General features: G+C 37.2%; 2 protein-coding genes across 2 annotated transcripts; one reads left to right on the forward strand and one right to left on the reverse strand.

Moving 5' to 3' along the window:
- Positions 1–892: 892 nt before the first annotated feature.
- LOC131876636 (uncharacterized) lies at positions 893–1598 on the reverse strand. The gene is made up of 2 exons (XM_059222079.1): positions 1110–1598; positions 893–994 (listed from the first exon to the last, which is right to left on the reverse strand). The coding sequence occupies exons 1-2, from the start codon at positions 1596–1598 to the stop codon at positions 893–895; spliced, it is 591 nt and encodes a 196-aa protein (XP_059078062.1).
- A 19558-nt stretch (positions 1599–21156) lies between these two features.
- On the forward strand, positions 21157–28360 carry LOC131037543 (fra a 1-associated protein). Its single transcript, XM_057969737.2, has 2 exons — positions 21157–21603; positions 27443–28360. The coding sequence occupies exons 1-2, from the start codon at positions 21350–21352 to the stop codon at positions 27810–27812; spliced, it is 624 nt and encodes a 207-aa protein (XP_057825720.2). The 5' UTR covers positions 21157–21349; the 3' UTR covers positions 27813–28360.
- Positions 28361–72089: the final 43729 nt, after the last annotated feature.

Genomic DNA, 72089 nt, shown 5'->3' on the forward strand with positions numbered 1-72089 from the left:
ATGCGAATTAATGGAGACATGACAGAAACATTGAAATTTGGGAAGGCATGAGCTCTAAGCATTGGACATTCGTCTGCCAAAATTCTGCTATAAGTATGTCTTTTCAGACATTCTTTTACCATATTGCAAGCTTTAACGACGGAGCTTCTGTAGAAATGGATACTCTTGTTAGGCTCGTCAGCAAGAAAGCGCAGGTCGCTTTTTTGGGAAACATTTCCGAGCGAAGGTTGCAGGGGATGATGCGCAGGAAGAACCCTTTAATAATAGCCACCATTAAATGGATACTTGGAGAAGATTTTGTTGGTAACCTAGATCGATATCGAGTGAATATGGACATCTACTCGTGATTCATAGCCTCTCTGCTGGATTGCGGTCAGTCTGGGGTGCTAGCGATGCAGTTGACTCAGGCTCTCTTTTTCGAGGATTACTTGGGTGGACTGGAGAATGTAGTTGCATACTATGTACCCTTCCGAGGGCTCCCTATGGCATCTGACTTGGAGCGATTCATCACACTCAATGAGGAGGTGGCTTGGCATCCACTCATCGGTGGGCTGAAAACCATGACGCTGTCCTCTCATCGGTATCAGGCCGAGCTTGCCACAGAATTTCTTCTGCGCATCCATTTGATAGTCCCGGTTCCGGAAGGCACAGACTGGTATATTGGATTCATGGACTATATCTTCCTGAGAATTTTAACGCCAGATCAGCAACTGAACTTGGTTGTCATTTTCATGCCCGAGGAGCTCGAGAGTGCCTCTGACTCATAATGGTTGGGGAAAGAAGAAAACTCTGACACTGACGAGGGAGAGACTAAAGAGAGCTGCTGAAGAGGTCACGAACTGTCAATTGGGATTTGAACAAAAGATTGCAGAAGGAGAGGCCAAGAGCCTACTCATTTTGTAACGAAAATATAAGAAGCTCTTAATATAATCGATTTTTGCTTTTCTCCTTTATCTGTTTTCTCTTCTTTCTCTATCTGCTTGCTTGATTCTAACTGGAAATAAATAAGATAAATAGACACTATATACATTATGAACATGATATACATTATATGCCTTAAAAAGGGAAGGGAACCCTTAATGAAAAGGTTTGAGGTGGAAACCATTAACCGGGATGGGGAGGGGGTCCCCATTCATGTCTTCTAACTCGAAAGCATTGAAACCTTTGCAACCTATAATGCGGAAAGGTCCCTCCCATAGGCAGTCGAACTTGGCGTGCTGACCAGGTTTCGCCATCCTCTCGTTATATTTCAATACGAGGTCTCTGAGGGCAAAAATTAGATTAGAACTCTTTTTACCGTCAAACCATCTTTTGATGACTTCCTGTCTGTCTTGGAGAGCCATGAAAGCTGCCTCCCTCGCTTCTTCTAGCTCCATAATCTCTACCAACCTTACGGCCATGGGGCCATTTTTGGCAACTTCCATTGATTCTAGCAATTGCAACGTCGGGATCTCTAGTGACATGGGGAAAAGTGCATATTTCCCATATACTAGCTTGTACAGGGAGTTTTTTAGAATCTGTTTGGGTGTTATGCGGTTTGCCCATAGTGCGCTTCTTAGGTGGTGGTGCCACTCCCTCTTGTATTCAGAACCTATCATTTTGATAAGTCTGATCAGGTTTTTGTTAGTGGATTCAGCAAGTCCATTCCCTTGAGGATAGTAGTTAGAAGAGGTTTTGAGATAAATACCTCTGTTGAGGGCGAATTGGGTAATTCGCGAACCTGTGAATGCACATGCATTATTTGATATAACGATTTTTGGGGGACCGTACTGGCACATCAGATCCTCTAGGAAAGCCAACACCTCGCTTTCTAATGAATTTCGTAAAGGAACGACTTCAGACTATCTGGTGAAATAATCAGTAGCAGTCAGGATCCACTTATGTCCGACTGAACTTGGGGGGTTGATCATTCCGATAAAATCAAGGCCCCATTGAGTGAAAGGCTCTTCCACTAACACGGTCCTGAGTGGCATTGCATATTTCTTACTTCTTCCTGTGTAATATTGACACTCTTTGCATCCCCTTACTAAATTGTGTGTATCTTTGAACATGGATGGCCAAAAATATCCAGCTTGGGTAATCTTGATAGCGGTTGTGGGTGCAGAGAAGTGGCCTCCTAAGGAGTCATAGTGAAACTCGTGTAGGATTTTATCAGCTTGGCTCTGGTCCACACAACGGAGCAGAACTCCATCAAAATTCCTTTTGAAAAAAGTTTCATCTATTAAGCGGTAACCGCTATTTTGGAGTCTGTAGAATCTCTTCTTAGCTGGGGGAAGATTTTTGGGAAAAAGCCCAGTCTTCATAAAATGCTTCTTTTCGTCAATCCAACTGTCACTAGGAACATCTGGCACAAACATAACCATTTCCTCTACGACTGCTTCATCATCACGGGGTTCACAGTCCTGCACTATATATTCACATAGGCCTCTCCCGCGAACAAGCTTTGTTGGCTTGATATCGACATCATATTCTAGAATCTTAGTGATCCAATTTGCCCTCTTTTCAGTGATGTCGCCCTCCATGATGTATTCCCTTACTGTGGGATGGGTTACGTACACTGTGATTTTATTACAGGTGATGAAATGCCTGAATTTCTTTAGTCCTTTTACGGCGGCTAAGGCCTGCTTTTCGACAAAGTTGTATTGGGCCTCATAATCCTTAAGAGTTTTTGAATGGAAAGTTATGGGATGCTCTCCTCCTTTTTGGACATCCTTTTGGGTTAGAACCATGGCGATGCTATGCTGACCAGAATAAATGTACATTATGAAATCCTTAGACATGTCTGGGTTAGACAATACGGAAGCAAAACAGATAACATTTTTTATTTCATCAAAAGCTTTTTTGGCTTCAGCAGTCCATTTGAAATGTATATCTTTTTTTAGCATGAGAGTCATGGGTCTTATTATTCCGGCAAAGTCAGAGATAAAATGACTAACAAAATTGACCTTTCCTAGAAAATATTGGACTCCCTTTTTATTGACCGGAAGGGGAAGGTCTTTAATAGCTTTGACCCAGTCTGGATCAATGGAGACACCCTCTTTTGAAACTATATGCCCAAGTAATTTTCCTTGAAGAACCCCAAAGATATGTTTTTTTGGGTTTAAGGAGATCCCAAATTCAAGACATTTTTGGAGGACTAACTCGAGATGATCAAAATGATCCTCCTGGTGTTTGGAAAACATAGTCAGGTCATCTAAGTATATTAAGATGATCTTATTAATTATCTCTTTGAAGGCTAAATCCATGGCCCTTTGAAAGGTTGCTCCATCATTTGACAATCCGAAAGGCATCTTTTGGTATGCAAACGTTCCCCACTTAGTAGTGAACATCGTCTTGTGCTGGTCCTCCGCTTTCACACTTACCTGGTTATATCCTGAGAAACCGTTGAGCATTGAGAACATTTCTGATCCGGCCACTATGCTCAGTAATTGTTCCATGGATGGCAGGGGATAGTGGTCTTTGAGTGACGCTCGATTCAGATCTCGGAAGTCCACACAGAGCCGGATATCTCCATTTTTCTTCCTAATAGGGACCAAATTTGACACCCATGTACTATGCTTTATGGGGTAAATAATCCTTGATTCGATCAACTTTTTCAGCTCTTGAGCCATGAGGGATTCAATTTTTGGGTTAATTGGTCTTTGCTTCTATCGGACTGGCTTAGCCTCATTTGCGAGCTCGATGGTATGTTGGATGATGTTAGGATCATAACCGCTTAAATCCTCATAAGACCAAGCCATGACACCTTCATATTCATCACAGTATCGGACCAACTTCTTTCTGTCTTCGGAGGAAACACCTTTTCCTACCTTGAGAATTCTTCCACTGTCGACTGACATCTCAACATAATCTTCTTTATTTGTTGTGAGCTTTCTCTTATCCTTTTTAGCATCCTCATGGTCAAACAGGTTCTCTAAGGTGATCAAACCATTAGGGAGCTTATTGGACTTTAACTGAATGACCTGATTCCCATAAGCTTCTTTTATCTTAGGTTGCAGCTGGTCGGAAAATTCTCCCGAGCTTTGGATGAACAAAGCAATTTGTTCATCACTTTCGAACACTTGCCAATATGTATCATTATCGAGAATAGCCAGGTGGACCACCACGCTGACTTCTTGGGAGCCGGTTAGGAAGTCCGTAGCAGGATCAAAATGTGCTCCTATGGTGGCCATTTGATCTGCTATGGTATTTAGTTTTCAAGGAATGCTTATGATATTGAAGGCATAGAAACTTTCTATTAGATCCCACACTCTAGCGTGGTAAGACCTCATGCGGACATGCTTAGCACTGGATATCCCTCAAACTTGATGAACCACTAGCTCAAAATCGCCAAGGACATTCAATTTTTTAATGCCCATCTTTTCTGCCATGTTCAAACCTTGAATCAGTCCTTCATACTTTGCTTCATTATTTTAGCATGCAAACTGCAACCGGAAAGGCTTTAGGATTTGGTCGCCCAAAGGGGGAGTGAGACAAACTCCCGCTCCGGAGCCCACCTTACATTTAGCGTCATCAAAGTGTAGGGTCCATAGTGGTGAAGACAACTGTTATTCAGAGAACGGATCCTTGGTAAGCTTTGGGATGATCTGATTTTCTTCAAAAATGCAATAGGTACCCAGGTCGATGGCATGGTAATTAGAGAAGGGGTTTGAATCTATGAACTCATTCAGGAAAGATTCTTGCTCAGGCGGAATCTCTCCCGTTACTTCTTCATCTTCTAAAAGCTCTACCACCTTTCGTTCATCATTGGATATAGAGGTGTGGGTAGGCTTGAAATTAATCAAGGCCTAGTCAGCTATGTGCTTAGCGTGAAGGGGTTGTGAAAGGATTTTCATCTTGGCGCCGTGTCGGGTACAGAGGATAAGATGGGACCAATCTAGGGACATATAGCCTCCTATTTTAACAGTAAAATCTTGAGAAAGACAGAGTCCAAAGACAGGGGGATATCTATGACTACTACTTCTTGGGACACTGTCACACTTGGACATGCAAATAATGTTAGGGGGAGGCTTTTGCTGAGACCTACCATCTGAACCCTGTTCCCATCGAGCTGTATGACTCCTTTATTCAAAGGATCATACCTGATGTTTAATACCTCGACAATTTGCTTAGGCATGACAATGGTGCTAGCCCCAGAATCTATCATGGAGTTATGCAAAAGTTTATCTCCAACTATAAGGGTAAGGTAGAAAACATTTGGCTTAGACTTACCTTCTCCTTGGGGAGCAGGGGGCGAGCTTTCATTTGTCAATACGGTTGGAGAGTGTGCTTTACCCGCTGTTGGTCAGGGATCTGTTCCGTCAGTCTGAAGGGATTGTGGAGTTACCGCACTTGCGTCCTTTTGGTCACGAGACAATGCCTCTCTTAGTCTATTCTTTTGCTCTGGGATACTCAGGAGATCCCACAGAGAGACATGAGTCAGGGCTTTCTTCAACTGTTCAACTACATCCAGCACTTGAGGCATGAGAACCTTTGGCTCTTTCAACTTATAAGGGATGAACTCTTTCCTCGGATAGGCAGAATTGATGACCGATGATTCCGAAAGCCTGTCCACAGGCATTGATCTCATATTGCTGGTGTCTTCCTCGGTCAAACGCCTTTTAGAGAGAAGATTGTAATTTGAGTGCACAAGAGGGGCTCCATCCTTTGGGATGATTACGCCATTGGTCAGTACTGCGTCCTCGTCCTCCATCCATGAAAAAAGCACATGGTCAGGGGCGATCTTTGCTTCTTTTTATAATGACATCCCTTGCATCTGAGCGACAAAAGCCACATTGTCCATACCCAGAGATGTATATGCAGATTCATTCGGTATCATGCCTGAGTTACTTTGTTCTGTAACCTTCTGCTGCAAATTCCCTCTTGGGCAATTCCTCGGAGTATGAGCATTGTTGCACAGGAAACACCAAGAGTTGGTGTCATCTGCCAAGTTATTTTGACCTACTGTCAGTTCTCTACTAGCGATTGGGTAGACAACCTGCAATGGATTAGGTACTGAGACTATTTGGCCATTCGGCAGAAGAGGTTTCTCAGTATGATGATTCGTATGTTGGTATGAAGGTCGGTTCCCTTGGAAATTTTGTTGAAAAGGGGGCTTGGCAGGCGAGACCTGGGCTCTTTTTAGGTTGACAATTTCATTGGAGAAGGATCTCAGGAGATTTTTCATATCACTAACTTCAGTAGCCAAAGAAGCGGTTTGAGGAGTAGGGAACGAGTACATAGACTGCAGAGTAGATGTATTGGGAGCGGCCTCTTCCACAACTTGGGAAGATATTTCAGGGAATATTGGCATTATAGGGCTAGGGGCTAGCTTTCCAGCGTCGATTAGGTTATTTTCAGCTTGGACTGCTATATCAAATGCTTGCGGAAGAGTATTACCTCTTAAAGATTGAATCACCACTAATATGTTAGAATTGAAAGCTTTTAGATAGAATACAAAAGCCATATCCGTCGGAGGATGAGCAGACGATGATATCCTCTGCCAGGTTCATTGAAACCTTAGATTAAAATCGGTTAATGCTTTGGTCGGAGCTCTCTTTATTGTAATGAGTTGGTGCATTAAAGACGATCTGTCAGCTTTATCTGAGAATCTTTGAAAGAAACGATCTCTTAGCTGATCCCAATCTCCTATAGTGTTGGGGCCTAAGGATTTGAACCAGTCCAAGGATTTTCCTTTGAAAGATGCTACGAGTAATCTCAGAGCTACATTCTGCTCAGTGATACCATGGACAGTGCAGACGGTAGCTACATCTTGCAAATGCTCCCCAGGGGTTTTATGACACTCTCCTGTGAACTTAGGAACGACCTTAAGCGCGGCTGCAGGGATGGCTCCACAAACCACGGGTGGAACTGGGGGAATGAGGGGGCTACCATTATCCCAAGTCACAAAGTTTCTAGGGGGAACTTGTGCCATCACAACGTGTATGATTGTGGGAAAACCTTGAGAGGATGAAACTGTGGTTGAATGGACGGTCACCAATGGAGGAAAAAGAAGGTGAGGGTTTAAAGTCGTCTGACTCCTGGTGACAGGCCTGTGACTCATAAACTAGCTCAGAAATATATTTTGAAGTAATTTTTCCCATCGGGTGTGCCAGAAAAAGAACTGTTCGCTCTAAATTTTACCTTGGAAATGAACAACCTTATGGGAAATTCAGTGACGGGGGACCTGTTATGCGGGTTCCACTGAATAACCTCCGGGATTGAGAGGCCGACTCTTCCTTATGGGTTTGGGGGGAAAAGGGGGAAGAAAGAAACATTAAGAACAGTAAATCTAGGCTATTGAGGCAATACGCCAGAGCTTTTAAAAGACATGAGCATACAAAATCCAAAAACATCTAACTTTCATAAAGCCCATTCAACAATCTACAAGTTTGGATCAGGAACATAACCAAGATACAATTAAATTTCTTTGCGACATAAGGAAATACTCATCATGCATTTACTAGATAACAAGTGCAGAACATAGTTTAATCGGCAAAATCTTAGATAGATATATTCCCAAAGTTATTGGAATTCTAATAGAACAACACAGAAAAGATCATCAAAGCATACTGAAAGAAGTATCATAAAGGCCACAGACACAATTTGTATAACCTTCTTCAGACAAATAGTAATAGTTTTTAAATGCTAAAATCTCTACTTAGTAAACTTAATTGTTCTTAAAAAAGTTCTGAACCCCTAGCATCAGGGAAAAAAACAGCATAAATAGAGCACCAGGCTCTGGAAAACAACTCCCAAAACACGCCAAAAAGGCATAACGTCCCTAAATAGAAAAAACATGTCATGTCGCCCTGAAGATCACACCCAGCAAAACGGCCCCTGGAACTCCACTTCTCACCTGCAACGGTCTTCATACTGCCACAAACCGAAAAGATTTCACTAACCGCGGACAAACTGCTAGAAAAAACTACAGAAATGCGAGTAACTGCTTGCTTACTGCACTAAAAGGTGGGCCTTGAAAAGGAAACCAGTCATCATGCCTTTCCATTTGTCACTATCGTGTTACTCCAAAAATTGGATGCCAAATACAGACCGAGGGAGTAACGCCATGCCGACAATTGTCCTACACGCCCTGCATTGCTGGCAAACTAAAGAGGCAAACCAAACAGGGGAGCCCAACGACAAACCTTAGACCGGGGGGTTTTAATGTGAACAACTAGTTTTTATGACTCACCACTGCTTCCACCTTCCGCACCACCCCCTGCACCCTGTTTTGCCAATTCTGTAGATAATTTTCGCATGATCGGCCTCCTGTATCTCAACTCCTCCGCCACTCTCTCCCCACCCTCCTATTGAATTTCATTCAATATCCATAATCTGGACAAAAACTGTCAACCCTTCCCATCCTCGCTTTGCATCATCTATAAAGCGGGCTCTGGCTTCATCACGATGGTGAAGGAATTGGATTTGTGAATGCCTCGCTCGCAACTCCCTATTCTCCTCAGGGATGCCTTCAGCAAGATTGAAACCCCATCCTAGCACAACCCATTCCAACAGGGACTCCAAATTTAACAAGTACTCTTTTGGAATGATTTTCTTCAACACTTTTTTCACCTCCTCACAGGTGTATCCCAGCTCTAGTCCCCACGCCATGATAAACGAGTAAATATCAGCTCTGCACCTGTATCGGTGGCCAAATAACCGCCACCTCTTCTCCCAAAACCAATTGAATTGCCTTTAAGAACATTGGATCTTTTGCCAGGAATATCTTCTCAAGCTTCTTGAGGGGGACGAGTCCTCAAAAAGCTGGCATAAGCTTGGAAGGTTCCAGAGTGAAATTGGCTTCCATTTCTATACTCGCTGAATAGTTGCAAAGAATTCCGATGAAATCTGTCCAAATTTTGGCTTCACCAACTTACCAACTTTGTTCATTAAAAGTGTGGGCATTTCAAAATTAGTATTCAATGCAAAGCACTCCACCATCACCGCCATTTCAGAGAGCATTTCACAATAAATGCTCATTAACTCGACCTTACACAGAAGATAAGTCGGTTGTCTGACAAGAAATTTGAATTGTTTGACGTACAAACTTGACAAGTAGTCTTAACTCCAGCTAACTATTTCTTTTTTGCAGTCACACCACCTCACTTCCCCTAGCGTGAGCTCACACGCATCATTCGACAACCCATCCACAATAACATTTCCTTCTCTCTTCACATGTGAGATGCAATAATTTTGGAAAGATTTCAACTTTTCACTTATATTATGTACATATTTATTCAATCTCTAGCATGGTGTGTTGCCTTTAATCAAGGCCTGGACTACAATTTGGGAATCACCCTCCAAGTGTACCTTCGCCACCCTCATATTTGTTTCCAGTTCAACTGCTAGTAAGGCCACCTGAGCCTCCACCTCATTATTAGTGCCATCTCGTAGCCTTCTTGCACCCGTATAGAGGATCTTTCCTTCATCATCACAAGCCACACATCCCGCACCTGAAATCCCTAGATTACCTTTTGAAGCCCCATCAAAATTTATTTTCACCCACCCTTTCTCTGGTTTTGACCATTCCACCGTCTCCCCATCCATAGGGACATTCACAGGATTAACCCTAAGGAACCCATGAATGGGTCGCATGGAGATAAATATTAATTAATTAATTAATTAATTAATTAATTAATTAATTATATAGTGAATTAATGCAATTAAGTGAATAATTAATATATAAATTATTTATTCCAACACTTACATTTTTGTATTATGTTTGAAAGCTCCTTTAAAAAAAAACCCTTTTTAAAATTTACCTTTCCTTGAAATCGGTAGTTTAAGGTAAGTACATTTTCTTTCATATTGATAGAATATGAATAAACCAACTTTTACTTAAATTTATAATAATAATAATAATTATTATTTCTTTTTTTTTGCTTGGTAAAAGGCCTAAGCCATATTTTATTAATTAATAAATATTATTACAATCTCCACTCAATGCAGGTGCCGGTAGGAAAGAGCGGAGAGGAGAAAACCTTCGACCTTGCCCGGGACCATAGGTCTAGTCAATGTCTATTTACATATAATCTTTAACAGATTCTACATTCTGGCTAATTAAAAGCCCTTCATAGGTAGCAACCTAGTTCCCTATTGCCATCTTTTACAAATTCTGCATTTTGGCTAATCAAAAAGCCCTCCATAGGTAGCATCCTAGTTCACTATTGTATCTTAGTTCACTTCTGCCAAATTTCTTAGTTCACTGCTGCCATATTTGCCATCTTCTGATTATCCTGTAAAAACATATTTTCAAAACAATCCTTCTGCAAAACCACTTTGTTAATTGTTAGTGCCAAAGATGAGGAGCCAATATTATTTCTGCATACTTACCCCTGTTGTTATTATAGCCTAGGTTTCTTTCATATTAAGTCAGCATCAGAAATTGTTGGCCATACTATAAAAGATTACCCAGTCTACAATAATATTGAGGGTATAAACACTTGTCAGCAAAGGGCTGATAATAACACAACCTATCTAGCATGTACTTCATGCTCTTACCATGGTACTCGAGACTTGTATATGTTTTAAATGTTGAAGTAAACCAATATGCCAGATTTACTAAAGTACTCCCTGTTACTGTATTTTAGTATGTGCCTGATTCAAAAAACATTTGTATTCTAAACTTCACTTATTTAGTGTAACTATATGATTTGAAATTGTCAACAAGTAAGTATCTATTCGTGTGACAAGAAGGTGGGATCATCAGCATAACGTTCACAATCAGAGGCATGGAAAAAAAGTTATCTTGATACTTGATGAGGTTATCGGTAGAGCCTATGTTGATATCGGATGAAGCAGACACTTGTTGGTTGAGTCATTGGGTCATCAGAAAGCATTATTCTATATTACCTGGATACCCGATGTATTGGGTGGCAAAGGCATTGTTATCGGCTAGACTTACTTTGATGAGGCGCTACCTAAAGTGAGTCATCAGGGTAACTTAAGCCATCGGGAGAGATGTTTCAGGTTATGTCGATACCCAATGAGGAAGACAAGTCAGGCATAGAGAAGGAGGCTATTAGAATGCCTTACTCGAATGAAGGAGAATGCAGAGCGGATATTTTGAATTCATCAGGATATCGGTCAACATAGGAAATGACTACCCCGATACTTGATAGGGTGAATATCATGGCGGATGGGAATGAGGTTTCATCGAGATAGCCTACACCGAAAGAAGTGACTAATAGAGCACCAAGGTGAAGTCATCAGGATGATATCGACTATTAAGAGGGAGACATTTTCCACTATGTCGATACCTGATGAGGAAGTTGAGGTAGTTGTTAGCAGCAAACCTCATCGAGGGAGCATAAGCCGATAGACCTAAAGACAGACAAGCTGGAGCCTAATGTCATCGGGTCATCAAAGAAACATAGGATATCCCAACACCCGATAATCTTTGCAACACAATGAACAAAAATGAGGTTTCATCGGGGAAGCATATGCCAAAAGTTACCCCAATACCCGATGAGGTTATCAGTAGAACCTATGTTGATATCGAATGGAGTGGGCACTTGTTGGCGGTGTCATCGAAAAGCATACTACCTCGATACTAGATGGACTGGGTGATAAAGGCAGGTGAGTCGTCGGGGTAACTTAAGCCATCAGAGAGAGGTGTTTCGGGTTATGTCGGTACCCGATGAGGAAGACAAGCCGAGCACAAAGATCGACACAACGTTCACTATCGAAAACACGGAGAAAAAGTTACCCCAATACTCGATGAGGTTATCGACAGAACCTATGTTGATATTGGATGGAGCGGGTACTTGTTGGCGGTGTCATCAGGCCATCAGAAATCATATTACCCTGATACCCGATGGACTAGGTGACAAAGGCAAGTGAGTCATCGGGGTAACTTAAGCCATCGGGGAGAGGTATTTCAGGTTATGCCGGTACGCGACGAGGAAGACAAATCAAGCACAAAGATCGACATAGAGTTCACTATCGGAAACATGAAGAAAAAGTTACCTCGATACTCGATGAGGTTATCGGCATAACCTATGCTGATATTAGATGGAGCGGGCACTTGTTGGCAGTGTCATCAGAAAGCATATTACCCTGATACCTGATGGATTAGGTGACAAAGGTGGGTGAGTCATCGAGGTAACTTAAGCCATCGAGGAGAGGTGTTTCGGGTTATGACGACACCCGATGAGGAAGACAAGCCGAGCACAGAGATCGACATAGCGTTCATTATTAGAAACACGAAGAAAAAGTTACCCCGATACCCGATGAGGTTATCGGCAAAACGTATGTCGATATCAGATGGAGCGGGCACTTGTTGGCGGTGTCATCGGGTCATCAGAAAGCATATTACCACAATACCCGATGGACTAGGAGACAAAGGCAGGTGAGTCATCGGGGTAACTTAAGCCATCGGGGAGAGGTGATTCAAGTTATACCGATACTCGATGAGGAAGACAAGTCAAGCACAAAGAAGGAGGCTATCAGAATGACTTACACCGATGAAGGCGAACACGAAGCAAATGTTTTGAAGTCATCAAGATATTGGTCAGTGTAGGAAATAGCTACCCCGATACCCGATAGGATGAATATCATGGCAGATGGAGATGATGTTTATTGGGATAGCCTACACCGAAAGAAGTGACCAAAAGAGCACCAAGATGAAGTCATCAGAATGACATCAACTATTCAGAAGAATACATTTTCCGTTACGCCGATACTCGATGAGGAAGCTGAGGTAGTTGTTAGGAGGAAACCTCATTGGGGGAGCATAAGCCAATAGACCTAAAGATAGACAAGCTGGAGCCCAATGTCATCGGGTCATCGAAAAAACATAGGATGTCCCGACACTCGATACGCTTTGCAACATGATGAACAAAAAGGAGGTTTCATCGGGGAAGCGTATGTCGATAGACCGGAGAAGTAAAAAGATGCACAAGTATGAGGGCGATGTTATTGGGTCATTGGAGAAACATAAAATGATTTGTTCTAATACCCGATGAGGTGACCCGATGTACCAAACGAGATGCGAACTACGAAGGAGGACTCATTAGAATAATTTTTAACCATCGGAGGAACATATTTGGAACTATGTCGAAACCCGACAGTCTACATAGAGAGTTACATATTTCAACCTCTGTATATATAGATGTCTATATATACAAATATTTATGTATATCTCTATGCAATTTTGAAATGTGTATATGTTTGTGTGTGTATATACATATATACTTGTATGTTGTTTTGTATATATGCATATATTTGTATGTATATAACCCTATATGCATACCAACATACTTTGTGTATATTTGTTTGCTCTACTCTAGGAATATTATTTATAGGTATATATATATATGATTATATGCACATAATCTGTATATGTGTTCGTGCGTATCTATATATATAGTTATATATGTATATGTGCGCATCTATATATGTATCTGCTACCATATATATGCACCTATGCATATATAATTATATAAATACAAATATATACATACATATATACCGCTATCTGAGCATACACATATGTATACCTTCCAATAGGTGTGTGAATGTGCTGCGAATGTGTTGTTTTTAGGACTATGTCTAAATCTCTGCCTGCCTATGAGTATCCTGGTATGATTGCTTGTATGTTAATGATGTGGTTCTATTTGTTCCATCTGCCCCTAAATTAGCTAGCTTATCTGCCAATGTGTTAAGTTCCCTACATATGCGATTGAACGTGTAATCTAAGAAGCTTTCCATTAGAAAAAGGGCTCTATCCAATAAACTTCTGAGCTCCCAATTTGGCATTGTCTTGGTCCTCATTGCATTAACTATGATGGTCGAGTCCCCTTCTATTTCCAATTTGGATATTTTTAGTTGTTTGCATAGGTTTAAACCCTCTATTAAACTCAACAATTCTGCCTTATTGTTAGTGCAATGCCCTAGATATCGGGAACTCGATCCAATACATATCTCTTCATGTGAGTGGATTATACATCCTGCCCCTGCCTCCCCTGGATTTCCTTTGGACACTCCATCAAAATTGAGTTTGCACCATCCAGTCTCCGGGGGCACCCATTTGCATGCTTTTCTATCATCGGTCTTGTCTCTGTTCCCCTTCCCAAAGAAATGAGGGATTTTAATCCCCTTCCACTACTTTTTGATGTAGTTATCCCAGTCTGTAATGTCTTATCATGTTGTGGAATGGTCGTATTCCTATTATTAGAGGTATCTGTGATGGAAGCTTCTATTTTTGCTATCAAATTTTCTACCTTCATTTTTGTCTCTTGGAAGATTCTCCTGTTCCTCTCCTTCCAGATCTCCTAGATTACTATTGTTGGGATGCATATCCATAAATTGTGGAAAATGCTATTCCTTTTGATGATTGGTCAACTTTTGAGCCAATCCTTTAGGTAAGGGATGAGGGCACCTGACCAACCTAGTTGTGCCATTAGCCAATACCAACATTTTTGTGTGTAGTTACAGGTTGTGAATATGTGATCATTTGTTTCCTCATCTTTCTTGCATAAGAAATAAATTGAGGGTCCTTCATAACCTCTAAGTTTAAATTGCTCCACAGTTAGAACCTTCCCCTGGAATGCCGCCCATGTAAAGAAGCTAACTTTTGGGAGGTCGAATTTGTCCCAACATATTGTGCTAGGGATATTGTCCTTGATATCGTTTGCCTCATCATATATGGTTTTGAAACCATCTTTCCAGTTGTATTGTCCATCCTTTGATCTCGACCATATAAGCTCATCTGGCCCAGATCTGAGTGTTATTATTCTGCCCTCAAGAATTTGCAACTACTCTCGGACTTTGTTGTCCACCAAGAATGGGAGCATGTTTTTCCATTTCCATCCCATTGTCGATTCTGGTGCCAATGTCGTATAATCCCTTACATGATTACCCCATAAATATTTCATTTGGTCTTTTATGCCAGTTGTGTTCATTAGACTGTCTATTGAGGGGTAACCCCCCAGGAATCTTCCCAGAATAAGGTGGTTTTACCATCGCGAATATCCCAGGATAGGTGGTTCACTATGAGCGATCAACTTTCTTTTATAAAGTTCCAGATTCTAGACCCCTTGGGTGGATTTGTTTCCCTAAATACTGCCTCTCTCTGATTTTGTGATGTGTATTTGCTCCTAAGGATTCTGGCCCATTTGGCTTCTGAGGATGTGTACATTCTCCATGCCATTTTTTCCCCTAAAGCCTTATTTTGCCATAGTAATTTTCTTTTTCCCATGCCTCCATCACTCTTTTCTCGACATATCTTTTCCCATGATATCAGTTTCATTTTGTTTTTGTCCTCTGCACCATTCCAATAGAAATCTCTAATTATTTGAGTTAGTTTCTTATATGCCCCTTTTGGAAGTGGTGTACATGATAGAAGATAAATAGGCATTGCTGCTAATACTGTTTTTATGCAGGTTAATCTTCCTGCCCCTGTCAGCCACAAGGCTTTCTAAGATGACAACTTCTTCCTCACTTTTTCAATCAAGGGTTCCCAAAGTTTATTGGTTCTGATACCTTTGTCCAGAGACATCCCCAAATACAAGATTGGTAGATGACCTATTTTGTACCCTAGATACAAAGCTATCATGTATTCCTCCTGTGCTTCCATATTAAAGAAGGATATTTCTAATTTCTCCCTGTTTACCATCTCTCCTGAAGCTAACCCATAAGATTGTAATTTGTTCTTAATTTCCTTGGCTTCTTTTAGCCGTCCTTTCCCCATAATCATTGTGTTGTTAGCAAACTGTTGATGGGTACATGGTTCTACCCCACTAGTGATTTGAATCCTTGTTAGTCTGCTAGACCTCCGTGATGCATCCAGGCTTCTACCTAAGGCTTCAGACATAATTATAAATAAGAATGGGGATAAAGAGTCACCTTGTCTGAGTCCCCTGGATACTTCAAAGAAGCCTTCTGGTTTCCCATTTAGTAAGATAGAGAATCTAGGGTTTGATATACAGAAGTAAACCCAACTAATCCATTATTTGTTAAAGCCAAAGGCCTTCATGCAGCTACAAAGTAAATACCAATCCACTTTGTCATAAGCCTTTTTGATATCTAATTTTATCAGCATATTAGGTTGCCCTTAGAACTGACAGGAGTGGATGGCTTCCTGTACAATAATAATTCCATCCAAAATTGATCTATTGGGTACAAAGCCTATTTGTTCTTCTGATATTATGGCAGGAAGTAGTTTTTTTAGTCTATTGGTCATGACTTTAGCTAGTAGTTTATAAGTCATGTTACATAGAGCAATGGGTCTGAATTCTTCCCACTTTGAGGGATACTCCTTTATTTGGAATTTAGGGAAAAAAGGTATTATTGATCTCTTTTAGGAATTTCCCTACATTGCAGGCGGATTCCAAGGCATTAGTAACCTCGTCCCCTAAGACGTGCCAACATTTCTGAAAAAAACTAACAGGGAAGCCATCCGGTCCAAGGGCTTTGTCTCCCTGAAATTGTGCCAAAGCCATTTTAACTTCTTCATGGGTGATATTGGAGTTTAACATTTTATTATCACCCTCTGTTATTAGTTTGGGTGTGTTATTTAATAAGATTCTATTGTTAGGGAGGTCTGATTGTTCCCAGTTGTTGAGGATATTTTCAAAATACTTGGTTGCATCTTTTGCGATCAGATCTTGATCCGTAATGATCTGATCACTGTCATTGGTAATTTGAGTAATCTTATTTGCTGCCCTTTTCATTTTGACACTGCTGTGAAATTTTTTGGTGTTTCTGTCTCCATCTTCTAACCATGTCTTTCGAGATTTCTATTTCCAGTATATCTCTTCTCTGGCCAGAATGCCTTCATATTCACATAAAAGCATTTTCTCAGCCTCGTATGTTTCAGAGGTCATCCCGTTTTGCATCACATCAGTGTTTATTATCTCTAGCTCTTTCTTAATTCTTGACTTCTCCTCAAAGATGTTTTGAAATGTCTTTTTGTTCCAATCTAATAATTTATGCTTAATCTTCCAAGGGGTTGAGCTCAATTGGTTAAAATACTGGGTTCTCACTGTGGAGACCCAAGTTCAATTCCCAATAGGGACATCTAAAATGAATTCTAAGCTGTGACTCTTGGCCTTCCATAAAAATGGGGAAGGTATAGGGTCAATCTAATCAAACATCATAATAATAATAATAATAAAAATAATAATAATAATAATAATTCAAAATACTGCGGCTTCGGCCTATTACCTACCAAATTAAAAATCAATCCAAGGGGTTGAGCTTAACTGGTTAAAACACTGGGTTCTCACTGTGGAGACCCAAGTTCAATTCCCAATAAGGACATCTAAAGTGGAATTCTAAGCTGTGACTCTTGGCCTTCCATAAGATGGAGAAGGTCTTGGGTCAATCTAATCAAACATAATAATAATAATAATAATAATAATACAAAATATTGCGGCTTCGGCCTATTACATACCAAAAAAAATAAAAAATAATGCTTAATCTCTTTCAGCTTGGAGACCAGACAGTACATTTTTGATCCTACAAAGACACTCTCCTTCCACCATTTTTGTATGTTGGGGAGGAAGTCTTCATGTGTAAACCACATTCTTTCGAACTTGAAGGGACACCCAATTTGCTTTGTTTCCCCCATAAGTTCTAAAAGTACTGAGTAGTGATTAGAGCCTGACCATGGTAATACTGTAGTTTTTAGTTCTGTTATAAGATTGGTTAGATCTCCTTTAAAGAAAAATCGATCAAGTGTTTCTACAATGTTGGAGAAATCTTTTCTTTTGTTATTCCATGTGTGAAAACCCTTCTCAGTTCTGATTTCAAGTAAGTTATTGTTATTTATCCAGTTTGCGAAGTCTCTCTGTGGTTGTTTGATGGTTTTTATACCACTGCTTTTATCAAATGAATATAAGATGGTGTTGAAATCACCACCTATGATGATGTGTTTTTCATTCTGAGTATTTAAATAGTGTTCAATTTCCCGCCACACTAATCTCTTTTTATCTATTAGAATTGGGCCATAAACATTAATAATAGTAAATTCAAGATTTAAACTAAGGGCTCTTACTTTGCCCGCCATCCAATTTTGCATCTTGGTTTGACATGTGAATGTAACTGCATTTTTTCTCCATATTATACCCAGTCCCCTCGATACCCTTGTAGATTCCACTGCTTCCATCTGCCATTGGGTGAATTTTCTACTAAAATTGTTCATATCAGTCTTGCCTAGTTTTGTTTCTTGTATCATAACTAGGTCCATAGCAGATTTTAGAATGCTTCGCTTAATCAGACTTTGTTTGTTAGGGGCTCCCAAACCCCTAACATTACATGTAAGTATGTTTATACCTCTACGAGGGGGAGGGGAGATTTTCCTTGCCCCAACAATTTTGTGATTTTGGCTTGCCCCTCTGCATCCCCGTCCATCTTCCTTTTGTCTAAAAAAGACTTCCGACCTCTTTTGTTGCTCATGGATTTGCCACAGTCAGGAGTTAATTTCTCACCTCCAATTTGGAGGATACCCCTGTTCTGTGGGTTGGTTGAGTTCTTGTCTAATATTATGTTATTTTCCCCTTCCTGCATACTAATCAGTTCATTTATAATGAATTCTCTCTCCTCATTTGCATTCAATCCTTCCACAATAGGGGATTCCTCCAGAGTGGGAGAAACTATGATGTTTTCCTCATGAGCAACTTCAGTCGGGTTGTTGTTTAATGAGCAGGGTTTGAAGGGGGGTCCGATCATATTCTGGATTGGGGACAATGACATTGTTTGCCCTATTTGTCGGAGTATCAATGAATAACTCCTCGACACATTCTTCAATTAATTTCCCCATTAGGTGTTCTATGACATTGTTAAGTTCTGCTTGAATTCTTTCCTCATTACCATAAGCAGGAGTTTCATTGTTATGTTCAACTCTGTCTGGATTGTTACGTAAGACTGGGGAAGGAGGGGGGATTGGGATATTAACAATCTCTTTCTAACCAATGTTTATAATAAAGCTGCCCCTGTCATTGTTAAATTGAATATCTATTATGTCTTTCGATGCTCTGTGGTTATCTCTTACCTTAACCTGAGACTTCTGTAAATTAGGGTTCGATCTTTTGTAGTATGCTAAATTTTCAGAGATCGGGCAATATACCATACCGGTTTTAGGATGTAATTACCATCTACTATCTCTAGGGTTATGTTTTTTAGATTTTCCATGCTCTTATTTACTTCTATTAACAGTTTTATATCAGATTTATCTGACCAATTTTTTTCTACGGCTATGAATTTGCCCAGTTTGTCCCCAATTTCTATAAGAATTTTGGCATGCATTAATTCAACAGGAACATTATGAATTTCTACCCATTTCGATACTGTTTTGAATTCATATCTATTAGCATCGAATTTAGGTTGCCATTCAATAAAATTGAAATTTGCACCTTTGTAAAAAATACATTATTCATGCAATAGCTTAGGTTTCAGGGATTTTTTGTTACATTCAATGTATAGAAAACTATTAGCTAGGGTAGTGATACTTACCTGCCCGTGGAATGTTTTTTTCCACCATTCAACTATTTATGCGAGAGGTTGATCATTCCTTCCCCATTTTGCAAAGAGCTTGTGATCTCTGCAGTAGTGTCTCAATTCCATGGCTTCCCTGGGAGTCGGGATCTTAATACAATTCGGGTTGGGAGTTATCAATTTTAGGGCACCCTCGCTCCTTGTTGCCTTAAGAGCATTCTTGCTTTCATGGTGAAGCGAGTTCCCCATCCTTGATGCAAGCTTTAGGTTAGTTATATTAGGGCACTGGTATAACATTGCCTTTCCTCTATCCTTGGAAGGTCCTTTGTAACCCTCCGTATGATAGGTATGTGGTTGAGAGATCCGCTGTGGCTTTTAAAGGGGGTGGCCAGGGCTAGATGCAGTCGGTCGAAATCCTAGTGGTATACAGTTTGCTTTAGTGGTGCAACCAGGGATTCACGAGGTAATGGGGATTGCCCACACATTTGACTGCCCCAGAGGAGCCCTAGCCTCCCTTCTTTCTGCCCTAGCATCTCTTCTTCCTTTCACCAGTTGTCATGGTTGATTTTGTGGAGACGGATCCTTGTCGGATGGAGGCCTTCCAGCAGAATTGAAACCCTTGCCCTGATGAGAGAGTTGATTGCCGAGATGCAAAGCCATCCTGTTTGTGTTTTTTATTTTATTTTAAATTTATAATAATTATTATTATATATAAAATATGAATTATTTTTTTTCTTAGTTTTGAAAATATAATATTTTTTATATATAATTAAAAGTTTTTCTAAATACATAATTAATAAAGATATTTATAATAATATAAATAATAATATTTAATTAAAATAAAAATATCTATTTTATTGATTTTTGAGTTTAAAGAAAAGATATTAAATAAATAAGTATAATTTATTTAATATTGTACAAACATAGGATTGTGACATGTTAATAAATGCTTCTAGTTACGTACAATTTTATCTATATTCATCATTCAATTAGTTAACTTTGTAACTATTTCAATCAATTCATCTCCAATTTTACACCAGTGATATCAATTTTTTTTTAAGTAATAGTATAATAATAGATTAGAAATTATATGATTAATTATTTGATATCAATAATCTGTAATTAATAATACAATAATACATTAAAAATAATTTATTAATTATGAGTGATTAAAAATGTAAAATTCATTTTTTTTAATATCAAAAATAAAAATATAATAGTATGATAATATAATAATAATAATAATATATTCTATTTTTTTTTATTAATTTAAAAAAATAAAATAATATCTTTATACAAAGCGGTAGCATGAGTATACAATTTTCACCATGACAAATATTTTTCGAACTTAATATAGGGGAAGAGCACCGATATAGCTAACTTCGCACACCCAGAGATCCTAAACGGTACATCTGATTTTGATTTTTTTTTTGTGGAATTAGTTATGCGCACAAAAGTAAAAAAATACACATTTCAAAGTGTCCCCTGGTACCTAACTAAAGATGTTCCCGAAACCTCAACTCAAAATCGCTGACAAATGTCCTAATAGTGGTGCACAAATGTTCCAATAGTGGTGCACAAATAGGTCAATTATGAACAAAAAATTACAAAAAATGATCCGCTATTGATACAAAACAAATTTATTAATGATATTTTCACTATAACTGCTATTGAAAAATCATGACAATAAAATAACGGGTATTGAAACTATATTATATATTAGTACTCTTCCCCTACTTAAAATACCTAGTGCCATAAAGGTAACCAGCTGATTCATCTAAAGCCCAGGGAAAACCGTTGGAGGAAACCCCTGGATCAAACTTGCAATTTCTTTACAACCTTCATTACAATCAATTCCCGTTATACGAAATAAGTTTCCCAACAGCCTCTTCGATTAAACATATATCTACAGTAAACAAGTCTGCTAGCAATGTGGGGGGATTCAGTTGATAGCAGCGCTCTGCGGGAGAAACTAGGAGGACTGCTTAGATTCTGCCGCTCTGATTCAGATGGTGATTTTCGTCTTGCGGATGATAGGAGGGACAGCAGCAGTTATGGCTCTGAAGACCGGTGTTCGATAAGGAAAATTATCAGGAACAAATGCAACACAGAGGAAGTGGAGCCTGGCAAATTCGTCAGGAAATGTGAGAAGACCCAGGAGGTATTCAGGAGTTGCGTTGGCAGGTACCATTTCAATCATTAGTTTGTTTCTCAATTTATCTGTGCATTCATGCCAACAATTTTAAGGTACCCAATTAAAGACAGGCATAAAGACACTCAGATCAGAACAGGCTAAAATTTAAGACATCTAATTGTAGGTCAGAATACAAATTCCCAATTCGAATTACATCAAAATTTAAAACGCTAGGTTTTTCATCTTGAACGACGTTACGGGTAGCTCTCTTTCTCTCGTTCGGATATGCTTCTCACGGTTGTCCTTTGGGTCATCACCCCTCTCTAGGGTTTAGGTATACTGGCAAGTTCGCCTATGACTTGGACCTCCTCCCATCTCCACCCACTCTTAGGTTTTAAACTTGGGTCACAGAGTAAATATGGGTATATGGATTGCTTGTAAAGCACCTTGGGATAGACTTGGATGATTTTTTTTAATATGGCCTACAGTCAAATGCGCCTCTTAATCATTCAGCTATGTCTATAGGTGTTGCTTTGTTACAATGAATCATTTTGAATAAGAGCCACACTCTAATTAGCTTCATCTTTATCTCTACCCCACAATTTCCTGGACAAGTTTGATAAATTTAATATAAATTAAGATATAGTAACTTACAGCGAGAGATGCTTGGATTGTATGTTCAATTATAGTGCCTTGTTCTATACGATTTTTATGTTTATCTCTGACTAAAATTCAAGGCACCCGGTTTAGATCAGGGATTAGGGATCTTGTTCAAGTTTCTTTTAAATAAAAATAGACTGCCATTCCCCTTTTGTTAGTTTCAACCTTTCATTATCTGTTTCAGGATTAAATTTAAGGCACTTAAATTGATCGGGGTTTAGGATTCCTCATCATTGCCGGAAACTCTATTATAGGAATGTGGACCATATACCTGTCTCCATAGCCCAATATTTTGATAACTACATTTGTATATAATAAATCTGTCTCCTTATTCATTCAATTGTACACCTTAATTTTGTTGGAATTTCCATCCTGGTATGGATACCGGTACCCTTGTGTTTTCTGGTAACTATGGGATTTCTATTAACATTTCCTCTGAATAAACTAAGTGCAATTAGTCGTGGCAATATAGGATTATATCAGATATTTCTGTTGGTATAGGTAAAGGGTCCATTTTATCACTGGGGCATAATTAGCATAGGGTCACGTGCTCACCAGGTCATAAACATTGGTCGGGGAATGATATGTGGTTTACATGGCCACTAAATCACTGACTGACAATATAGGATTTTGATTTTTCTCAGATAATTCTATAGCTTCTAGCCATGTTAGAAGTTAAGGTTGCACCAAAAAAAGGCAGATACTCTAACGAGAAGATATTGTTCTGTACTAACTTACAGGATCTTATTAGTTTTTAAAATATTTTCTATATGTGAAGATCTGTGAATTAATAATTATTGGTAAGCAACTGGGCTGTCGTTGGGATACATGCCTGAATTGACACGTTAGAAGCATCCAAAAGTGGCAAAATCTCAAATCTCATCTAGAGTCATCAGGCACTAACCTGTTTTCTATATTGCTTATCTATGATCAATATCTGTCTATAACCATTTTTGATAGTTCAATTGTAACACTTACCTTACCATCAACTGAATATGTGAGAAGACATCGCTTATTTTAAAATATCTTTCAACTGACAATCTATGATGGAGGGGTTCCTATTTCAACCAAAGCTCATGCAGGATTTGCATTGAGCCTTGCCACAGTGTTGCGTACATTTTGGTTGCTACTTTAACATGGTCTATCAAATGAATTAAGCATGAGGATCTTATGGATAGTGCAGTAATATTTGTACAGGGACAGGTTGCTTAGCTTGGCTAACACCCACTTCAAGAATTCATGCCTTTGGCTTCATTGTTAGTCTGCCTCAGTTTAAATAGTGGATAGAGCTACTGTTAATGATGGCAACATTGTTTTCAAATCTAACAGATTTATAATGTCTCGGTTTTGTTTGGTCACAGAAATTCCTGTGTTTGTGCTAGGATATTATTGAAGGCAATGACTCTGACTTTTTTGTTTATTGGGGTTGTAAACAGTGCCTGTTTCTTTTTAACAAGTGAAATCTCCAAAACTAGAAAAAATCATATAACCCAGGTTAATAAAATGGTAAAACTCCATGAGACATAGAACTGGCTGCCTAGATGGAATGTCTTTCCACTGGAATTTCATAATTTACAATCACAATAGCTACTTAGACTTGTCTCATTAAATGATTACTCATTTAAGACATGTCTTTTTTTTCAGTTGTCTGTAAGGTTTGGAAACTAATTGGCCTTTACTGCATGGAATAATATCAGGTTTTGGGTGCTTGAGACACTGATTCTTTGTATCTAATTGCTATAATCTGCAGACCCTGTTTGCCTATGATTTGCTTCTTTCATTTAAATTTTTAATCAAGCGGCTTCTAAATCAAACCATTTTATAGAAATTTAGCTTAGAGAAAATGACGTCTACCCAAATTATAATGCTAGATTCACATTCCTGCTCTGATTCCACTTGAAAGAAAAATGTTTATGGCAAAACAGATAGATTTGAGTTCTACTTCTTGGTTGAAATCAAAGAAACGGGACTCGGACTCGGCTTGGACTCGGCAAGGCCGACTCGGACTTGGACTCGGGACTCGGCTCCAGACTCGGCTGGACTCGGGAAAGTGAAAAACTCAAGAAATTTAGAGATTTTTAAAGATTTAAAACTTGTTTCAGACACCCTTTATTGAATACACCTTAAAGACACAATAACATCATCAAACTCGGCTCATTTGATTACATACACAAGTATACATCAATCACATAAGCATAAACGCAAATTGTAGCTGAAGAAAATAACAAACATAGATATATAAATATTGTCAAATGTATACAATATTACAAAACTCATGGAATAAAAAATACATGTCATCATATGATCATCATCAAATGTTTCATACAAATACCAAAGGTAAATACAACTACAAGCCTATGGCTCAGAGAAGCCTGCACGGCAGCACCCTCCGGCCCCGGCCCCTTGCGAAGGCGTCTAAGGTAGGTCTTGGATGATTGGACAGCCATGGCCGCTCCCCGTGACACCATGCCATGCTCACCAACATCAGGAACATCCGTGTCACTATCTGCCTCTGAATCTCCTGTTTGTGCTTGTGCTCTCCGCTCCTCCTCTGCCATGGCTACAGTCTCAGCCTCTATGTCTACCTGGTCGATCCAATCAGTGTTAGACTTGGAGGTTAAATTTTCCCTACTTCTATCGACTCAGTTTCCCCCCATATTTTTCGACGGGGGTTTGGGGGCAGCGCCCCCAAGGTGGGGTGAAGGGGCATCGCCCCTTGCGGGGTCAAGGGGCCAAAAAAACTTATTATTTAATAAAGGTGTCGGGTGTTATTTTTCTATTGGCTGACATGTTGTAACCCTAATTTTTCTCATTCTCAGGCAGAGGTTGTAGTGAACAAAGATGAGACCATTCATTTCAAAAAAACTTTTTAAAATGTTTTTTTTTTGTCATTTTACTTAAGCTAGGCAGTAGCCGAGTTTGGGGCTCAGGACTCGCCGAGTTTGGCGAGTTTGAGCCAAACTCGCCAACTCGGCGAGTCTGGTGATTTTACTCGCCAGACTCGAACGAGTCTGAGTCCGAGCCCCTAGGACTCGCCGAGCATGACTCGTACTCGGACTCGCCGAGCATGACTCGTACTCGGACTCGCCGAGTCTGGGCGAGTCCCGTTTCTCTGGTTGAAATAGAAGGTTTTCTTTGAGATGCTATACTTGGTTTTGTCAAATTGGACTTTGACATATGCATTCCTCTGTGTTCAAACTTCAAAGTATGTATACATCTAATCATAGTTAGGTATAGCATTTAAGTATGTAAGCCATTTCAAGGTTTAGACAAACCATGATTGATATCCTCAAGCATTTACTATAGCAAAGTTTTTGACAAAGAATAATGTAGACGAGTTACTAAGATATTGCAGATTGAAGTCTGATTCCGTTGCTAGACAGATGGAATAATTATGGATTTTTCCGTGCTTTATTTCCTCAATGGATCTTGTGTGGGTTCAAGAAGCTCACAATGAGTGGAATGGTTACTGCTTGGCATAAAATATAGCAGTTGCATACTTTCTTGGATCCTCAAATATTTTAAAATGGCATAGCAACTTACTCTTGTACAAAGTTCAATTGAAAGCTTTTCTGAGATGTGGATAACCCTAAGTTGGTTAGGGCAGTCATAATAGTTTAGTTAATTCAGCTAAGCTTAATAGTTTAGGCCATTGGTTATTATATCCTAGTTTTATTCAGTGATGTGCCATATGTAGGGATTTCTATTGTCATTTAATAAACATTTTATGTTATGGTGTTGAGCTATTTACTGGGAGGTTGCGCTCTTGAAGTGCATGTATACAAATCTGCTCGTTTCTCTTCTGCTATATTGCCAAAGTCTTTCTTATTGAAGACACACTTACTTTTCTATGGCAATTACTATATCTGTCAGATAATTGAAAGAAAGATTTTGTATATCTTTACACTTGTTATTGCCAAAAAAATTGACAGGAAAGTTTAGGTACAGTACTCTGGTTATAATGTGTCATTATTTAATTCAAAATAAGATGTGTGCCCTATAAGCTTCTTCATCTACTGTAGCTTTTTCTTATTGGCACGTTAACAAATCTGATATCAGGATACCTAAGGTTTATGCTCCATGGTCTGACACATGAGCCAGAGTCCTTCTACCCATTCTAGTGAGAACTTAGTTGACCTTTTCTGCCAATGAACCGTTTAAAGTTTAAGAATTTGTGGCAAGCTGGAATATGTAAGCCATGTTTCTATTGCAAAATCATTCTGGGTAAAACTAAAAACTAAAATTCTTATGATACCGTGAAAAATACACTGACAAAATGTAAATATATGAAGCCTGTCATGGTAACTTCAATTCAAGTGCGAATGTATTGTAGGTGCAATGACATTCCAAGGCTAACTCACCCAGGATGCAGAGTATATAATACCACGAGTGTTTACCGGAATCTCACCTCACATGAGCCTAAACTCTGTCATGGTGTTTGTTGGACAGTTGGATAAATTTGATTAGATTAGTATGACTATTTAGTTCGTAAGTATTGCTCAATGCTCTAGATGGTCAAGTCATATTCATTAATTGCAATGACAATTTGTGCATAGCAGTAAACAAGAAAGCCAAATAATCATTTGCTATGAGTTATTTTATTTACTTTAATATCATTTATTCAAAATTTGTTTAAAATGTCTTTTCTCCTGTTCATGTTTTTAATCCAATTTACATGTCTTATTGCTGTTGGGGTTGCTGCATACTTCTGCATCGATCTCCTGTATATTCTAACTAATAGTGCATAACATTTAATCCTAGTAGCATAAATCATTTATTCAGGCATACCGTGCATTTGAGATGGTAAGTGGTAACGACAAAATTCTGGATGTTCAGTTTGGGGTAGGTTTGTATGTGCTATAGTTCTCTACATTTTAGAAAGAGCAATTCTTCTATATTGAACAGTATGAAGGATACTCCATTTCAGCCTAATGAGCTCTATTTTTGGAGTTAATCATTAACAGTTGTTTGTATGATTTCTTGTGGGCTTATTAGTGGATATGTTCCATGGTCTCTGCTTCAAGGCAGTTGTAGATTTTATGAATATGCAATGCATTTCAAGATTGTGCTATTAAGTTCTAACTAGCAAGAAGTTTCTATATTTTGATGCTTCTGGGAAGGTAGCATATTGTGATGTAGTGTTGTCGCTTGAAAATAATTTACAATGTGGATGATATTGGACCTGTCTTCTGGTAAACTAATTATTTTGCCTGTTTGACCTGATTACAGGCCTACTGAATTGATTGAATCCAAAACTGAATACACAGAAGATGATGTGTCGAGAGATTCTTCTATAGTCTTAAACCCTCAAGGTCACAAGTTGGATGAGCTGGAACCATATATACCACCTATTTTTCGTGGTGAGCTTGAAAACTTTCAACAGGGCCTGTTTGGAGGATTGGATACTTTAATGAATGCAGCTGAAGATATAGCTCGCGATTTCTTTCAAAGCTTCGGGTATCCTGTAGATGGTGATAGTCGCAGTCCATTTGAAAGAGGGGTTGGCAGCATCCCAAATGAGCAAAAACACAGAGAAGATAAGGTTCATAAAGAAGAAACTGGTTATGGAGATTTGGCAGAGAGATTTGAAGAGATCTGATCTGTAAGCCTTTCATGTGTGGATGGACAAGTTTCTGTTGTAGGTTTGGATAATAGTATGAAATAAAGATACTGTTTTAGATTTATGATTTCATGTGACAAAAAATCTTATTTTTTCATTATTTATTGAATAGGATCTAATGAATTTGTAAAAAGAACTAATAAAAGGCACGCTTACTTTCAAGCAATAGTCTAGAATGTTTAGGTAATCAATGAAATACATTTAGGCATTGTTGAATCTAATCTTCATCATAGGACAGACAATTAGGAGAGATGATGTCAAGGTGGTTAAAATCCATTTGAAAAAGGGGTTGATATTTCATAAGGGATGAGGTTCATCCATTCAAAAGAGGGGTTGGCAGTTCCCGAATGAGCGAATTCCTATAGGAGATTAACCTCATAAAGGAGGATCTGGTAATTTGGATTTGGCTGAGAAGTTTGAAGAGTTCTGATTTTTATGTCATTAATGCTTTGGAAGGACATGTTGTCATTATTAGATTGGACAACACATCTGAAGTCGTGACCATGAAATTAAGATACTGTTTTAGATTTATGTTCTTGTGTACCAGAAATTCTTATTGCTGTATTTTTTATTGTGTAAGCTTCAATGAATTTGGAAATACAAGTCATAATGATACACTGAAAGAGACAACCTTACATTGATGCCACAACATAGAATATTTTTTCAAGCATTATTTTTTCTTGAATATTACAACTCAACTTGTAATCTAATTGCTCTTGAGAACTATAACCTAAGTAATTTATGCAGTCCAGTACACCGTGCTTTATGTTCAGGCATTGTTGAAGCTAATCTTCATTTCGTATTATACATTTCCATGCAGACAATTTAGAGTAGAGCAGCTGTCAAACGTTTACTTTTACTGCTGGCTCGATAAAATTCTTTCTAGGAGAAAAAGCAAGCCTATTTTAGTGTATTCTGTTTGCCATGACATTCCTCTTCAGTCAATTTAGAGTTGGTGTTAGGAAATGTTTCTTCTTTTTATGCGCTGCAATCTAACCACAGCCATCAGTTAGGTGTGTAGGGCGATCTCATGTGAAAATGCAGAATGCGTCGTGGGCTTTATTTGAGATATATGGTTTTTGACATTTGATGTATGCCAGATTTCCAGCAAAATAATGTGATAACCAAATATGTTTTAGGCTTATTGGGTGTGATTTAATGTCATTGTTGTTGGTAGAGAAGGAATTTGTTTTTACACAAGTCTAATTTTATTTCTTAAAATTGAAATTAAAGAAGTTGAACATAGTGAACAATGCCTTCGGCTTGGTTAGTCGGCTTAATGTTTTTGATTAAAGAAAATCAAGTTTTTAAGGGACCAGAAACCCTTTACAAGACAGGTTTTAGAAGGACCTGTAACCCGAACCGAAAGATAAACTTGAAAGATCTCTCAAAGAAACAGTACACAATAAAGACCCAGCATAACCAAACAAAAGAAGGGGAACAACAAAACCCCACCAAGACCCTACAGGCTGCAAGAAACCAGCAGCCCTAACCCAACCAGGAAGGATCAAGAATTTGTCCTTCCCTTGTGGGATCTAAGTGTCATATCAAAAGAGGACTGGGACAATTTAGATTTTTTACTTTTAACAGTAATCCATCCCTCCTCAACCCTAGCAGCAGCATTTTGCCAAGAGGAAGGATCCAAAAGAGAGGATCTCCCATAATCAGGAGGAGCAGAGCCAGCATCCAGAGAGGCAGGAACAACAGAAGCAGGGACAGCAGAAGATCCAGCCACCCGAGTTGCAGGAATAGCAGAGGCAGGGACAACAGAAGATCCAGCAGCCTGAGATACAGGAACAGCAGAGGCAGGGACAGTAGAAGATCCAGCAGCAGTCTGGGACGCGGGAGGGTCTGAAGCATCCACACATTCCTGAGGAACAGAGGCAGCAACCAGAGGCTCATCAGCCTGAGGAACCTGTGCCACCACCTGGGAGAACCTTTTATTTTTAACAAAATAGTGTTAAGAGGATGCCCCCTTCCACCAAGTAGCAGATCTTCTTTTCTTTTTATCTTTTTCACACCGTGCAGCAATATGTCCGGTCTGGAAGCACTTTCGACATCTAAAGGGGATACCTTCAAAGTCGAGCGGTTGGACCCAAGATCCCAAAGAGGATTCAATCTCTAACTCAGCTGGAAGCCCTTTAGAGACATCAATGTTAACCAAAATCCGAGCATAAGTAGAGTGATAAATCTGGAAAGATTCCTTATCAATCGTTAAGAATTCACCTAAAACATTCCCCACTTCCTCTAGCAGAGAGTCCGTCCATAGATGAAGGGGAAGGTTAGGGAGCCTAACCCAAATAGGAATCTCATTAAATGAATCTGTGGATGGGTTAAAGCCCGGGAACCAGGGTTTAACCATCAAAATAAATTTGTCTTCCCAGCTGAAAGGATTGATACCTAATATTTTCGATCTATCCTCTTCATATTCAAATTTGGCAATGAAAAAACCCTTGGCAGAAGGAAAGATATTAACTGAACCTTTTATGATCGGTTCCCAACTTTGAGAAATCCAAGTGTGCAGCTGAGGAAGGCTTGGCCAGAAACCCCGAAAACTGCAAATTAGACCATGCGCTTCAAACACCGAGGAAGTGTGGATGATCTCCATATCAGTATCATCAGACACCTTGAAAACCAAAGGTTTGCATACAGCCACAGGCCTCAAGCCATAGGCATCTCGTTCATCAGTAGAGGGCGTTGGTAGCACCGTATTTCCAATTTTAGAAGAGACCCCCGTAGAAACAGCACCAGGCAGGACCCCCGCAGAGCCCCCATTCACAGCCGCAGAGCCAGGCAAAGCAGTCTCACCAGCTGTTACAGGGGATACAGGGAGCGGGACAGCCGGTATCGCTGCAACAGACTGCCTTAGGGCATCGGTGGCGGCATACACAGGCGACCCTAGGGCAACGGCGACAGGCTTCGTGGCGGCGGCATGCATAGGCTGCCCTAGGGCAACGGCAGCAGGCTTCGCGGAGGCAGGCACCGCTGCAGACTTCAATTTTTTTGTTACCTGGTTAGGTTGTCTTATTAGTTGGCTTAATATTTCACACTTAACTAATGGCCAATCAAATGTGGTAAATTAATTCATATATTCTTTAAATTGACCATATAAATTACAAATCACCATTCCAGGCCAAGCCAGTCTAGGATACTCCAAGGTGTGTTATTAAAATTAAGTTTGAGGAAACCTTGTGGTTTTCGTTCAAGCCGTATTTTTTAACACTAACTGATCATCGCTCACCTCTTTAATGGAAGTGTCATCAAAATTAAGTTTGAGGAAACGTGGTTTTCATCCAAGCAATATTTTTTTACGTTATTTAGTCATTGCTCACCTCTTTAGTGGAGGTGTGTCATCAAAATTAGGTTTCAGGAAATCTTTTGTGATTTTCATCCAAGCAATATTTTTTTACACGAACTGATTGATGATCACCTCCTTAATGAAGGTGGTAGTCACTAGAAATTATGCCCAAAACTTAGAACTCTTCTTCCCTTCAACTTTTTACAACTTTTTATTTATTAAATTTCAGTGAGTTATTTATTTGTCTTCCCTTCAACTTTTTATTTATTGAATTTCAGTGACAGGGATTAATGCAATGTGTTTCTCAAGGCATGCCCAATTTAATATTAAGAGTTATTAAATAATAGAAAAAAAATATTAGGAGCTATTTATTAATGTTTTGTTTGCAGCTAATGGTTTGTTATAATTTGCTGGTTTGTATATATTTCTAGTGTTAACATTATTTTATAAATTTTAATTTTCTAGTCTTACATCTATTAGAATTCTAGGGTTACATGCTAAATTAATTTGTATGAAGGGCATGCATATTGAGTAGGTTTTGAGAGTTAGATTGTTGCCTAAACACATTTAGGTTTGTTATTTGATAGGGATTTAATAGAATAGTTAGTGATGATAGATAGTTATGCAAGTGACGAAGAAAACCATCTTTAAAATAGAACCATTAAATTTGCTTCAGTAAGACTACCACAATTCAAGATTCCTTCATCTAAATTTATGCAAAGTAGCTATAAAAACTATAAAAAAACCATTGTTTAAATTGAAACTATTAAGTATGTGTCAATAAGAAGACCACAATTAAAATTGCCTTTTTTCAAGCACAAGGCATGGATTAACAAAATAAGATCATGCACATGGAAGTCATCCATGGATTAAACCTATATTATTAAGTAGAAACTATTAAGGTAGTCATTTCTGTAATTAGTTAGGTTGGTTAATTGAGATGTAGAATTCTCTACTTGAAGTCATCACCAGGTTTGTATGTCTTGCTCAAGGCCAAAATTTGTTTGAAAATCATAGTGGTTTATGTTGGTTTCCTAGTTGTTTTCTTACCCCACTTGAAATGTTACACAAATTGTTAATAGTGGAAAAATTGTGCAACTTTGTTAAGGTTTTGAAAACCTTCAAATCCTCTTCGCTTATTGTTAATTCCAAACATCATAATATTAGTTCCTTGACAAAATTTACTGTTAATTGTCTTAAGGTTCACCTCACTAAAACCTATGATAGGGTCAATCAGGTTTTCTTAACTAAGAGCCCTTAAAAGGTTCAAGTTTTGTCAAAATTGAAGGACAATGCTATGCTACTCTTAGATTCCCAATGTTGGTTACAAGCTTTGTGCAAGACTTTTTGTATCCTTCCGGATGTCTTCATCAAGTAGACCTCTTCTCACTTTTCTTTAATTTTATTACTATTTATCTTAAAAAGGGAGGTATTAGAAATAGAATAATCTTTAAAATTAAATATTTGTTCATAAATATTCTAGTGATTTATGTGCAATTTATCAATACTGATAGAAGGTAAAACGGGTTTTGAAGAAAACATCAAAATCTTTATATCAAAATCTTGCAACTAAACAAAACATCAGAAAACCAGCAGCCAGACAACAACATAGGAAACAAAACAGAAACAACAGAAAAGACAAAGTACTGTGTGCGGCCATTAAATCTTTCTGAATCTGATTTTCATGGAGATCAACAACCTCCTTAACAACTCTATTGATACTCTCCTTCATTTTGGCCTGACTGCGGATATAGGTATATGGCCCTTGCAACTGAGAATCAGAATTTTTACCTTTATCAAAAATAGGGACATCATGCACATTACATTTATTAGAAGCTTTAAGTTTACATTCTTCCCTTTGCGATCCTTCTAAAAAATCTCAGGCTTCAGATCCTTCATCTTCTTGGAATCTTCAAACCAGTAGTGTTGTTTTGGATAGAGATCTTGGCGACATTCACCAGTCTCCAACTTTTTATGAACTTTGTTGATGGTGTCCTCCAGCAGGCTGATTCTCCCGTCAAAGTCTTGTCTCATCATGTTGATATCCTTACCAATGTCTTCGAGAACAACCAACATCTTGGGTCTATCCTTAGAAATCTAAACATCAACAGGCATTTCGACATTATCTACCCTATTTTGCAAGGTGCTAATTTTGATGTTAATCTGGCCTATCTCCACAAAGAACCACTCAAGCAATCTAACCTGACCCAGCGCACCATCCTTCGCCACACCAATTACATTGGACATATTGACTTTGCTACCATTAGCACTAGAATTGACAAAGGTCCCCTGAGAGGGGTGGTCTAAATTGGGGTTCTCATCCAAATTCACATACTGCTCACGGCTGCCAAGGACCTCAGAAATATGGACCTTAGCCGATTCCCTAAAGTTTAACAATCCCCGAATTAACATCCTTACACCTGTTATGCTGAGTCCTCTTTTTCGCAATGAGGACATCGTCATCCCCTTCATCGCTAGTGAACGAACCATTATTAGTCTACGAAATGTGGGCCGTAGGTCTCTTTTTATTGGCCCTCTTGCAGGGAGGAGCTTCAACAGTTTCGTCATCAATTCTATCCTTATCATCATCAGAGGCAACAAACTCAAATTTAGACTGGTTAGGGTCAAGAGGCAAAGAGAGGGCTTTGGCATGTTCCATGATGAGCAAAATCAAATCTTCATGCAACATCGGAAACCTAGGGTTTTTCTTGTGAACAGCAAGAGAGGGGACTTTGTCATGCTTCATGATGAACAAAATCAAACCTTCATGTAACATCGGGAACCTAGGGTTTTTTTATGATCAACAAGATCAACTTTCAAGTAAGACAATAGATAAAAAGGAAAAGAAACAATGAAGTCATGGTGGAAATGATTCAAGAGAATGAAGTGGTACTCAAAAAGACTAGCGAATCTATTGTCAACAATGAAGTCATGGTGGAAATGATTCAAGAGAATGAAGTGGTGCTCAAAAAGACTAGCGAATCTATTGTCAAGGGTAATGTACTTCATAATGACTTCAACAATCTTTACCCAAAAGGGCTTGATGGACTCTCAATTGTAACCGCTAGAAGAATCTCCACAAGCTTCTCCTTCTCACCTTCCTTGAAGAAAGTATCTAGAGCATGTTTAGAAGCCTTGCGGTCCTTATAAATCTTCAAACCTTGAGTCAGCAATTTGGTTACGAGGGTGATGAGGTCCTTTAAAATTTCCAGCTCTAGATTATAGACTTTCACAACCCATTTATTCCAACCTTTCGCAAACATGTTGGTAGCTTGAGGATCCAAATCGTGTAATTTGTCCATAAAGGGGCCAAACCACCCTCCTTAAGTTTCTTCCACACTCGGGGTTGCTAACCCACTTGTCGCACGAAGAAGGTTCCAATCGGCTTTTGTTAACCCCAATCTTTAAACTTTGAGAAATAGTAGCAATTGAATGGAGCCCAGAACAGAGCAAGGAAGAAAATGACAGAGCCAAAAGAGAGAAGCCCCACAAAACTCCCAGAACCCGTGTAGCCTTCGAGTCAACAAGACTGGTGATCATTACACAACTACATGAAGCTGCCACCTGAACACTTGATAATTTTCATTGGAAATGATTGTTTTAATACCAAGGAGGAATGGGTCATTAGGACCCTAGCAATGGATAGAATCCAAAGAGACCCCTAGGTTGGCGAAAATATCAACCCCATTACCTTTATGATTAATATGGGATATAAAAACCTTATCAAAAGAACCTAAGAAGTGAGTGTGATCTTTAATAATCCCCTTCAATAGACTAGCTAGGGACTTGATTACCTTGAAGATTATTGACAATATTTAAAGAATCCCCTTCAATCCAAATCTTCTTAAATCCAAAATCATAAGCCATTTTAAGACTAATGTAGGCAGCATATGCTATGGCGTAGTCAATAATGTAAATGTTAATGTTAATAACAAAACTCTGTATTAAGGAATGGATACAAATAAAATACATTCTTAGAGTGTATTACTAGCTTTAGGTAAGTACAATAATAAACATTATCAAATTTTTTCTTCAATAATTATACACTTGAATTATAATGGGAACTACTAGTTTTCATCTAAAGTCATGAGAGAAACATATTGTAGTAAAAAAGGGTTAGTGTAACCTTCAATAAGTAACTTTTGGTTCTAATGCTATCTATTTTTTTATTAAATATATTATTTTTCTTTAAAATCTAAACTAAAACATAATGAAATGTTTTTTAATATGTTTCATATTTTCAATTAAAGAAATTAGTAGATGATATTCATAGAAATTGAAGAAACCAATAGGAAAATAGATATGATGTGAAATTTGTTCAATGTCTTATGTAACATTATTGATTATTCTAGATTGGGAGAACAAATTGATACTTTAACTTTTGCTTTTATCTTTTGTCTTGAGCTCTACTTTAGTTGGATTAATTTGTGTGATCCTATCTATGGTTATGGTATCATCATTTGTTGCACTAGTATCCTATACAACTACAATACTATCCTTTGCAATCTTGCAACCTACACTTGCTATAAAAATATGATATGTAGAATAGGGAGGTGTTGTGGGTGCCTTTGGGAACTAGCCATGAGGGGTTTTGAATGATTAAAATTACTTGCTAGCAATCAAGTTATACAAAGGTTTGAAAAAGGTGGAGATTAGATGTGGGAAATGTGCAAAGTGGATGATAAGTAGTGTGCAACTAAGCATATGGGGATTGTGCAAAGTGGATGTAGGTAGTGTGTGCAACTAAGTATATGGGAAATGTGTAGAGTGGATAATAGGTAGTGTGTGCAACTAAGTAATATAGATCATACAGTAAATTGTTTATTGTGTTATCTATTTGTTGCTTAACATAATTGGGAGTTGACTTTGCTTAGATTTTTTTTTAATGCTCAGTAAACTTTTTAACATGATCGACGACACTGGCATGACACACTCTTTGGCTCCACATGAAACACTTTTGATCCATAGCTATGAACCGGCGAAGCCACAAACGAGGGACCTCATCCCCATATTTCACTTGTTCAAAACCTGTGAGCACAATGACCCAACAAAGACACAAGGCTTGTAAGCACAATGACCTAACAGGGGTTTTAACCTTGGTGGCCGCTTCACCAACGAAGTGTTTTAACCGCAACACTACACGTCCGAAGACACTTAGATTTTATAGCCTAGTTGGATGCTAGAAAGGAAAAGCATTTCTCTAAACACATGATTGATTCATATTTACACTAGTTATTTTCCCTATCAAACATGTAAGCCCATGGCCCATCCTTAGAGCTAACTGATGGATTTCCCTTTGTAAATCTTGACATAAATAAAATCCCAAATACTTAAACTACTACTAAGCCGAGTTGAAAAAGAAAGAACATTGAAATCCATTCAAGTCAATTATTTATAATGCTTAACACATGTTTTCCTATATATTCCTTGAACTTTACCTTTCATTTATAGACCTATTGAGCGTTATATATCTTACCTAACTAAAATTTGCATATCGATTACCTCAAACCCTAACATTTCCTTTATACTAACCAAATGGATGTTTAAAATTCATATCTCAAAGTTCAAGTTTTCTATCTCAAGTCCTACACTTGATGTCACATGCCACTTGCAAACTTTTCCATTTGTCTTCCTTAGAACTCTTTCATATGTCAACTAGAGAGTAACTTTTATTGCTATTTCTACATCTAATCCTAAACTCTATATACACAAACCATGATATGTTTTTTCTCATGTAACTTGACACATTAGGTTTAAACTTCAAATCTAAGTTAATTAACAAAAGAACATAAATCAATTTTTTTGAGCACAAGTTTCAAATTATTTTAGTAATATCCTCAAAATTTGATATTGGATTTGCAAATTAATAAGTGGTTTAAGGTGACCAAAGTAGGTAAAAGTTAGATTTTCTTGGGACTAAATGAATAACAAAAAAGATAATTAAAAGTGCTTATTGCAACTAAAATCTTGTTGATTGAGTATTTTTTGGCCCAATAATTAAAGACATGTAGCTACAAGTAATCAAGTTGATCCTAGTTGAAATAGATTCTTGTAATTCACTTAATGTCTCATTCAAAATCAATGAACGAATCAAAATTTTCTAGAAAATAGTTATTAATTTTTGCCACCAAACTTAGGGGGCATGTTTCCCATATAATTAATTCAAGAAATAACTAGTATCTCAAAGGGTATGTATATAAATAAGAGGTTCTCGTACGAGTCTAGTTGGAACTTCCTAGGTTTGAATGGGACTAGTTGGAGTTAACTACGTCAAGTAACTAAAAATTATGACTTCTCCTATGTAAATAATTTGGTGGAGAGCTTGTTTCTTTAGTTAAGTTGAATTGAGTATTGTAATTTGACCAAGCTCTCTTCTTGTAAACATTCATTTATAAATTTAAATGTTTACCTATTTATGAATTTATTGGTCACAACATAGGCAAGTAATTTGGTAGTTATTTTTCTTGCTTATTTCAATCTCAAATATAATCTCTCATGTTTCCCTTAGACATATACATCACCCATGCCTCATGTTGAGCTAAGATTAACAATGCTGAGAGTGGTTTCTTTGTGTTTGTAGGTGGAGCTAATTGAACTAATGACTCTTTCTCAGATGAGCAAGTTCATTTCTTGTTTTTCTCTGTTTTCCTTCCTCTTTGTCCTTCCCATTTTCTTATTTCCTTTCCATGTTGGTTAGATTAGGTTATGATAGGGACACATGGAGATTTAGATTAGTTTTTCATATACTCTATTGTCAAATTGTACGAAGAAGGAATGTGTTTGTAATCCAAATATAAGTATTACATTTTATGAGGGCCTATCTTTCATGAAGTAAAACTATTTTATGTGCAACCTTGAAACATTAAATAATATAACATGCACTATATGTCCTTACTTAAACATCCCATCTACCATTTTGTTGTTTTTGCATAACCAAGACCTAACAACACTAAAACTTTGCAAAGGGTTTTAGTCTCTTTTGAAAAGAGAAGTTGGTTTCCATAGCTCATAAGATTGGCCTTGCAATTTTGTTAGCCAAAATTATACCACTAAGAGGGTGGAGTGGATTATTATGATTGCTTTGTATTTTTTAATTTTTAATTTTCTTGTTTATCATTACCTTCTCATGGTTTGACATTTGTTTTGTTGATATCCCAAGGAGGTTTATGATACTCCCAAGAAGTTAGAATGGATTTTTCTAATATTTTCACCCCATGGCAATTGGTTTGTACATAAATATATTAAAAACTATGAAAGATATACGATCAAGTTGTTGAATATCCGGGCAACTAAGAGGGGGTGAGGGGGGTGAATCAGTTGATAACTTAAATCAATTTCTTAAATTCTTTTACTCATCCATAGTAACCAATAGATTTAATATAACATGAAGCACACACACAACACAAATCACACAAATCACACAAATCACACAAATCACACCAGATATGACGTGGAAAACCCAAGAAGGGAAAAACCACGAAGAATGTTAGTTCTCAATATAAAACACTTGTTTTTTTTTTTGTTTGATCGATAAAAGGTCGAGGCCAAAGAATTTTATTAATTTAAAAATAGATAAATTTACATTTACACCTCCATTCGGTGTGGGCACCGGTAGGAAAGAATGAAGGGAAGAAAACCTCCGGTCTAGCCCAGATCCCTCAAGGATTAGAAAAAAATTAAGAATGCGATACAAAATGGAGATACAAGATCAGAAAGGGAACTTGTCCAAAATAATGAAGATTGTATGTAGAAATCCTCTGTGTAAAGTTGAGCAGCAGATTGCCCATCTCTTGGGGTGATGCTGCCATTTGTGGGCGACAGTTCTTGCTATTCCCGAAACACAGGGTTAAGCTTGCTCTGGTCCTTATGCTAGACAAAATCTTGAGAAAATCTCTCACCAGAATGTGAGGAAAAGGAAAACCGAACAGATCAACTTATACAATATATCATATCTGCTTGGATGGTCACCCTGTTATGATACTCAACTCAAAATATTAGTCTCAAAAATCTCCAGAAACATAATGCGAGAGTGGTTACCCATCGAAGAGCATAAACTCAATAAATATTAACGAGGCAAATTCCATAAATATTCCTGCAAAGAGATTGCGGGGAGCTACCATCTTAAAGAATATGGTTCGAGAGCCTTCCAGAGTGTCATGGGAAAGCTTTAAGAGAGATAAAATTTTATCAGGTCGACCCTTAATCTAATAATATGATGCTGGAGATTACGGGAAGAAAGAGGAAAATTGACATATGCATCTGAGACTGATTTAACTTAAAACTAAGAGAACAGGTAGGAAAATATGAAACTATATATGAATATGAATATATAGATGTGTCTGAACAAAATCCTAATATCTAATATATAATGTGAATGATGATAAATATATATAGAAATATAAATACAATATATATATATATATATATATATATATATATATATATATATATATATATATATATATATATATATATATATATATATATATATATATATATATATATATATATATATATATATATATATATATACTTGTTAAGGTGACATCGGCTAAGGTGATTTTTACAAAGGGTTGCTCACTACTAGAATGCTCACTGCAGGTGGGCTTACTGCCTAGAAAAAAGGCTCACTGCTGAAGAAAGAAAGAAAGAAAGGTAATCCACCACTGTAATAGATACCGCAAACTGGATTGTTTCTGGTGCCTCAATACCAATCATACACTTCACACATCATTATTAATAATCAAATCCTTCCTTCTCAATCTCACATATCTTCAATAAAAATGCTGCACTTTTTCACACTAACACAATTAGATCATCCTCCTATAAATACTCTTCTGGGAAGCATAATCTTCCAAGTTGGGCAAGACAAAGATCTAAAATAGGTCAACGCTAAAAATGGTGGGAAGGAATGAGAAGTGGACCATACCACAACACACATCATCTATCAGATTAATACGTTACATCCATTACAAATTCTAGACCCAAATCATGACTCACACGCTATGCCAATGCCACTACACATCCTTGAATTCCAGACTCAATCTAAACACAAAAAGAACTGCCCAACACAAAAAAATAGGAATATAACCAGGATATAGTCGATCAACACCATGTTCGATAAACATGGATGTCTAGATCACCAACAACATGAAACACTACTTCCAGAGCACCAAAGATTCTGGGGACACATCTTCTGGATCACAAATACTAAGAACACATGTTGACACTAATGACAACCATTATATTGACATCAATGACAACCAATCATGACCATCAACATCACATTTGCAACAATCTCCCCCTTTGTCATTGACGGTAACATCCATCAACAACAAACAACAAAACTCATCAACAACACCACATCTTTGCACATTTCTCCCCCTTTGACAAAAATGACAAAGGCAGGCATAACTCCCCCTATGAAACTCACTCATGCTCCCCCTGAGAGGAAACACCCAGGCATCAACCCAAACAAATATATACAAGCAGTTCACTAGACCCATGCACATCTAAATGTACATCAGTTCAAGCTAGGAAGGGGTAACACCCCTAACTTCTACCGAGGATACTCAAAAGTATCTTTACACAATGCCTTCATGAAGATATATGCAATATGCTCTTTTCTATGTACATATTCAAGCTTTACTTCATTATCCAACATCTTTTCCCTCAAGAAGTGATACCAAATGGATATATGCTTTTTTCTAGAATGCTATACTGGATTCTTAGAAATGTTTATCGCACTAGTGTTATCACACATAATAGAGATGGTTTCATTGAACATTACACCAATATCCTTCAAAGTCTGTTTCATCCATAGAATCTATGTGCAACATGAAGATGCTACAATGTATTCTGCTTCAACTGTAAATAAAGAGACAAAATCCTACTTCTTACTTGACCAAGCAACTAACCGGGAGCCAAGAAAGAATGCTCCACCACTTGTACTTTTCTTTTCATCAACACTTCCTACCCAGTCTGCATTAGTATAAGCTGTCAGAGTGAAGTCTGAATTTATAGATACCATAAGCCAAACTATTCTATTCCTTTTAGATATCTGAAGATTTTTTTTATTGCCACAACATGTGATTCCTTTGGTTCTTGCTAAAATCTAGCTGCTAAACAGATTGCATACATGATATCCAGTCTAGTAGTAGTCAACTATAACAATCCTCCAATCATTGACTTGTATTGACTTGCATCAACTTTAGGGGATTTATCATCTTTTGTCAACTTGCGTTCAATGATCATAGGTGTACACACTTATTTGAAGTTCTCCAACCCAAACTTCTTCAACAATTCTTTAATGTATTTAGATTCTGGAATGAAAATTCCCTCGTCACTCTGATTTACTTGCAAACCAAGAATGAAATTTAACTCACCAATCATGGACATCTCAAATTTCTTTTGTATCTCATTAGCAAATTTTTTGTACATCCCTTCATTTCCTCCAAATTTTTTGTCATCAACATAAATTACAACAATTAAAATTTTACCCGAGTCAAGTTCAAAATATAAATTGCTATCAATCGAACCCTTCAGAAAGCCTTGATCAATCGAATACTTATCTAGCCTTCCATACCAAGCTCTAGGAGCTTTTTTCAAACCATATAGGGCCTTCTTCAATCTGCAAACAATGTTCGGATCATCTTTCAACTCAAATCCTTTCGGTTTTTCAACGTAAACTTCTCCTTTAATTCTCCATTCAAAAATGTTGATTTCATATCTATTTGATATACCTTGAAATCCTTAAAAGATGCAAAAGCAAGAAACATCCAGATTGCCTCTATCCGAGCAACTGGGGCATATGTCTACTCTAATTCAATGCCTTCAACCCATGTATGAACCAAACCAATCTTGTTTTATTTCTCACAACTTTTCTATCTTCATCTAGCTTGTTCTAGAATACCCATTTTGTTCCAATCACATTCTTATCTTTCGATCTGTTAACTAATTCCCATGTCTGATTTTTCTCAATTTAATCCAACTCTTCTCTCATTTCTTTTATCCAATTATGATCATTACATGCTTCTTCTATTGTTTTCAGTTTAATCTCTGAAAGTAAACATAACCGAACTTGTTCTTGAGCTGCTTTGCTTCTTGTGACGATTCCTTTGTTCTTATCTCCAATAATCTGATCCGTTGAATGTTTCTTTTGTACATACCTTGGGGTCTTAGATGTAGATGTCAGAGCTTCTTGAGCTTTCTTTTCTTCTTCTCTATTTATATCTTCCCTTTTTTCGTCATCCAGTTCATCAGAATCATATCCTACCAATTTATCTAACTCTTTAGCAATGTCTTCATCAACCTTGACATTTGCACTTTCAACAATTTTGTTTAACCTTTTATTGTAACATCGGTATGCCTTTCTCCTTGTAGAATATCCTAGGAATATGCCTTCATCTGCTATGCTATGAAACTTTCCAAGATTATCTTCATCTCTCCAGATATAACACTTGCTTCCGAATACCTTGAAATATTTTACTGTCAGGGCTCTAACATGCCATAGCTCATATGATGTCTTTCCATGTCTTTTCTAGTATAGAATTCTGTTAAGAGTGTAGACTTTAATATGATTTTCTTCTTTCTAATAGAAATATGGGAAAATTCTCCTTTGATCATTGTTCTGGCTACCTCTTGGATAGTTTGGTTCATCCTTTCCACTACACCATTCTGTTGTGGTGTCTTAGGGCCAGACAACTATTCCTAATACCATGTTTCTCAGAATAATTGTTAAACTCAACATAAGTAAATTCTCCTACTCTGTCAGACTTGAAACACTTAATCCTTTTGTCAACTTCATTTTCAACTTTAGCCTTTAATATTTTGATTTTTTCTAATACTTCTGACTTGTCTCTTAGAAATGCAACCCATGGCATTCTAGAATAATCATCAATCAACAACATGAAATAATTTTCACCTTTTATGCTCCTTGTTCTGGTCGGAGTGCATAGGCCTATGTGCATTAAATCCACTAATTCTAGTGGATGAATGCTCCTTTCCTCTATAACTTCCTTTCATTTGCTTTCCAACTTGACATTCTTTGTAGATGTTATCCGGTTTAGTCAGCCTCAGTAAATCTCTTACTGCACTTGATGAACTAGTCTTTACCGGGTTGTCAAAGTTGATATGACACATCCTTCGATGCCAAAGTCTACTATCATTGATCTGAGATAAAAAAAATAATTTCTTGTAGCTCCTTCCAGTAGATACATGTTTCCACAAGTCCTTTTCCTTGTTGCAATAACAATTCTAGATCCCTTTCGAATCTCATAACCATCATCCTAAAAAACAACATTGTACCATATTTGCACATCTGTCCAACACTCAAGAGATTATGATGCAAACCCTTTACATAGTAAACATTGTCAGTATTATGTTTTCCATCAAAAGAAATAGAACCAATTCCCACAATCTCTGTTGTTTGATAATCTCTGAACTTAACAGAACCTCCATCATACTTTTCAAGTTTTACAAACTTACTTTTGTCATCAGTCGTATGATTTGAACATCCACTATCAATCAACCATTCATTTCTACCTCTTCTAACATGTAAAGCAATAGCAACAATCTTAGGAATATTAATCCCAGGTTCAACATTTTCTACCAAAAACTTCATAGTCTGATTCACCATTTGAAATACCGGCATCATCTTTGACATAATAGGCTCTCTAATTAAACTTTCCTTTACCTTCTCTAGATTTTGGTCTTGAACCTTTCTCCGGACACCTAGTAGCAATATGACCAATTTTTCCACATCTAAATCATTTAAGAGGCAACATACCTTTGTATTTGTCAGCACCTTTCCTTGGTTTCTTTACAAAGTTTGCTTCCATCTCATCTAAACATTCATCTTCTGGATCTTCCTCAGATGATTTAAAGGAAGACTCGGTCTTAGATTTTTCTTTTCCAAACTTCCCAATCTCAAATGTTGATAGAGTACCATAGAGTAAACTTATTTGGATGATAGGTTTCTTAAATAGCCAAGATCTTATCACTGTAGTTTTCTGGTAGAGACATCAGAATCTTCTCAATTATATCTTCATCTGTTAAGGTGCTGCCAAGTTCTCTAATTTCATTTGCAACACTAGCAACCTTCTGAAAATAACTTATTATGTCTTCCCCTTCTTCCATCCTCAAGTTCTCATATCTGCGCTTGGTTGTTATCTTCTTTGATAATTTAACTCTGTCATTTCCTTCATAGATATCTCTCAACTTTCACCAAACCTTTTAAGTTGTATTCAATGAAATAACTTATGTCAATTCAATCTTTGATAAAGCACTAAAGATAGCATACATTGCCTTTTCATTCTCTTCATAAGCTTGAATCTCATTTGGAGAGGTAAGACCATTTGTCGGTTGAACATATTTAGTTTCCACTACTTTCCAAGTGTTGTAGCCCAAGGAGATCAATTAACCTCTCATCTTTACTTTCCAGAAGCTATAGTTGGATCCTTCAAAGATATTAGTAAATTTATGTGCCATCAGATCAGGATCTACCTCAAGCGGTTAAGCTCTTCTCCAAGGAACCAAAGCTCTAATACCAATTATTGAATATCTGGGCAATTGAGAGGGGGGAGTGGGGGGGAGGGGGTGAATCAATTGATAACTTAAATCAATTTCTTAAATCCTTTTAAACATTTGAAATAATCAATAGATTTAATATAACATGAAAGCACATACACAACACAAATCACACTAGATATGACATAGAAAACCCAAGAAGGGAAAAACCATGGATATTGTTAGTTCTAAATATAAAACACCTATTAAGGTGACACCGGTTAAGGTGATTTTTACAAAGGGCGGCTCACTTCTAGAATGATCACTATAGGTGAGCTCACCAGATAGAAAAAAGGCTCACTGTTGAAGAAAGAAAGAAAGAAAGAAAGAAAGAAATAAATAAATAAAGAAAGAATGGTAATCCACCATTGCAACACACCCTGCAAACCAGACTGCTTCTGGTGCCTCAATACCAATCACACACTTCACACATCATCATCAATAATTAGGTCCTTCCTTCTCAATCTCGCATATCTTCAATAACAATGCTACATTTGTTCATACTAACACAATCAAATCACCCTCCTATAAATACTATCTTTCGACAAGCATAATCTTCCAAGTCGGCCAAGACAGAGATCTAAAATAGGTTAGCACAAAAAATTCTGGTGGTGAGAATGAGAAGTGGACAATACGACAACACACATCATCAATCAGATCAATACGTTACATCCATTACAAATTCTGGATCCAAATCATGACTCACACACTATGCCAATACTGCTACACATTCTCGAATTTTGGACTTAATCCAAACCCTAAAAGCATTGCCAAATACAACAAAAATAGTAATAGAACCAAGATATAGTTTATCGACACCATGTCCGATAAACATGGATATCCAGATCGCCAATAACACAAAACACTACTTCCAAAGCACCATAGATTTTGGGGACACATCTTCTGGATCACCAATGCCATGAACACATGTTGGCACTAATGACAACCATTATGCCGATATCAAAGATAACCAATCATGACCATCAATATCACATTTGCAACACAAACTAGGTATCATATGTGAGGATGTGACCTACAAATTGTTTCTTTCTACCTTGTTGGAAGAAGATTTATCTTGGTATTTAATGTATTTGCTAGTTATACTCACTCATGGAAGGAAATTAGATGTCTTTATTTAATATTTCATTGAATTATTCCATTTGTAGGTTGCTTTTGACCAGTTTGCAAAAAATTGAAAGATATCCAATGAGTCCATTTTAATATTAAATTTCTGTGTATATTGAACATGCTAATTTTTTCTCATGTGCCTTCTAAATCCACTACATTATGTTTATATTATAATGCCTTGGATTATTTGATTATAATGTTTGTGAAGGTGACTACCAAAATGAAAATTCATGAGGTAGCATTTAAAGAGGCAATCTTTATTGATCAAAAGTTTATACATTGGCAATTTTTCCTTAGTGTACTCCCAACAAATTTATAAACGAATTTAATTTTTGTTCCCTACTATCAAATGTCCTTTATTATTTTTGATGTTGATTCATGTCAATTATTCCCACTATTTAAGTGTTGCAACTCCATTAATCAAGTCCCAAGTCTTCCCTAACAACATATAAATCTCATTAATTATTTCTCAATCATACAAGAAGTGTACATACTTGACACCATCCCAATCATTTTTCCATGAACATTCATTAATATTTATTCATTTGATTCTAACTTGGATGATGATGTAGGATAAATACTAAAAACTTTATCTCCTATTGTGTTTGAATAATATATCATTAAGTCGTGTATAAATACCAATGCTAACCCCAAATTTCATAAAAATCAATTGTTAAACATCCTCAATTGCATGCATGTAAGGAATTGAGCCTTCCCTCCCCTAATCACATCTTAACTTATAATGAAATCTTTGATTATGCAAGAGAATTTGTCTCAAATCCTTTACCTATTTGTGCATGATTAATTTTTTGTTGTTTTTGTTGAGAATATATATGTATAATATTAACTCAAGTCAAAATATTAATCAGTGGTTTGACACACTCACCAACTTACATAAAGCATCGTGGAGTTCACCTCTTCTAAGAGGACCTTGATCTCTTGAAGAGAAACCAAAATTATCAAAGGTTTGTCTCATTGAGTCATGTCCATGCAAGATAGTTTAGCTATTGTTGTTAGGACATAATGTTATAAGGGGTCATTCTCTTATATATTGTTCTAATATAAGGTTATTAAAGTTCATATATTATATATTTTATCAAGCACATCCCATTTAAAATAATTATAGTATAATAACACTAATTTATTATCGATTCTTTATAAAAGATATTTTGAATAGGTTTGACTAATACCCCTTTAGGTAATTTGCTACCCCTTTTATATGTAAGGAGGTTCTCTCTCATTACAAGTGGTAAAATTTGGATATAAATAGTGAATGATATCACTATGCACAAAAGTATTATTGGATATCTGGAAGTAAGGAGAAGTTGTTCTCCAAGTTTTGTTTATGTTTTAATAGACCATTATGTAAGTATTTCAAAATAGAATGATGCTTTATAGGGTTTTTTATTTGGAAGGATTTTTCTCATGTATATATTATCTAATGTTTTTTATTAAGAAAGCAACAAAATAAGGGTGTTGACCCTTAATACAACAACCAATAGGCGGAAAAAGAGAGAAAATGTGTGCAAGCCTCGAACAAACAAAGTCAGATAGGAGAATAAAAAACCTTTCAAATCTGCAACAACCCAAAAACCCAACTCAAGAATGGGGGGAAACACCCAAACCATGAGAAAGAGGGGTTTGGGGAAGGTGGGAAGACTTCCCCTTCCACCTGTGACATACAACAACCCAAGTGATACTATCATTGGGACCAAAAAAACAAGAATTAAGCAGGGAGGACCCCACAAGGGGGTTGTAATCAATAGTAGCAGGCTACAAGTGCACAGTAGCAGGGCGACTGCTGCGAGACAAGATCAGGAGCAAATTTAGAAGGAGAAGATTTCAGTTGCAGAATAGGAGCAATTAATGTGGGAGCCTTATGAATAGAGGAGGCCACATTAGTATTAGCGAGAGGGTCCACAAAATTTTCAACTGTAGTAAGAAGTAGGAAACATCATCCTCTTGAGAGGAGCCCACATAATCAAAATTAGAAGCATTGACAGTCAAGTGATTTGCAGTAGAATATTTCCACCAAGTAGCAACACCTTTGTGGAATGGGAGAGAACAATTTGAAGCTAAATGACCTATTGAGAAGCATCTTTGACAACAAAAGGGAAGGCCCTCAAATTCCAATGGTTGAGTCCAAGGCGTATCCCCAAACATAGGAACCACATCCCCTAGAAGAGGTGAAGATATGTCAATATTGATTAAAAGGAGAGCAAGGTAGAGTGACCCATGGAAGAGATGGCATCATCTATATTCAATAAATGACCAATAGAGTTACCAATGTCCTCATAACAAGAATGTTCCTAAAAATGAAGGGGAAGATTAGGGGGGTGAACCCAAACTGGATGCATATTAAGTGGTTTAGTAAGAGGGTTAAATTGAAGTTGTCCAGGGCTTGACAGAGAGAGTGATCTCCCCAAGCCCATAAATTTCCCAAGACCAAATCATGATCATGAGAGGAAGCAAAGGAAGCAATGAAAAATCTTTTATCACAAGGAAAAAACTCAATGCTATGAGAAACCAAAGGCTTCTAGGAATCACTTACCCAATGATGGAGGTCTAGAAGAGAAAGCAAAAAACTAACAAATTTGCACAACAGTGCACAATGTTGGTAAAAAACCAATATTCTCCGCAACATCCTATCCACAAACCACCACAGGGGAGGACTTAACATAAGGAAGAGGATGAATCCCCTTGGGGGGATGAGCAACAAATTTGGCCACATGAGCAAAGATACACATGCTAGAAAAAAAGAAGGTTTGGGAGGGATCTTAATTCCCCCAATAGGACCACCATCAACAATAGCGGAGATAGGAGCACCATCGCCCTTAGGTAGGGAACCCCCAGGAGCGCCCAACCCATTTGTTGTAGCAATCCTAGAGGCAACAACACCCATAACAGTAGGGGGTCCTGAACCACCCAACACAAAATTATTGGTAGGAGCGGTCTAAGAATTTAAACGCACATGCTAGAGAGATCCGTTAGCAAAGTGTTGGGTGAAAATTTTGTAAACTCGAGGAGGTTTAAAAAATGTGGGTTTCACAATAGTATGCAAGACAATATCTCTTAGAAGCCAAGATACAATCTCCCCTATTTATAAGGGAAGACTTCCCTTTTATGCTACAATCTATATCTAATTTTATTTAACCTGCTAGTTTTACACTAATCTAGGATGATACAATTACTTCACTCTCTTTTTTCAAAGTAAATATTTTCTAATTTTTCTATTTAGAATGGGTTTCTTTCTTAAGACTAAAAACAATTCTCACTTTTAGTAATTCAAAAATCTAAACTAATTGGAAGAAAAGTGTCCATAAGAGTACAAATCCTCTCATTTATTCTTTTTCCGAAATTGATTAATGGGATGGGAAAATAGCAAAGAAACTCAAAGTCTTCTTCTTACTACTATCCTATCAACCTCTTTACAAATAACTCTTTTCAACTAATACATTTTAAGTAACAAATGAAGCACACAATCTTTATGTTGCTACTTGCATACAATTTATAAATTTCTCTAAAAATAACAAAGAAAAGCACAAAGTCTTTGAATGATTATCCACATGCAAATCCTACTTTCAAATCCACAAAGTAACACAAAGTCTACCTCGCAAATTTAAACCATTCTTCAATATGTCACACAACTCACACTTCTCAACTCAAACTCTTTAAAAATATATGACATAAATAGCATAAGAACTTCTAAATCATAAACAAAGATGATTTCAACACAGAGTTTGAAAGCCAAAATCTGTCTTCTTATTTTGCTTGAGCTTGCAAAATCACAATTTGAACACAAAGTCTCACGTTGATTTTCACTTTGATAGAGTTTTGTTGCATAAAAAGAAATATACTAATTGCAAAGAGCACCCTCATATATATAGATGAGGTGCGATGAGCAAAAATAGTAAAGTTGCAACTAACTTAAGACTAAGTCAAAGAAAGAGTTTGATTTGATTGACTTATGCACTCCTAAATGTAAAACTATTATGTAAAATGACACTTGAAGTGTCAATTGGAACTACAAAATGGCACTAGTCTAAGAATGCATAAAAATGACAAGTTGTTGGAGCTCTATTTTGTGTCTCGTCATCTCCATCTTTCTTTAGAAATTCATCATACTTCTGAAGAGAAGCTTTGATCTTTGCATTATCAGGTTCATCTTCATTGCCAGAGATAAATTGTATTCTGGTAACCGAATAATCCAATAGAGTGCATTCATTCTTAGATTTCTTCAAGAGAGATTCCATATTATCTAGAATGGATTAAATTTCTATCAACTTATCAAGTGAGGAAAGTAAGAAATCACTTCACTCTACTTCATCCTAGATGAACAAACTAAAAACCTGAATAACTGAATCTAGGGGAAATAGATTGTTTTTTTCATTAAACATTTTACAAGGAAATTTTGTGATCTTGGCTAGGATTTCTTTGATAGTATTTTAACTTGTCTTTCAAGCCTTTTTTATATCTTCCACTAACTCTTCCAAAACTTCCATTCTATGTTTAACAAGTTCCTTATGATGCACATAGAATTTTCTAGAAGGAACAATATCATTATCAACTAGAACATCCAAAGGGAAATATCTCAATTTGAGTAAGGCTTCAAAGTTATTCTCATGTGTTTCAATCCCTTTTGTTAAAGCATTGAGTACTGTATCAAATTCAGATTCAACACTTTGAATTAATCAACTTGATTGTTGAAGTTAGAAGACGTGTTCCTTGACTTTGTATTCTAGTCATCCACTCACCCATTGTGGTGCCCCTTGAGGTGAGTCTCTCATCTTGCTTGATATCTCCCTCGTTAATGGATGGAGTTATTGGCTCAACCATCTCAATAGGCTAACTTTTTTTGATTAAAGCATTCGTATGCAATTCTACTTGAGTCTTGATCTTATCTTTATTTAATTTTTCCTCACCATATCTGATAATGAGGGATTGGAAGCCCTCTTGAGCATCTTGCTTGGCACCATTATGGGTTGGTTTTCAAAGATCCGTTCTTCTCATAGAGTAATCCTCTTCTTGAAATTCATCTACATTCTTATCCAAAGGGGGTTTTGCAACTTCAACATATTTATTTCTATCCTAACCAATTTTTATTCTTGAGATAGTTTTGGCCTTCTTGGTGGTCTTTGACTTAACAGGAACTAATTGACCAAAACTAAAATCATCAGGAGAAATTGATTCTTTCTTTTGGGAGTATTTATGACTAACCATGGTGGAAGTGCAAAAACATTTCCAGAACCAGAAACTAATATTTGAGAAGCGACCCCTTGACTTTGAGAAACAATGGCCACTATAAGTGAAGTAGAGGTTGTAATAATAATAGTTGGAGGATTTTCAATAGATGATTCATTGGGCTTGGAACCAGTTTCCACAATGAATTTATGAAAATCATCTAACATGTTAGAGGTTACTTTTGGTAGGGAGGATAAAATATTAATAATGTTATCTTGATGAGTTTCTAGTGTAGACTCATTTGCAGGGACATGGATACCATTACTAGGAATAGTTCCAATTGGTATTGACTCGACAGTAGAAATTGTTGATACATATGAAACTGTAGACCCAAATGACATAGAGGTAGGAATAGAAACCTGCAAAGATAAAGTAACTGTTACTAGATCAGATGCTTGGGAAATTTGTTCTTGAGTCTTCTTTGGTTCTCCATCCTTTGAAGTTTTTGGCAAGTTTTCTTCATCAAATTATTCTTCTTGCTCTTCACCATGCTCTGTTAGAGTAAAGTAATTAATTAACTTTACTCTCCTCTTAAGATTTCACTTTATGCATATATTAGTCATTTAATAATTAATATTTAATTATTAAATGCTCTCACCTTAGGGTTAGGTTTTCCTTTCGATGTTGATCTCCTTTATAAGGATTGATCTCTTGTATTATTGTAACTTCTTGATTCATTTTTCTCTGATAATAAATCTTTTCACTTTGTCAAAGCCAAAACCCTTGTTTCGTTTTCTCTCTTTCTCTGTGACAGGTTTCTTGCATGCAGGTTTCTTTGGGTTCTGTGGATTTGTATTTCTCAAATCCTACATGGTATCAGAGCCAGATCTGCTGCAGCTTGTTCAGACTTTTGAAAGATTTTGAGATCTAGGTTTTGGTTGCATCAGATCTGTGTTTGTCTTCTGTTTTTTATTTTGGAATAGGGGGGTACTTTTTTTTTTTGGTGCACTTTGAGCCCAAACGGACCACACTGTTGAGCTTGCAGCGCCCAAAAACCCCTATTTTCATATAAAAAACGTCCGATTCGGACACAGTTGCTCCAGAAGGCAAAATTTTTTTTGCCCCAAGGCCGTATGGCCCTAGGGCACGCAGTTCGAGGCGAAAATAAAAAAAATCAATAAATTTTTTAAAAAACCGGGTGCCGCCCGTTGCAAACAACGCGCCGTCGGTGTGCAGCCCGGCGGCCATTGCCCGGCCACCACCGCCGGCGGTAACAACCAGCCGTGGCCAGGCAGCCACCGCCGCGCTGCCCAGCGGACCCGCCGCTCCTTGTGCCGCCAGCACCAGCGGTGCCGCCCCGCGCCACCAGCCCTACGCCAGCCCCTGGTCGCCCAGCGGACCAGGGCCTATTTTTTTGAAGCCCTTGAGGGCTATAAGGGCCCATCTGGGCCTTTTGGAGCTGTTTTACAAAATCGGGCATAAATTGGGTGTCCGATCTCCATTTTTCGAAAACGAATAGGCGTTGGAAAGCTGACTCCAAGCCCGTTCTAATGGTGTAGGAATTTTTTCATATTTCTCTAGTTTGATTGCATTTTTTTCCAGTCAAAGTCTGATGAGCCTTTTTGCACTCCGAGGGGCATAACTTGCTCGTTTTTGCTCCGTTTTTCGAAAGCGAATAGGCGTCGGAAAGGTGGTTCTATGATCTTTCCATATCTATAGTCTATTTCATTAGTAAATTATTTAGGTGCTCAAAATTTTGTCTCAACCAGTTACTTCTTTCTATCATTTTTAGGCTTTCAGTTTGTACTGGGGATTAGTTTTTTGCATTGTGGGGGGGTGTTTTTCTTGCTTTTTGTTATTTACATCAGAAAACCAAAATCTACAAACACCATAACAAAACAACCAAACCCCTTCTGCATCTTCTGTCTAGTTCTAAAAGACCACTTAATAATAATTAAAAAAATTCAGAGCAGTTGAGGCACAGTTCACAGGATGGCTGATAGACCTATTGAATCTCTCACACCGCATAATTACCACACTTGGAAGGGTCGCATGATGACTCTTCTCCAGTCTCGAGGGTTATGGTCCTATTTGGATGAGGTTCAGCCTCAGTTGACATGTCCCTTTGAGGTTATGCAGCACAGGAACAATATGGATCAGGCTATGGGATTGATGGCTTTACACATTTTCGACAGTCTCCAGTTTCATCTTGAGGGTTGTCTCACTCCTTGAGCCATTTGGACCAAGTTTGATGGACTTTTTGGTACTGTCAACGAGTTCAGAGCTTTGCAGCTTGAGGCAGAGTTAACTTCCTTGGTACCTGATTTGTTTCCCTCTATTGAGGACTTTCTGATGAAGTTCAAACAACAACGATCTATCTTGCAGGGTTGTGGTAAGACTAAGACTGATACAGAGTGCATTTTCCTGATCCTCTCCAAGCTTCGGGGTCCATTTCAGATCTTCTCTTCGACCTTCTATTCCACCATGGATGCCTTGGGTGCTCGACATGTCATGCCTTCTTTTGAGGTCTTTTGTGATCATCTGACTCGTGAGCAAGCTAAGCTTAAGCAGTTGGATTCACTTTCAGGTTCCCAGAACCAAGCATTGGTAGCCTAGTCCTCCAAAGGAAAATAGAAGTAGAAACCGAAGCCTAAGAAAGATTCAGAGGCTAGTGAGAATCCCTCCAAGCCACCACCTACGTCTGATTCAAAACCACAGTCCAATTCTAAACAGGGCAAATCTTCAAAGTCTGGTGAGTCTTCCTCCAAGACTAAGAAGAAATCAGGTGATCCTTGCAGTTTTTGTGGCAAGGAAGGTCATCCCGTTTCCTGGTGTTGGAAATGTTTAGAGGCTTTGGAAGAAGCCATGCAGTAGCATAATATCAGTGCACCTCAGCCTCCTTCACAGCCCACAGGGAAAGGTCATGCTCTTTCTGCACGAGCATTGTCCTCAGCATCCACTTGGATTCTAGATTCTGGTGCCTCTCACCATAGGACACACACAGAGGATTTGGTCACCGCTCTTGCCCCTACTGACACTAGACATATTGCAGTTGGTGACTTAGCACAAATTTTCGTTCAAGGTTCCAGTACTGTTTCATTGGATGGTGGTTGTCTGTAGGATGTGCTTTTGGTTCCTGACATTTCGACAACCTTCTATCTGTTTATCAGATTTGCCACTCTGGCTCTGGTAAGACAGTTGAGTTCTCACCTCATGATGTGGTTATTCGAGATCTTCATGATCCTGACTTGGTTGTGGCTACTGGGAGTGTGGATTCTGCATCTCACTTATATAGCTTTGATGGCTTTGAGAGTTCAAACACTGTTGGTTCCTCTCTTATAGCACATGCAGATTCATTGAGCAGGCTTTGGCATGAGCGTTTTGGCCATGTCAATTACAGATATCTACAGCAGATGAGTACACATGCACTTGTGATTGGGCTTCCACAGATTTCTTGTACTGATGGTGTATGTCGTGGTTGTGTCCTTGGCAAACATCATCGAGATCCTTTTCCTAAGGGTCGAGCCTCTCGTGCTAGGGCAGCCCTAGAGTTGGTACACAGTGATCTTATGTCCTTTCCGACTCCTTCCTTTTCAGGGGCCTGCTATGTGCTCACTTTTATTGATGACTTCTCCAGACGTACATGGGTGTACTTTCTTAAGTACAAGTCTGATTTCTTTGACTCATTCAGGATTTTTAAGACATTTGTGGAGAAGCAATCTGGACTTTCTATCAGGAGGATACGCACAGATAATGGGGGGGAGTATGTTAATCAGGCTTTCAGAGATTTTTGCACTGAGCATGGTTTACAACATCAATTTATAGTTCCTTACACCCCTCAGCAGAATGGTGTTGCTGAGAGAAAGAACAGAACCTTACGGGAGATGGCAAATTGTATGATACAGTCTTGAGCTATGAGTTCTTCATTTTGGGCTGAGGCAGGCAATTGTGCCAATTATATTCAAAATCGGATGCCTCATAAGGCATTGTGACATATGACTCCTGAGGAGGCTTGGACCCATGTCAAGCCTGATGTTTCTACATTCTGAGTTTTTGGTAGTGAGGCTTGGGCATTTATTCCTGATGCTCAGCGGAAAGCCATGGAGAGGAAGAACCGACCACTCATATTTGTTGGCTACTGTGAGGATGTTAAGGCATACAGGTTGTTTGATCCTGATTCCAGAGAGGTCCTGTTTCGGCGGGATGTCCAGTTTGATGAGCTCTATCCTCAGATGGATTCTCCATCACCAGCTTCTCCCTCATTGCCTACTCCTTCCTCTTCATCTCTTGAGGATTACTTATCTTTTGAGGATGATGTAGATGATGATCCACCTTCTCCACCACCACCAATTGCTCCGTCTTTGCCGAGGTGGGCCCGTGATACTATTGATGCAGCTGGTTCTTTGGCAGGTGATCCTTCAGATACTCGTCGCACTCGTGCTCAAACATTTGGTTCTAGTCTTTTCAGAGGGACAAGACACCTTGAGTGGGATAGGGCCATGGATGAGGAGTATTCTTCTTTGATGAAGAATCATACTTGGGATCTTTGTCCTCTTCCTAAGGGAAGAAAGTTGGTTTGATGCAAGTGGATGTATCATACCAAGTATGTTGCAGATGGTTCTATTGATAAGTATAAGGCCCGTCTTGTTGCGAAGGGGTTTTCTCAGGTAGAGGGTATTGACTACTTTGAGACCTTTGCTCCTGTCGCCAAGATGAATTCTATACGCCTGGTACTTTCACTTGCAGCTTCACAGGGATGGACAGTGTTTCAGATGGATGTGAAGAGTGCCTTCTTGCATGGAGACATACATGAGGAGATCTATATGGAGCAGCCTCAGGGATTTGTGCAGGACACTTCTTTGGTTTGCAGACTTCGATGTTCATTGTATGGTCTCAAACAAGCCCCCAGGGCTTGGTATGAGAAGATGGACTCTTTCCTGCTTTCCTCTCACTTCACACGTTGTCATTCCGATCACACAGTGTATATTCAATGTCAGGAGGGTGATCTTTTGATTCTTGTGCTATATGTAGATGATCTGATCCTTACAGGTAGCTCATCCTCCATGATTTAGCATGTTTAGAGAGCTTTGATGGAGCAGTTTGAGATGACAGATCTTGGTCTCTTGCACTTCTTTCTGGGTCTACAGGTTATTCAGTCTTTGGATGGGATTTCCATATTTCAGGAGAAGTATTCTCTTGATATGCTTCAGCGATTTGGCATGCTTGATTGCAAGTCTGCCCCCACTCCATTTCAGTCAAGTGTTGTTTTGTCTTCCACTTGCTCTACTCCTTCAGTAGACCCCACTTTATATAGGCAGTTGGTTGGCAGTTTGTTGTACCTAACACATTCTCGTCCTGATCTTTCCTTTGCGGTTGGCCTTGTCTCTCGTTTCTCCCATGATCCTCATGAGAGCCATTGGAAAGCAACCAAACATATTTTGAGGTACATTCAGGGCACCACTCATTATGGCATTCACTACACTTCAGGATCCCCTCACATCATTGGCTTCACTGACTCCGATTGGGCTGGTGATGTCAATGATCGGAAGTCTACTTCTGGCTTTTTTTTTTTCCTTGGTTCTGGTCCTATCACATGGTCTTGCAAGAAGTAGTCTACTATTGCATTATCATCTACAGAGGCTGAGTACTGTGCAGCAGTGTTAGCCAGTCAGGAGGTTTTATGGCTTCGGCAGTTGATGACAGAGTTTGGGTTTCCTCCAGATTGTCCCACTATTCTTTGGTGTGACAATCAGAGTGCCATTCACATTTCTCGCAACCCAGTGGAGCATCAGCGGAAAAAGCACATTGAAATCCACATGCACTTCATCAGGCAGTTGATTCAGGATGGTTCTCTCAACTTGGAGTACATTCCTACAAAGGAGCAGGTTGCAGACATCTTCACTAAACCTTTGGCATCTCCACGCTATCTTCTGTTGCGCTCCATGCTTGGGGTGAAGGAAGTTGTCCTTGGGGGGTCTCAGTGAGGCCTTCCTTCCTTCATGTTTTCTTTTCAGCATGATTCTTTATCTCTTTTTGGAGAGGAGTTTTTTCCCACTGGGTTTTCTTCTTTACTTCGCTTTATAGAGATTTTCTTGTATTCAGGTACCTAATCAGGCCTTGTTGCCGGGACCCTCTATTGCATTGTAGTTCCTTTGCTTTCTTCTGCATTGTTTGTAGCTGCATTGTAGCTCATCTTAAGGGGGGGTGTTAGAGTAAAGTAATTAATTAACTTTACTCTCCTCTTAAGATTTCACTTTATGCATATATTAGTCATTTAATAATTAATATTTAATTATTAAATGCTCTCACCTTAGGGTTAGGTTTTCCTTTCGGTGTTGATCTCCTTTATAAGGATTGATCTCTTGTATTATTGTAACTTCTTGATTCATTTTTCTCTGATAATAAATCTTTTCACTTTGTCAGAGCCAAAACCCTTGTTTCGTTCTCTCTCTTTCTCTGTGACAGGTTTCTTGCATGCAGGTTTCTTTGGGTTCTGTGGATTTGTATTTCTCAAATCCTACATGCTCTTCCTCTATAGGCTGATCTTCATTTTGATTTTAATCATCCACTACTTCATTGTCTAAATTAGGTGGCTCATAATCTGAGTGTTCACTTAAAAATTCCAACTCTTTCTCTTCCCGAGCACTCAGAGCAGATGGTTCAACTTGCTCCTTTTCTTTACCTTTTTCCAATGTGAATTTGAATCTAGAAGCGGTAGTTGAGGCATTGGGGTCTTGTTTATATTTTGTCCTCAATTTTGATTTCTTCCCAATAGGCCACATGTCTTCTTGTGAACCTATAGTGAACTCTTTAAGTTGAATGCCTTTTGAGGTGAGCCACACATTAATATTTGCAAGAATATTTTGAAACTGGGTTTTTATTGAAATAACTTCCTTTTATGACCATTGGATCGAAGGAAGGAGATCACTTTCAATTTTCTTAGCCTCATATATAGGCTCAAGAATATTTCTATCATCATGAATATCTTCAGGTAGATTGACCAAATTGAGATTAATTATTTGCTCCTTGGTAAGACGATAGTAGTCAAGTTTTCTAGCTTCTCTCTCTATTCTATAATCTATCCAAATATCCTCAACCATGTGGACATGAGTATAGGATATTTTCAACTTGTTTTTCATACTTCTATAATCAAAGTCCTTCCGAGCCTTGAAAAATCTCATTGTGAGCCTTCTCATCTATTCATCCATGGCTCTAGCTTTGAAAATTAAATTTATTGAGTATCTGCCAATAGAAAAAGAGAATTTGAATCCTGGCCTATGTGAATTGGATTGTATCTCATGAATATATATCATTTTTCGTGCTAACTCCATCAAAACATTCTTGTCAGATGGATACCTGGGAAGCACAAATGGTTGGTCATCAAAACAACCAACTCTTAGACAAGTGAAGGTGAGAAATTGGAGGAACATGCATCCATAATTATTAACCATTTCTAAGGCTTGATCTCAAACTATTTTGTCTTCTATACTTTTGTCACACAAATAGAAGAAGTGACCAAAGAAAGAATCATTAATTCTTCTAAAATGAAGTTGACTTTGCTTCAAAGTCAATAGTGGGTAGTACTTCCAAACATGAATAAACCTTCTATCACCTTCTGTAGACAGACCTGGAAAATTTCTCATGGCTACTGCAACATATACCAAGTATGAAGTCATGTATAACTTCAAGGTGGTAGGAAGCTTGGTAAGCTGATCACAAAGTGCATCAATTATTTGCCTTCCCCAAGAGATTATTTTATTATTTTCCTAATGACATGAATTTACTTATACATCCATTCATAGTACATAGTTGGAAAACCTTTTACCCTACTAAGAAGAGTGATTAGGTAATTCACTTCTTCTATTAAATTACTCATGTGAATAGTCTTGGGCCACTTGGGAATGGTTGGCCTAGGAGTTTTCAACCAATTATCATTAATATTCTCCATGTGTCTGTCAAAATTCTTCTCATACTAAAATACATCTGATTCTATATGTAGGTTGGTAAAAGAATCTATATCTAGACACTTGAACAATGTATCAAAGAAATCTTCATCCAAAACCAACACCTTATTATCATTAGGATCTTTGACACTTATACTAACTGGATCAAAATGGTTTGCTATTGCAAGTACAAATTTAGGATTCTAAACTGACATGGGAAAATTTTCAACCTAATGTATACCACTATTGATAGTGGGTTCCATCAAATAGTAGTTTGGAGGATTCTCAACCCTTTTAAGGAACTCTTCTAGGTCTACATGACCAATTTCTGTATCCATGATATGATGAATATTAGAGGGCACCGAAGACTGTGGAAAGGTAATATGAGAATCTTTCTTTCCAAACTTTATCTTTTCTAACTTGGAGAAGGTGAAGTCATCTGGTAGCTATGACTGCACAACATGTTTGAGAAAAATATCCCAAGCTAGCTAAAAAACACCTTCATGAGAAAAATATATTCACTGGAACAAGAAGATTGAAAATATTATCTTCAAAGGTCCTCTAAGAATAGGACTTTTTTCTATTACTTAGAAAAAAATCTAAGTAAACATTTGTACCTCTTAATATTATCTTCAAAGGTCCTCTAAGAATAGGCCTGATTTGAACCTAGGCTAGAACTCATGAAATGCATTGTGCAAATTAGGTCTATAGACCCAATTGAAACTTGCAAAGGTAAATCAATTCTAAGTGTGTTGGGTCTAGGGCCTAACAGACACATCGAATATTGGGGAAGGGCTTGTGTAAGTCAACTCCACGGGCTTGACATATACCACAAAAGGTTACAATTGATAATGGTGTAGGTCAGTGTCATTTGGGTTCACATGCCCAAACAACACCATTCTCTTGGTGTAGTTTGGGTCTATGGATCCGGATGACACTGAGGGCATCATTCATTTTGATCAACATTGAAATGCAAAGGACTTAGTGTTGTTTGGATTTGTAGGCTTGAACGACACCAAACTTGGTGAAGTTTGGGTCTACATACCCAAATGACACCACTATGGTGGTATCTCAAAGTTTTCAATGCCAAGTGACTATGAACATGGTGTCACTTGGGTCTTCAGATCTGGGCAACACCAAGATATGGAAAAATGTTAAACGGGTTATGACCCAAAGAAAGACACAAAAACAAACCCTATAACACAGACAAGAAAAGATAAAAGAAAAATAAACATACTTGGAATGGTAATGGTTAGGGAGATGCTCTTGAGAAGTTCTCAAATGCAAATTAGGACTAGAAATCACAAATGAGGTATCACACAATAACATAAATTATAATTGATGAAGGATGAATAAAAGATTTAAGAGTTTATTTTTGAAACTGACACTAACTTCATTAAATTTGAAGGCATGTGTAATTAATGATGTAAATCAAGTCCATAGACCTGATTTACATCTTTAGGTGCATTTCGGGTCTATGGGCCTGATTCACACCTAAGTTGGCCAAGCAAGTGTAGGGTCGGGTTTAGAACCCAATCCAACACTTGAGACAAAAATAAAACTAACTTAAAAGAATTGAAAGTAAAGACCTTTGAAAGAAAAGACTCAAATGGAAAAAACGACTAAAGACCAAGACAAAAGGGAGATTTTGGACAAAAATCACCTTTATTAATATACTTAGAGTATATAGGCCAACAATTGGACAAAAATTGTGGGGGGTTATCATATTCTTTCAGATTGGAAGGCCAAATTTGAAAGCATGATAACACAGAGCGGTCCATATTAAAACTAATGTTGATATATTATGTAATGTTAGCAACCTATATATCTTGTAATTCTCATTTTATTTATTTTATATTTATTTATAGTGATTAGTAACCTAAAATCCTAATTTCTAGCATGGTATCAAAGTGAGTTAAGAATTGCTAATCATTTATTGCAAATAATTTTTGAGTGAATTTTTATACTAATCCTTTTTCCTAACATACTGATCAAATTTCCTAGGATCGTTTCTTCTCTTGCTAAAATATTTTGGTAGCTTTTTTTACTAGTAACCCATAGAAACATGAAAAATAAATGAGGCCATAATAGAGGGTATTAATTAGGTTTACTTGTGTGTTAATTTGTAAGGTGAGGTTATTCATTTTTCTTTACTCCATTGACTATGCAACTTGATATACTTTCACTCAAGTTGATTCTATAAATTATGTTATTGCTTTGAATAAATAAATCAAAACTAATTAAAATATGTGTGTGTATGTGTTTATATGTATGTGTGTGCATGCATATATATGTATATGTGTATGTTTGTATATATGCATGTGTATATATACAATATGGTATGTATGTATATATGTGTGTGTGTGTGTGTGTGTGTGTGTGTCACATATTTAATGCTTTCTATTAATGAAATGATATAATTCTTGAATGTATTCAAACTTTTATATTTAATAGTTACAATTTTAAAAATGAAATGATTGCGTCCCTTTAAAAAAAACTGAACATATTAAAGAAAGAGGTTTAAAATGGAATATTTATAAAATCTATTAGGAATATGTCATGATTAGAAATAAGAATATGTATGAAAATAATTTTAGATTTCATGATATAAGGAGATAAGGAAATAACAATTATAAGAAATAGATAGAAGTTTAGAAATATTCAATATTTTTTAAATAGAGGATGATTTATAATGTAAATTAATGTTAATTTTGTTGATTTTATTTATAATTAAAATTTGAAGAAGAATAACTCTTAATTTTATTATTTTTAATATGATTTGATTTTTTTAATTTTGTTGTTCTATTTTCTAAACATTAGAATCAAATTTAGATAATGTCATTAAATTTTGGTATGAAAATCAGGTCAAGAGGTTGATAGTTAGTTGTTGTTTTTAATCGGTAAAAGTTATATTTATATTAATAATCATAGAAAAGATTACATTTTTAGGTACAAAATATGTTGCATCACATCCCAAGCCAAATGAAACACCAAAACCAACTCTATTTATATCACCATTTTTAAGACCTTATTCCTACACTTGACATTTGCATGGATATAGACTAGCTAAAAAACACTATCCCTTGAACAAGATAACAAAACAAACCCAAGCTAGACACTAACAAAAAACCCCCATGAGATTCAAGTTCCTCCTACTGATCGAAGGATTCCCCCTTTTGCATTCCACGATTGACCCAGTAGTCTTCTTTCCTAAAATAGAGTTTCTTTTTCCTCTTCTGCATTGTGTCCCCTTCCTGGTCATGTATCCCACACTTCTACTCTTTTGGCCTCACGGTCATCATCAACACCCCACACCAAGAAAGGTCTCACTGGAGGTTCTACTTTTGTAGAATGAATCCATTCACCTCTTATAGTGATGAATCTCTGTCCAGGTCTTTCCATGGTTGACGAAGAATTCAAAGCCTCCTTCCATTCTTCTTTCTCACATTCTCTCATGACCCATTTAGCATCCTCCTTTAAGCCAAGCTCTAGGCACCAAGCATGAAAAATGGATGCAATATCAACATTGGAATGAAATTTAAAGGAGGAATTCATGTAGGCCTCCCCCAAGAAACATCCAACATTCTCAGGAACCTAGGATCTTCTATTTTGAAGATATGCCTCATGCTTTCCTCTGTGATCATAGCTTTTAAAGAACCTTGTTTCTTAGTTGCATCCAAAGAGAAGTTGGCCTCCATTATTCTGCACTCAAAGATCGAATACCTGCACACCACAGTGTATCTTGCCTGATAAATATTGAAAACAAGGCATATAATACTTGCTACCTCTATGCACAATATTTTAAGGTTTCCTAATTCAAACAATATGATGAAATGAATCGATGGTTTTCTAGGGCAACAATGTTCTCTCACTGCATGCAGGCTGCAAAATTCCCTCAACTCATCAGATCTTTTGCATTGTCCTCATACTCTTCTTTAATTTCAAAGGCGACTTGCATCACATCATCCCACCATATTAGTTGGTCATCAATGAGAGAGAAACCCCAATTTGATGCCCTATTTGCCAAAACATTACCTTCTCTCCTAGTATGCGTTAATTTGAAATTTGGAAAACTGTGCAACTCCCTCGTGATAAGTTTAATCCATTTGTTTAACTTCCAATTCTAATCCTCCCCCATCATAATTGCTTTGACAATGATTTTTGAATCTCCCTCTAAATGTAGTTTTGAAATAGATAGAACTACTAATTTGATTGCTAGAAGGGTAGCTTGCGCTTCCGCTGCATTATTAATTCCATCCTTCAACTTTTGAGCACCTATAGCCATAATCACACCATACTAATTTCGCGCCACACATCCTACTCTTGAAACTCTTGGATTCCCTTTAGATGCCCCATCAAAATTTATTTTTATCCATTCTTTGTTTGGTTTCTCCCATTTCACTTTCTTAGACACAAATGGGATAAAATCAACCCTTCAAGGCCCATTGATAGGCTGGCAAGAGCAATAGTTATTAAAGTGTGGTCATTCATATTATTTGATCATAGTCTATGACGAATTGAGTAGGGCCATTTATTTCCATACCAAGTATGGACATAATTATGAAAATAAGTTAGTGACTTTATTTTGTTTCTGGTATGTTCCAAACAAAAATGAATCTAAGAATTTCTTCTATGAGAAATTTTTGATATATCTCCTCTATAAACATTCAAATAGCTCATAGAATAATTGATTCCCTTCTATTACAAATATTTTCTTAGATATAAGAAGATAACAATTTATGGAAACCCGCTATCATTCATATATTTTCCAATATGTTTTAAATAAGAGAGAATAGGGGTCTAAGACATCTCTCATCTTGCATAGAAAAAGAGTTGAAATTGAATAGATATGTTAGAAAACATGTTTAACCTTATTTCAAATTTTTCTTGAAAGTAAAAAATATTCAATGATGTTATTTTAGCACATAGGCCATCATTTGATAGGTCCATTCTTCAAGTTCATGATTATCATTTAATCCTCGGTAGGAAATAAAACGACAAGGAAAATTGATTTTAAAAGATTGTTTATAAATTCAAATGGGTTGATATATAAAGTTATATGATTTTTACAACCTAAATCTTGCATCTGAAACTATGGCTATCAATCTCACTATTTATCATCTTGATTATTATATAAAAAGTGTCACTAGATTTAATATTTATCTTTTGTTTAGTATTAAAAGGGGTAGTATCAATGTAATTTTTAGTTACTATATGTAATATAAAAAATATTTGAAAGTCCCTAAATATTGATGGTCTCAAATATAAAACCATTATATGGTACATATATGTGATGTGTATGATCAAAATTTAAAAATTAAAGTATCACAAATCCATTTTAGACGAAGCCAATTTATAAGGCATCGTGGCTCTAATTAAATTTATTGTATATGGTATGGACATGCCTTTTTTATCGTACCTATTTAGTAATCTATATTTCTATGATCAAATATGGTGATGTTGGAAAGTTATTATGTCCCAAATAATTTATTATATTGATATAATCTTTCATATAGAAAGAGAGAAATAATGTTGAAGTATTTTTTTAATAAGAGGGTTAAAAATTTATTAATAATAAGCAATCAATGCAAAGCGAAAAAACTCAATAAACCCACAAAGGAGCCACAATCTAGAAAATACAACAACCAACTGGACAAAGACCTCCAAAAGTCCCTAAATAGCCTCTCATCTCCTTCATACCTAATATCCTCTAGCACCCAAGAGTTCTCCATGGACAACTTTCCCCAATCTTCAACACTATGTCCCCATCTATTCAGAATCTCATTTTGCCAAGCAATCTGTCACCGTGTTCCATTCCCAAGGAATATGAAAAAAGGTGATAGATTCCAACGAGCCACTAAGATTATAAGTCTGATTGACCACCAAGACCAATTGCCAATTCACTCCATCCCATTACCACTTATTCAAAATATCAAATACTACTTGTGAATTAGGTTCACATATAGCCTTTCTCCAACCAAGGGCACAACTTATTTTCAGAGCATAAATAATAGCCAAAGCTTCCATAAAGTTATTAGTCTATTTTTCTTTATATATAGAGAAAATAAATAGGACAACTCTTGTTGGCCATTTGGAGGAATTGATTATGTTGCATTGATGTTTTGTCATTGATGTCAACACTAGTTGTTTTGGTTGCTTTACCAGTATCCTTTTGCTCCCAGTAAGTTGTTTGGTTTCTGGTTGGATTGGATCATGATGATCCGGTATACTTCGGTATACTTTGGGTTTTGGAATTGGCTTAGATATGTTTTTCATGCTACTCAGATACATGTTCAATCAGTTGGTTTTGATTTGGTGATCAGATGCTAGTAAGCTTGGTTTGTTGATTCGGTGAGGGTTTCACCGACAGAGGTTTGTTGAAGATCTTTGATGTTATGCATAAGTGGTGTTGGTGCGACTTCTAGTAGAGATTCAGGATGTCGATCGTGTTCGAGACTTGTCTGGTTGGGATCATTTCTTTAGCATGTGTGGACCTAAATTGGATCTAGGTCTATCTAGGTTATGGACCGGCTTAATGTAACGTGTTGTTTGATCTTCTCGATGTGTTTCCGGGATGTCTTATGGGTTGGATATTATTGTTTGGTCTCAGGCCAAAAAGTTTTGTAATTATATAATTGCTTTATTGTCTGGTGGCCGACCTTATTGTTTATGGTCAAAGGTTTGTATATATATGATGTAAGATCTCATTGTATATCGTGGATGGAATGTAAGGGATTAAAAAAAGGATGTATAGGATAATCATTCATGCAGAGGATTTGGTTGATAATTGGTGATCGAGTTGGGTTTATGTAAGAGGATTAAGTCCTCTGGTATTGATCTTAACCAAAACTGTATTCAGACATAGGAGATGCTATCATTGCAGTTCATTCCTTCTTCCAAATTGTAGTCTGGATTTTTATGTAGTCAGTGAGACTCCTTTTGTAATGAGCAGTATGCTTTAGGCTGTTGGCCTTCCTACAAGTGCATGCCCCTCAATTTGCATTCACATACTTACTGCAGAAGTTCTTCTGACTATGGATAGGCTTTCCACTGTAGTTTTTCCCTTTATCGGGTTTTCCATGTACAAATCTCGGTGTCATGTGGATGGTATTTATTCTCTAATTGTTGCTTTTGCTTAATTGGTATATCTGCTATTTCGGTAATTGGTTTATGCATTTCGATATTGATCTTATGTGTTTTGGTATTAAAGTTTTAATTGCTTAAGGTTATGGTAATCTGGTGACAACTGATTCACCCCCCCTCTTAGTTGTCTTTCGGTTATTTGAACTGTCTAGCAAACTTCGAGCTATCTCTTCAAATACCACCAATCCTAGCATGCCTAGGAATTCATCTCAAAGACTCAACAATGTTAATTTTCAACACTTCATGAATATAGGGTTACTGACAACCATACTACTAAATCTTCCTTTTGGCACATCGATCCTTCCTACACAAGGAGAAATTCCTATTATAGTCACATAGTTAGAACTACTCCCATATCCCATAATCTATAGGCATGGATAAATCAAACTTTTATGAAAAGATCTCCTACAAAACACTAATGATTCTCAGTCATAGTTGATGGACCAACCTTTTATTATCTTGGAATATCCTTTGATTTCTTTCTAACCATATTTTCCAAATGATCAGAGAGAGCCCAATACTCAAAGCGATATGAATAAACAAAGTCTTAGCTATATGATTAATCAAATGATCCCAAAATTCATCCAAAGAAGAAGCCTAAAAACAAGCCTGACTCCAAGTCCTCCACCAAAAGTGTCAAATCTCCTTATGAAAGGGACCCTAAGAGAAAAAATGTAAGGAGCATTCCTCACTGTAAATGCACATAAAATACATAGAGGGACCTTGAAAATCTCTCTTGTATAAATTCTCACAGGTGAGGCATCTATATTGAAAAACCAGCTGAGAGAAAAAATTGCATTAAGGCCAAGAGGACTTGTTTGAAATTTGTCTCCACCAAGGAACTCCAATTGTCCCATAGCTTTGCATGTCCAATTCCTAATAACCTAAGAAAACCAAGCATTTTCCCATTGGATTTGGGCTTTAGGAAGGAACTTCTCTCCCCAACAAAGAATTACAAACTCTTCCTACCAAAATAATATCAAGCTCTTATTGATCCTCCTCCAAACCCCCAAGCGACCACTCATGAGGTTGTTTCCATCTACAAACCTCCACTTGACCTAGGTATTGAGAAGTTATAGAGTCTTCCACTCTACTCCAGCCTAGTTGAAGAAAACTATGACATAAACACTACATGTGTGGGTACATAGATAAAATGGGAGGGTGCCCATCCCATGAATCAAGTCACAATAGAGCCTCATAGCCTTTATAAAAAATAAATCCCTTAAATCCTCTTTTTAGAGTGTCCCAAATCATAGAGAACTTTTCCCCAAGGCTAAAACATGGAACATCAATACTCTCAATCCCTTTTAAATATTTATAAGGATCTTTACCCAATCCTGACCCCAATTAGTGCACCATCTCCAATAAAGCTTGGCCACCAACACTTGACCACTAAGACTTTCTATAAGAGATTAAGTCCACCTTATTGATTTGGTCTAAAAACAAATTCCCACTTAACCAAACTCCACTTCTTCAAAAGAAAGTTTCTCACCCATAGGAATTTTTCAGGAGAGAGCCTCAAATTGTTTAATAAAGATTGAAGGAGTTGTCAACACAAAACATATATATATATATATATATATATATATATATATATATATATATATATATATATATATATATATATATGGGAATATCTTGAAATACTAGCTTCAGAAAAGTCATTCTCTTGGTAGTAAAAAACCACTTGCACATCCAATGAAAAAATCTCCTACAAAACTTATCTAAAACATCTTGTCAAAACCCTTTAAGCAAAGAACCCATAGTAATGGGAATACAAAGATAGAAAAAAAGGAAAAGAGCCAATCTGAAATATGAGAATCCAAGTCATCCAATTCTAAATAAGCTTAGGAGTATTAAAGAAAAAGTTAGAAGACTTATCTTCACTAATAATTTGCCTTGAGGCCACTAGGTAAGTATCCAGAGCATTTCCTAAATTAACTACCTCTTCAATTTTGGCTAATCCCATCAAATTTGTGTAATAAACAAACTATTGGTATTTTGTTATGGTTTTGTCATTGATGTCAACACCTACTAACACTTATCAACTTTGGCACTTTGGAGAATTAACAACATTCACCAGCAAGCAAGTGACTTATGCACAATCACCGGTATCTGGTACACCGACAAGATATAATGTTTACCGACACTTGGAATGGCATAGAAAACACTTGGTTATGTCGAAGACATCGTTTGGACACTTTGTCTTTAAGATTTGTTCATTGGTATATTCGTATTTGCATATTTGCTGTTACCGGCAAATAGGTCCAGGTTATACAACGACAGGTTTATCTTTTCTAGATGAGCATGACACGCTATGGAGATGTCTTATTATTGTTGTAAATATATCAAGCCGACATGTTGAATCAGTTATTGCATCAGACATTGTTTTATTTGTAAATTGATTTTATTGTAATATCTTTTAGAGCCGACCTACTAAAATTGGTCTTAGGTTATGATATAAATGTAAGATCTTATTTATAAGATCGGAGAAGGAATGCAAAAAAAGAATTGTGTGAAGGTATATGCGAGAATAATCAGAGCTATACACGTAGACATCATTTGAAGGTTGAAGGAGAGTTTTTTGTAAAGACAATCAGAACTACACCGATACCGAATCTAGCATAGAAAGATGCTAATTTGAGCAGTACATCCTTATTGGATTTAACCATCCAATTGTAGTCATTGTGACTCCTATTTGTGTTTGAGCAGTGAGATCTAGGAGCTTGGCCTTTCTGCATGTGCAAACCCCATTTGTATACACATACTATCTGTAGTAGTATCATTTGATTGTGGGTAAGGTTTCCCACCATGGTTTTTCCCCTTACAGGGTTTCCAAGTACAAATATTGGTGTTATGTGTTGTGGATGTTATTGTCTTTCTATTTCATGCATTAATCTTTACCGCTATTGTAATTAACTGACAAAACTGTCTACCGACATAAAAGACCGGTTTACCGGTATTAAGCATTAAAGTTGGTTAAGTCTTTTTGGTTTGAATTTGTTGGACAACTGATTCACCCCCCCCTCTCAGTTGTCCCCGGGACCTAACAATTGGTATCAGAGCCTAGTCCTCTTTTTGCAGAAGTTTAACAACTTGAGGAGATCCAATGTCTACTAACTATTTAAGGAAGGACAATCCTAAACTTGATGGAACCAACTATGGCATATGGAAGATTAGAATGGAGACACATCTGAATTGCATTGGAAAGGACATCCAGGATGTTACAAAGAATGGCTATACTACTCCTACTCAGAATCAACCTAATCCACCTAACTTGGCTAAAGATGAGGAAAATGATTGCAAAGCAAGAGAAGTACTTTTGAGCGCATTATCAGGTCAGCAAATCATGAGATTATCAGATAGATCAACTGCTAAATCTATTTGGGATCTTTTAGAAACACTGAAAGAAGGAGATTCCACAGTCAAAATTGCAAAACTTGAAAGCTTCTGGGTCAGGTATGAAAATCTGAAAATGGAAGAAGATGAAAGGATTTCTGCTTTTATGGAAAGAGTTAATGAAATTGTTTTGGGTATTAAATGTTGTGGAGGAACCTTAAGTGAAGATGAAATTGTTTCAAAAGTTTTAAGAGGATTGCCACCGACATAGAAAATGAAGGTTACTGCTATAAATGAGTTAAGAACAATGCCTAATACATTAGTAACTAGGGATACATTGATTGGAAAACTTTCAGCTTTTGAAATTGAGGAATTTGGTCCTATTACTACTATAAAGACATATTTAGCTTTTAAAGCATCAACATCATCTGCACCATCATTTGACAAGTTTGATTGGAAAGCCTTTTATGAAAGAGAACTTGAGGAAAGCAGGAGAGAAAATGAAGAACTTGAAGAACTTGAAGAACTTGAAGCACTATTTGCAAGAAAAATGCCTAAAGGTCCAGTTGGAAGTAAGTATGAAGGTAAAGCACCCTTTAGATGTTTCAACTATAATAAGATTGGTCATATGGCTTCTAGATGCCCTGATAGACATGCTAGACTAAGAGAAGAACCTAGGAGAACATACAAGCCTAATCCTAAATATCAGAGATACAAATTTAAGAAGAATAAAGATAAATCTTGTTATCTTGCTGATGAAGGAGTCACTGATGATTCTGATGAAGATCTGACAGACAATGGATGGCTTTTTGTTGCTATAACAGAAGATCAACCGACACCTACTATTCAACCGGTAGAAAATGCCTTGGTAGCTAAAATTGAAGTTAAGGATGAATGGATCATTGATTCAGGATGCTCACATCATATTACTGGTGATAAAAGCAAATTCTTGAACTTTCAGGAATATAATGGAGGCTTAGTGAGATTTGGAGATGATAAAGCTTGTTTGATCAAAGGCAAAGGTACAATGTCTCTTGATGGTAAGCATAATACTAATAATGTTTACTATGTGGATGGTTTAAAGCATAATCTTTTGAGTGTTGGTCAATTAGTTGAGAAAGGATTCCAGTTACAATTCAAGAATGGAAAATGCAAAATCATGAATAGAACTGGTTTGGAAATTGCAACCGGTAATCAAACTAGAGGAAATATCTTTCATTTGAATAACAACGAAAAGACATGCTTGATCACACATATTGATGAAAGTTGGCTATGGCATAAGAGACTCTGTCATGTAAATTTTGATTGCATGGTAAAAATTAGTACTACTAAGGCAGTTAGAGATTTACCTAAGATTGTCAAACCTCACAATCCAGTATGTAAGGAATGTCAATTTGGAAAATAAGTTAGAGCTACTTTTAAAAGTATTCCAGAAAAATCAAATAGTGCTCTTGACTTAATTCATACTGATTTTTGCGGTCCAGCTAGAACTAAAAGTTTACAAGGTGATAGATATTTCATGCTAATCATTGATGACTACTCTAGAATGTGTTGGGTTACTTTTCTTAGAGAAAAAACATAAGCACTTGGGAAGTTCAAACTGTTCAAAGCAATGGTAGAGAATCAAACCGGTAAGAAAATCAAATGTCTGAGATCAAATCAAGGAGGATAATTTACATCTAAGGAATTTAATGCATTCTGTGAAGTGAATGGAATCAGAAGACAACTATCAGCACCCCAGACACCACAACAGAATGGAGTTGTAGAGAGGAAAAACATAACTATCTTGGGTGCAGCTAGAAGTATGTTATCAGAAGCAAATCTACCACATGTGTATTGGAGAGAGGTAGTAAGCACAACGGTCTATACATTCAACAAAGTTCACATCAAAGGAGAAACTGGTAAGACCCCTCATGAACTATGGTTTGGTATTACTCCTACTCTTAAATATTTCAGAATATTTGGAAGTAAATGCTATATTATAAGAGATGAGTATATTGAAAAATTTGATCCTAGAAGTGATGAAGGAATATTTCTTGGTTATTCATCTAAGAGTAAGGCATATAGATGTTTTAACAAAAGATTGCAGAAAATTTTTGAGAGTACAAATGTAAAGATTGATGAACAATTCAGAGGAACTTCAAGGTATATAGAATCTGAACTGGCAATAGAAATTATGACAAATGAATTTACATTGAATCCACCGGTACAGAATGAAGATCCTATTACACCGGTATCATCTGCAAATTCCACTGTAACTGAGGAATTGCAACAAACAAAGACACCTCGGTATGTAAGACTGAATCACTCTGAAGATTAGATAATTGGAAAAAAGTATAAAGGAGTTATGACAAGAGGAAGACTGGCAAATGAAGAGGTATGTCTTATTTCTCAAATTGAATCATCATCAATTAATGAGGCATGTGAAGATAAACACTGGATTAAAGCTATGGAAGAGGAACTAGAACAAATTGAGAAAAACAACACTTGGATATTAGTTCCCCGGTCTAAAGACAAAAATGTGATTGGAACAAAATGGGTATTTAGAAACAAACTTAATGAAGATGGTAAGGTAATCAGAAATAAAGAAAGATTGGTGTGTAAGGGATATTCTCCGAAAGAAGGAATTAATTATAATGAGACTTTTACACCGGTAGC

Source organism: Cryptomeria japonica, chromosome 6 (assembly GCF_030272615.1).
Source record: "Cryptomeria japonica chromosome 6, Sugi_1.0, whole genome shotgun sequence".
Lineage (NCBI taxonomy): Eukaryota > Viridiplantae > Streptophyta > Pinopsida > Cupressales > Cupressaceae > Cryptomeria > Cryptomeria japonica.

Bases quoted from the DNA above. Each gene is read 5' to 3' on its own strand.
- LOC131876636 (XM_059222079.1), bottom strand. From the start codon at position 1,598: ATGATAGGTTCTGAATACAAGAGGGAGTGGCACCACCACCTAAGAAGC. The intron at 995-1,109 runs GTTAATGGTTTC...ATTTATTTCCAG, and splicing joins GGGACCCCCTCCCCATCCCG to TTAGAATCAAGCAAGCAGAT.
- LOC131037543 (XM_057969737.2), top strand. From the start codon at position 21,350: ATGTGGGGGGATTCAGTTGATAGCAGCGCTCTGCGGGAGAAACTAGGA. The intron at 21,604-27,442 runs GTACCATTTCAA...ACCTGATTACAG, and splicing joins TTCAGGAGTTGCGTTGGCAG to GCCTACTGAATTGATTGAAT.